Source organism: Parasteatoda tepidariorum, chromosome 6, assembly GCF_982258835.1.
Source record: "Parasteatoda tepidariorum strain Cologne lab strain chromosome 6, Ptep-v5.0, whole genome shotgun sequence".
Classification (NCBI taxonomy): domain Eukaryota; kingdom Metazoa; phylum Arthropoda; class Arachnida; order Araneae; family Theridiidae; genus Parasteatoda; species Parasteatoda tepidariorum.
Window position 1 is genome coordinate 96,296,668 of NC_141760.1, and position 72,089 is coordinate 96,368,756.

General features: G+C 30.2%; 1 protein-coding gene across 1 annotated transcript; it reads left to right on the top strand.

The window, feature by feature from the left end:
• Nucleotides 1-10,504: 10,504 nt before the first annotated feature.
• On the top strand, nt 10,505-48,791 carry LOC107453393 (glucose-6-phosphate exchanger SLC37A4). The gene is made up of 9 exons (XM_016070214.5): nt 10,505-10,720; nt 19,055-19,287; nt 20,835-20,970; nt 22,699-22,806; nt 23,481-23,636; nt 25,478-25,578; nt 35,106-35,219; nt 46,255-46,393; nt 47,336-48,791. The coding sequence occupies exons 1-9, from the start codon at nt 10,603-10,605 to the stop codon at nt 47,497-47,499; spliced, it is 1,269 nt and encodes a 422-aa protein (XP_015925700.3). The 5' UTR covers nt 10,505-10,602; the 3' UTR covers nt 47,500-48,791.
• Nucleotides 48,792-72,089: the final 23,298 nt, after the last annotated feature.

Genomic DNA, 72,089 nt, shown 5'->3' on the forward strand with positions numbered 1-72,089 from the left:
AAACTAATCAATAAACAAATATTTATAATTATTATTTAACTTTATATTTAATGATAGGTTTATGCAACAATAGAGGTCACTTAAAATGTTATCAAAAGAAACAGTGTTAACTTAGATGTTACGACTACTACCAATTTCATTTTTATAAACATTATTTTAGTTTGATTTTAAAAATAACGAAGTTGACAATTTTGGACTTAGCGTACAAGGAGAGATAGTGTTATTCTCTTAAAATAGTACATTAACTAGCAATAGAAAGGCTTCAGGATATATAATGATAAGCCATCTTTTCAATTCACTCAGAAATACGTCTTTTAGAGCGTTTTTGATGAAAAATGCCTTTATATTCATGTAGGTCAGAGGTCGCCAAAGTGGTCTATATAGACCCCCAGGGGTCTATTTAACTTAAGCGGGGGTCGATCTGTGCCAGGGGGTCGAATGGGGGTCGATCCGAACCAGAAGTGTCGATTGGTCGAAGGATTATCAGTATTTTTCAGATATGTGACAATTAGAAATAAAAGAATAAGACTAGAAAATATATACAGGTAATCTTCAAAAATTGAGCGACGATTTTAAACTGCGTTTTGTTGATTTGGAAAACATTGACATCCCTGATTGGATTATTGTGCCATTTTCTGCTCAAATTGAAAACGTGGACATCAACCTGCAAGATAAGCTTGCTGAATTATTATGGGGATTTGAAGCAAAGACGCTTCTTAAAAAATTAACAATAAGCAAATTTTGGACAAAAATAAATATAATGCAAAAATATGTAAAACTTTACGAAATAGCTCAGCCATTTATGATAGCATTTCCAAGTTCCTATATGGTTGAAGCCGGTTTCAGTCACGTAAATTCAATCTTTACTAAGAACAGAAATAAATTAAATGGGGAGTTTCGAGGGGATTTAAGATTAAAATTGACCAATTTTGAACTTAATATAACGAACCTTGCAACAAAAAAAAAAAAAAAAAAAAAAAAAAAAAAACACCAGGCACACCCATGTCATTGATTAAGAAGCAATAATGCCGTAGTTACTTTACTTATTATTTCTACTTACTTATAATTACTTATTATTTCATAAATATTAAGGTATTTATATTTCAACATTAATATATTTTTCATAAAACTATTGTTGCACACTATGTACTATTACTTTAATAAATGTTCAAAATCATAAAATAAATGTACAAACACAGTATCTAATAGAGTTTTATTTTAATTAACAGAAAATTACTTTTTTGGGGGTCGATGGAGATTTCGAAAAATTATGTAGGGGTCGATGATCAGAAAAGTTTGGCAACCCCTGATGTAGGTGATATGATATTTCTATGTCTTAGGCTGATAATTAATGGAAATTTCGAAAGTGCCTAACTGAAAACAATACCAAGGCACAGTTTGATGTCAAAATGTTCTCCTTGGAAGAAATGTGACTTATGAAACTGGAAGATTTATTGCAAGTTATTTCGATCTTGTCCACAATGATGTTTTTAAAAAAATGTTACAGAATATTTGCGATGGCCATATTGATCAAAACTATGACACTATTTAAAAGTATTAAGTACAACTGGGATAGAACATCTGACGGTAATGTAAAAGCTTCCTATATGGTACGCAGTGCAACGAAAAGCATTTTCCCAAATTCATAAAATATTAATTAGGACAGTTTTCTAATCAGAGGCGTGAAAATAATTTTATATTCGGGTGCGATGATTATAGCATATTTTTTTAATCTTAAGTAATAAAAAAATAATTCAATTGTTGCTTTTCTTTTTCCAAAATAAAATTCTTAAGTGCCACGCCATCAATTAAGATAGTAAGAAATTTCTATCTCATCTGATTGGCTTGAATGCAGAGTTTAATGACAGCTATAATGCGCCAAACGTAAAAGACAAATATAACTGACTACTGATGTATACTACTTTAATAATTTTCTAAGTAAAATGATTAAACTGTGTTATAAACTAAGTCTGATTAAAAAAAAATGCTTTATGGAGCACTTAAGGACCCTTAAGGTATTTTCTATCAGAGATAAGTTGTTTTTTCAAGAGGAAAAAAAGAAAAGAAAAAGGTTATTTGAAGCAAGGTTTTTGCCTAATATTATCCAAGTATTCTTTGATAATCACTTATTGCTATTTTATTATTTTGATGCGTTGTTCAATAAAAAATTATTTTGAAAGTTTTTTATTCTGTAGGGGAATTAAGCGTCTCATAAAGCTAAGAACGTTGTAGAGATGACTAATTGTCTCATAACGATTAATTATTATTATTTTTCATTTAATTTTTAATTAATTTGTTCTTTAAGTGAATACATAATCCATGACCCTAAGGATTGTTCTGTTTATATTTTCTTTCTTTTAGTTTCTGAACCAGACGCAGTTTATAGCACCATTTACTTTTGTATTTTGCTTTAAGTTTTGCAAGTTGGCTCAGTTGAGATAAGGTTATCTCTTATGCTATTATATCGAAACAAACTTTTCCTAAATTTCACCTTTTTCTTTTACCAAAACGCTTTTTTCTTATACTTTTTTCAATGCTTCAAATGCTTTTTTCAATCAATCATAAAGAATTTGACAATTTTGCATTTCAATTTTTACTTTTTTGCAAATTTCATCAAATTTCAATGCTAATTAATCACTTTTTCTGGATTGTCCTTACATTAAAATCTTTTTATCCATAATTAAATTTAATTTCCTATTCCACATTTATACGACTTCTTAATTTTATTCAGTTTAAGCTATTATTTATCAATTAAAATGAAAAAAAAAAGCATTATATTATACAAATATAATAAAGAATTGCGTGGCGTTTCCTCTTCTTGGATTGCTCGACAGTCCAGGATGGGCCTTGGTTTTCTCAATTTCATAACAAAAGTGATATTTCCAGTTTTTTTTTTAGTTTTTATGATTTTACGATTAAGTGATTGTCTACGTAAAAATTTACTTGAACTTACTTCCAATAGTCGCAGTTTTTAATTAATAAGAAAAATTACTAGAAATATAAAAAATTCAATTAATTTTATTTGAGTCTAGTGGATTTTGTTTCAGGAGCAATATATAAAGAAATGCTCAGTAAAAATAATTTACACTAAGAAAAAAAGGTAACAATAAAATTTTTTCATTTTTAATGTGATACATAAAATAAATAAAATAAGTTCCTTAAATTTAATTAATTAATTTTTTTATTTAATTGATTAAAAAAAAATATTTTATCGTATTAAAGCGTTTACTTTTTTCTAATCTATTTATTTCTTAGTAAAAGTCACGTTATCTGCCATTATTTAAAGCTCGTGTCTAATGTCTTTTCCTTAGCCATTAATCAATCTTGGATTCCTTTCTCTATCTACTAGCTGGTTTGGCATTCTTCGGTGGTACAGTCTTCATTCATTGTTCATCATAACAGTCATTCGTTCATCATAACGTGACCTGTCCATTTTATTCTTTGTCTTTTTTTAGCGCTAGAGAGAACAATTAAATTTTACAAGAAGAATAGAATATAATTTAGAAAAAAAAATGATTTTTCTGATTATTTAGTTTATTAAGTTTAATATTTATAGCAATAATAAGAAAAAACACGGGATTCTATGAATATTTTTTCGGTTAAATTGAATAGTCATATTTTGATTTTCTGATGGTGCAACAACAATTATGAACTTGAATAGTCATATTTTGATTTTCTGATGGTGCAACAACAATTATGAACTTGAATAGTCATATTTTGATTTTCTGATGGTGCAGCAACAATTATGAACTTGAATAGTCATATTTTGATTTTCTGATGGTGCAGCAACAATTATGAACTTGAATAGTCATATTTTGATTTTCTGATGGTGCAGCAACAATTATGAACTTGAATAGTCATATTTTGATTTTCTGATGGTGCAACAACAATTATGAACTTGAATAGTCATATTTTGATTTTCTGATGGTGCAACAACAATTATGAACTTGAATAGTCATATTTTGATTTTCTGATGGTGCAGCAACAATTATGAACTTGAATAGTCATATTTTGATTTTCTGATGGTGCAACAACAATTATGAACTTGAATAGTCATATTTTGATTTTCTGATGGTGTAACAACAATTATGAACTTGAATAGTCATATTTTGATTTTCTGATGGTGCAGCAACAATTATGAACTTGAATAGTCATATTTTGATTTTCTGATGGTGCAGCAACAATTATGAACTTGAATAGTCATATTTTGATTTTCTGATGGTGCAGCAACAATTATGAACTTGAATAGTCATATTTTGATTTTCTGATGGTGCAACAACAATTATGAACTTGAATAGTCATATTTTGATTTTCTGATGGTGCAGCAACAATTATGAACTTGAATAGTCATATTTTGATTTTCTGATGGTGCAACAACAATTATGAACTTGAATAGTCATATTTTGATTTTCTGATGGTGCAACAACAATTATGAACTTGAATAGTCATATTTTGATTTTCTATTGGTGCAACAACAATTATGAACTTGAATAGTCATATTTTCATTTTCTGATGGTGCAATAACAATTATGAACTTGAATAGTCATATTTTCATTTTCTGATGGTGCAACAACAATTATGAACTTGAATAGTCATATTTTGATTTTCTGATGGTGCAACAACAATTATGAACTTGAATAGTCATATTTTGATTTTCTGATGGTGTAACAACAATTATGAACTTGAATAGTCATATTTTTATTTTTTGATGGTGCAATAACAATTATGAACTTGAATAGTCATATTTTCATTTTCTGATGGTGCAACAACAATTATGAACTTGAATAGTCATATTTTGATTTTCTGATGGTGTAACAACAATTATGAACTTGAATAGTCATATTTTCATTTTCTGATGGTGCAATAACAATTATGAACTTGAATAGTCATATTTTCATTTTCTGATGGTGCAACAACAATTATGAACTTGAATAGTCATATTTTTATTTTCTGATGGTGCAATAACAATTATGAACTTGAATAGTCATAGATTGATTTTCTGATGGTGCAACAACAATTATGAACTTGAATAGTCATATTTTGATTTTCTGATGGTGTAACAACAATTATGAACTTGAATAGTCATATTTTTATTTTCTGATGGTGCAATAACAATTATGAACTTGAATAGTCATATTTTCATTTTCTGATGGTGCAATAACAATTATGAACTTGAATAGTCATATTTTGATTTTCTGATGGTTTAACAACAATTATGAACTTGAATAGTCATATTTTTATTTTCTGATGGTGCAATAACAATTATGAACTTGAATAGTCATATTTTGATTTTCTGATGGTGCAACAACAATTATGAACTTGAATAGTCATATTTTGATTTTCTGATGGTGTAACAACAATTATGAACTTGAATAGTCATATTTTCATTTTCTGATGGTGCAATAACAATTATGAACTTGAATAGTCATATTTTCATTTTCTGATGGTGCAACAACAATTATGAACTTGAATAGTCATATTTTGATTTTCTGATGTTGCAACAACAATTATGAACTTGAATAGTCATATTTTGATTTTCTGATGGTGTAACAACAATTATGAACTTGAATAGTCATATTTTTATTTTCTGATGGTGAAACAACAATTATGAACTTGAATAGTCATATTTTGATTTTCTGATGGTGCAACAACAATTATGAACTTGAATAGTCATATTTTGATTTTCTGATGGTGTAACAACAATTATGAACTTGAATAGTCATATTTTTATTTTCTGATGGTGCAACAAGAATTATACACAATAACACATAAATTTACAATTACGTTAGCTACAAAAAATGGTATTGAGTTAGTATTTTAGTAAATATATATATAAATAAATAGATAAATAAATAAATAAATAAGTGAATAAATAAATAAAATAAAAAAAAATAAATAAAATGAAATAAATAAATAAATAAGTAAGTAAATGAAAAAAATAAAATAAATAAGTAAGTAAATGAAAAAATAAATAAATAAATAACTAAATGAAAAATAAATAAATAATTAATTAATAAATAAAATGATAAAGAAGAAAATATGAACGTTCAAATACGAAAAACATATTATTTTTATGAATTATTTCAGTTACATTTTTCTTTCGAAGAAAAAAAAACGTTTCTCGAAATATTTGGAAGAAAAAAAAACCCCTGGGTGAATGAAAATAACTTGAAGGCTTTCTGAAAATATAGTGATAAGCCTCACTTTTTCTAAAAGTGATGTTTTAACATCGAACTTATCCGTAATATTGTTTTCAGAAAGGTGCTTTACTAATTTCCGGAATTTACACTTTGATAAAGCCCACTAATCTGATTATGAAAATGTAGATTATTCTTGCAATACCCCAAGACCTTTAATTATCTATTTAGCAATTGTCTCTCGTATTCTTTTTTTTCTTCTCTAATATTGTGTACACAAATTGAGTGTTCCGGATATTATAACTTCACCAAAATATTTTTCAATTCATAAACAGACTCTACTTTTCACTCTTAAATTATAATGCTGCTAATCTTTGGGAAAAAGCTTTCGAAGTTTTCTTATACATATTTGCATTCTTGACCTGAAACCCCCCTCCTCCCCCCAAAGCAACACAGATTAGTTATAATTTCGAGGAAAACTACATTATATACAAGAATATTTGGAAAATTATTAAAAAAATTCTGTCTGAAAATCTTTTTCTTTCTTTGGAAAGAAAATTTAAACTTTTCAAAACTTAAAGCTGAATGCTCACACAGGCGAAATACACTGATTGTTCCCCGGTTGTAGTAGTAGTTCATTTACGTCGCACCTAGAGCTGTACAATGGGCTATTGGCGACGGCCTGGGAAACATCTCTGAGGATGATCGAAAGACATGCCATCACAATTTTGATCCTTTGCAGAGGGGGTGGCACCCCGCTTCGGAAGTCCAACGACCTTCGTGCGAAGTCGAGCACTTTACGGTAGCACAGTTTAACCGAGGACCAACGCCGCACATCCTCGGTCCCGACGCAGACTGATCCAAGTGGTCACCCACCCGCACACTGACCGCAGCCAGTGATGCTTGACTTCGGTGATCTGCTGGGAACCATGTCTTAACGATCAGTCCACTGCGGGACGATTGTTCCCCGGTGCTTTTATTTCTTTTTATTCAACTACGAGGCTCCTCCCTCTTCTCTTTCCCCTCATCTTCCCCCGTAATAGCTCCTAATTCATTATTGTTTTTTTTCTTCTTCTTAAGAGTAGATATCTTCCATAAAAATATAGAACATTTTGCTTATGAGATACACATATTATTGTAGCGTTATGTAAGTTCATATGTTAATCATAACAAAATGTTAATCTTAAAAAAAGTATTTTAGAATATGTTTTGTCAATACGTTAATGATAATAAAATGGAAGATTACCCTGGATTTGAAAAATAATCATATGTTATTTTCAAAAATTTAACCCAAGGAGTATACATTATGTAACGTAATAGGAAGAAATAAATAAGACATAAATTTTCTTGATGACAAGATTTATGACAATTTAAATAAGAAAAGTTTTTTATCACACTTGTATTAAGGTCTTTTTCTGTAATTTTTTTTAAAGTTTCAGTATAAATGTTAAGATTTATACCAGGCAACATGAAGTCTCTCTCTTTTTATTGTTACTTTTCATTGACTACAACTCGAGTAAAATAAATATCTCGAGAAAAAAAATTCTACAACAATGGATGAATATCTTACATAATTTGCAATAACTTTCATACAAATTGGAATTTCGCAATAAAACTCATGGAAAGCTTACAAGAAAAAATGGCTCGTTAGAAGTTGATAATTTTCGAATAAATTGTCAAACGTCAATTTTTTTTTCTCCTCCGTAATTCCTGTTTATTTACGCCTGTAATTCCTGTTTAATTTTAAAAAAAACTAAGTGAGAAAAACTCGCGAATAGGCACTTTAAAATTGCAACAACTTTCGATTAAATTGGAATATGAAAAGTTTGAGTGAACATTAGAAACAAAACTATTCTTTTTAGCATGTCAAATTTCATTTCAAATTTGTAGTTATATTCTTTTAGTGTGCAGAGCGGCCCGTATGGAATTTTTTTACTTCAAGCTAATAATTTTCGTATTCCCTACGCATTTTACTACAATTCTTCGTAATTTCAAGTTTTTAAGTCTTAATGCTTTTGAACAGTGAAACAAAATGCAAAGATTAAACACCTGAAACAGCGTTGGCGAAGCTTACGATTTTTTAATATAAAGAGATTATAAAAATGAGATTTTATTTTAATTTATTACCATCGTTGAACAGCCGTCCCAATGTTGGGTTTACGACTACTGTAGTTCATTTCCGTAGAGTTGTAGTTTTGAACCAAATTCAGAAGACAAGGGAACTCCTAGATCAAGTATTGGGAAAAACTTTCTTTCGTGGAAGGCTTTTTAAGGTAACTAACCTGCATTTGCGTTACATGGCGAGGAAAACCTCCCATGGTTAGCCCTACGGAAGGAGAATCTAACCCATGATCCGTCAAAAATAGAAGATATTTTTACGTCAGCACCGTGGTTAGTACGAGCCGGGTGCGGAATTCTTATCGACGAGTCATCGCCGGTATTCGAACCCGGTTCACTTCACTTGAAAGGGAACGCTCTTACCCTTGAGCCACCATGGCTCATAATAAATACTTATCATGATATAGAATGTTTGGACAATAATTTAATTTTTACTTTCTTTCAGACTCATCTGTCAAAAAATATTTCTTTGGTTCACTTTCAAGATTTGATTTCTTAATACTCTTAAAAATTTTAAAGTTATTGTATCAAGAATAGTAATATTTATATTTAATTCCTTTTTCAAATGATAATATAAGTATTTTATGCATTTGTTTTCAGTTTTATTCAGTTTCTTTATGAATTATAGTAAACGCCAACAATAATAAATGGATTCATAGTTCATAATTCATAAAAAAGAAAATTTTTATTTCAACGTTATGAATTCATTAAGAGTTTTATATTGAGTTTGAATTGAGAAGTTTCACATTCTATTGTTGTTTATATGGAGATTTTTTTTATTCTATTAAATTTTATGTTGAGATTGAAACTTTTTACATTTTGTTATTGCTTATTGTTTCTATTGAGATATTTAATATAGTTGCTAATATTGTTGTTTATTAGTTAGCTATTATTTAGGGTTAGCTAAGTTCATGATTTTTCTTTTTCTTTAGAAATCGGATTTATTTGACTTAAATCGGATTATTTTTATTTAAATCATTTTTTTAAATTACTTACCAGCCAAATCATTTGATAAAATATTAACAATCCTTAATATTATGTAATAACTATAACATAGCTAAAATAGTTGATATTTGATATTCAAAAATTATTTTTTAATTCTTACAAACTAACCACGGAATAAATAAAATCACGGTTATTATTGTATTACAAGTTAAACATCCTAAATTTTACAGACAGGGAGGTGATTTATTAAACATCCAATGAAGAGTAAATTAGTTTAGATCAGAATATATTTAAGAAAAAAAAATACTGTGAATTTCTTAATTCAGAACAAGTCTTTCTTCAATATTGGTTACCACTAACTATGTATTTACTATGATTTAAAAGCACTTAAAGTATTTAAATAAACATGAAACTAAATGGGTATAGTTGAAATATGCATATTACCTGCAAGTTATTTACATACAGATAATGGAAAATCATAATTCATTAGTTTAATGTTACTCTTACCCTTTTTTAGCTTCTAATTTTATTTATTAATCAGTCCATTTTGAAACTTGAAAATTTACCCCTTCAATATTTCTTTGGATAAAATAAAACCTCCGCTATTAATACAATCAGACTTTAATAAGAATCACACAGGAACATATTTATAAAAATATTTTCGATTCAATGATTTATTTAAAAGAAATCAATTGATTTGAATCAGTGATTTTATTAAAAAAATCACAATTGATTTAAATAAAGGATTTTTTAAAAAAAAATATCAAGTGATTTAAATTGCGTTTTAATTGATGATTTAAATTATACCAACCCTGTCGTTTACATTACGAAATTCAATTGTTTAAAATTTCTTAAAAATTTCTTTTGTTTTCAGTTATGTGAATATTTTCAATTTAATCTTATTTTAAAACTTAGATTGTAATCTCTAACCCTATAATATCAAATTCAATTTCTTTTTTAATTTTTTTAAAAAAAATTGTCTTATTTCGTTCCTTTTAAAATTGCATATCAAACGAATACTGTAGAGACATTTAGAGTAGACAGTAAATACATTCATTGATATAGAAAAAGTTTTAGTTTTCAGAAAAAAACCCCTCCAGCCCGAGGTCTAAATTGACGAAACTCACTGAATTTATGATTCTACCATATTTTTCAAGAATAATAATTTTAAGAAGGTGAAGGCAAGTTAGTGACCCAACCTTAGAGCGCTTTTAAAACAGCCAAGAGGAATTATTTCATCATATCTGATCAGCTGCATTGTATTTCTGAAGCACTGTGCTTACTTCTCTGAGTGATAAAACGTCATATCCCATGAAGATAAGTTACTATTTTTACTACTTAGAATCGGAGAGTAGCTGAATATTTATAGTACGTTTGTCTCCGACGACATTCGGTAACAAACATGGAGAGCTTCTATTTAACGTTGTTTGTTTGTTACATGGCCTATGCCTACAATCGAAAATGTGTCGCTTTATCGATGCCCAAATTGATCGAAGAAGGTTTGGAAACGAGCCATGCTGGTGAGTCACATTTTAAATTTCGATTTTTCGAAGTAAGTCTTACTTGTCCTTAAGAATATTTTTCTAATGTCCTTATGAATATATAAGAATGCTTCTTTAGCTTATAATATATTACCCTTTGACGCAGAATTTTTATTAAACAAATTTTTCATACTTTTTACATTATTTCGTATTATTACATTTAGTATTTTAATAATTTATGGTCATGAAATACGGCATGAAACACCGGTGTCTTTATTTAGATCTAGAAGAGAAACAGTTATTCAGCATTGGAATTTGCAAATCAATTATTGATACGTTTTTGAATATGAATGAAAAAAAATTTCGATTTTATCTATTTGGATTTCATATTTTAGTGCAAATATAACTCCAATTATTTATTTCGTATTATTATATTTAGTATTTTAATAATTTATGGTTATAAAATACGGCATGAAACACCGGTGTCTTTATTTAGATCTAGAAGAGAAACAGTTATTCATCATTGGAATTTGCAAATCAATTATTGATACATTTTTGAATATGAATGAAAAAACAAATTTAAATCTTATCTATTTGGATTTCATATTTTAGTGCAAATATAATTCTAATAATTTAACAGATTTTATTTAGTAACTATTAGACTGTTTTTTTATGATTTGAAAGTGCCAAAATTTTTTTCTTCTAATTAGAGCTTCACAAAGAAAAATATATAAAAGGGAGACCGGTGTATCTGCGGCAAATGGTAAACTGTTGCGAATTTGTAGCAGTTGTTAATAACTGTTAAGTTTTGAGCATTTTTAGACAGCACTAAGCCATACTTTGTAATTAGCTGACAAGCAGGTGTATTGAAAGGTAAATAGACTGAGATCAAAAAGCTAATTCTGAAAACTGGGCAAAATATCAATGTAAAGATAAGCAAATTTTTTTTTTTGAAAATGTAAAGTATTTCTGATCTTATTTAAAATTTGAAATTTTTTGCTTACACTGCTTTGTTTGGGCGTATGAAAAATGCAAAAAGTGAACTTTATTCATTGACTTAAATTAAAAAGGAAAAATCTTGCTAAAATGCCAATTAATTCGCAATTTTTTTTAAAAAATAATTTTTATTATTACTCGCCCGATAAAAAACTTCATTCGTTTGCTTCTAAAATATACAAGTTGGAAATAACAGATATGTTTCAAGCGCTGAAAAGAAAAAAAAAACCTCATTTGATGACTTGCCAGATGTGAATGAGGAGAAACAAACTTGATTTGAAATATGAAACTTAAAGTTGTCAATGAAAATTTGAAAATTAAGGGTGAGAAACAAAACTATAAAAAAACCATAGACCATAGTTTTCATACCTAAGACATTTTTCTACTATGATGAAAACTATCAAAATCATTGCCTTATTCTTAGTTTCTGCAAATTTGTATGAGCACTGGTAATACAGCATTGGAGTAAGTTTTTAAATATTAAAAAAATTAGACAGCAAACTCTTTCTATTTTCACGAAACTGGGGCTTTTTCTCCATATTGAGGTTTTGCGCCCTTTCAAAATAAGCATAGACAGCGCTGGCTTTAGATAGACTAAATTTGACACAACAGTCATGAGTAACAGTTGCAAACTAACAGCAATAATAAAAATAGTATATTATTCACGGAAAAGTATCATTTCATATAACAACGGAGCTTTCGACAACCTTACACAGTTCAATTCTAGTTTTGCTCTCTTTCGGTGTCATTGTAGGCGTACATTTGCCCGGTATGCACTACACAGATTTTTTTTAAGGTTAAGTGCTACTTCGTATATACATTTGCCCGGTGTACCAACAGTTTGGTGATAAGCGTCAATCTATCGCATCGACGTTTTGGAGACATTTTTCAAAATCGCGCTAAGAGCCGCGATGGCTCAGGGAATGGAGCGTTTGCCTACCAACGCGGCGAACCGGGTTCGAACCCCAGTCGAAACGAATTCTGCGTCCGGCTTGCACCGACCACAGTGCTGACGTGAAATATCCTCAGTGGTAGACGGATCATGGGTTAGAGTCCCCTTGCGGTCAGGCTAACCGTGGGAGGATCTCGTGGTCTTCCTCTCCATGTTACGCAAATGCGGGTTAGATCCAACAAAAAGTCCTCCGCGAAGTCAAATTTCTCCCAATACTCGATCCAGGAGTTCCCTTGTCTTTTGGATTGGGTTCAAAATTGCAAGGCTACGGAGTTGAACATTAGTAGTCGTAAACTCGTAAAATTGGGTGGGCTGTTCAACGTCGGTTATAAAAAATAATCGCGCTAAGCGTGCTACGTATACTGTATTTTACCTTGATCACAATAAACTATTCATTTGGTAAGTTAATACTTTAATTGGAATGCATAAGTCTAATTTTGAATAACGCTTAAGTCTTGTTGAAATCTAGTCATTGACAGCTGAGCAATAAATTTACTTTCACAGGTAAAATTTGTGGCAACGACACAATGAAATTACTTTTCTTCTTCTTTTAGTGTTATAAAAATAGATAGACATAGATAAAGTTGGAAGAAAGGAAGGTTAGTGAATGAACCAATGTTTGGAATCAATCCATTTTCTTCATAACTTTACGGGGGATGCAAAGAATATATTTCACCAAAGAAATTTAATTTAAGTAAATGTTCCTTTTTTCATGCTGATAAAAAATCTGTATGATAATTTAAGATAATTTTAGTTTTTTTTTTGTGACTTAAGAATTATATTCCGTATCAAACTGGTTTGGATACGTATTGATTCTATTCAATTTATTTCGGTTAAGAAAAAGAAAAAGGAAGAGCGGCATGCTTTGTTTTATTTAAAAAGATGACTTTAGAAAAAAATATGAAGTGTTCAAGTAAGAACTAGCATATTTTTTAAAACTTTTTTTCTAAACAAGATTTTTTTGAAAAAAGAAAAATTCTTGTCAAAAGAAATATTTTTTTCATGATATTGGAGGGATTTTCTTCTTAAGTTAGAAAAAACTTTTTTTATAAGAAAAATCTTAATTAGGCAAGGGTTAATTATTTGTTAGGAATTGTACAAAGAAGTAAAGAAATAGATATAGAACTTAGGAAATTTAAAAGAAAAATGTCGATGAAGAAAAAATTAAACCTGTTTCGAAACTGAAGATAAATCAAAATGAAAAAAACAAGAAACGTATTATATCAAATCAGTTTGTTTCTTTATTAGATTTTAAATTGAAGACTTATCGATTATTTGATTAAAATTGTTTTAATTATAGCAATTTTGTTGAATGCGTGGTAAAATGCTTCTGTTTACCTATAGTATTGAAAAAAAACTTAACTGTAATATTCACTTACTCAATATAGCTCTTACTCGCTTATTCAATTTATAATATATTTCCATTAAATTACTTTCCTATACTAAAAAATCTAATATCATTAATGTTTGGGAAATAAAATGAAATATTTTAAAAACGAATTTAAAATTTTACCTAGAGCAATATGTATTTATGGTAAAGCTATAGAAAATTTTGACAATTTAATTTTTCCTTATTTTTTTAAATTGTGTAGAAAAAAAGGGAAAGTTTTTATACTTTAATGATCTTTACTAAAATCTTTTGGAGTTGAGCTGTAACCTGTCTGAAATTCTAATCTGTTTTAATTCCAGACGAAAATGTGAGTGAATCTGAATTTTTTGTCGGACATATTTGTCAACATTATTTGTACATTATATTTTCTATATGAGTCATTTTTCAAAATGGTGCCAAGAGTTGGCGTGAAAACAGCTGTCAATTAAAATCTCCAGATCCAGGTGAGAATGTGACTAAATTTAAATGTTATGACGGGAAAACGTAGCGTAATCTACATTATTTCCACTTTAATAAATTCTACAAGAGTCACGCTTTGAAATGAGGGTTTAGGATTCAGTTTGGATTTAGCTTTTAGCTCTGTCTGAAAACTTCATCGAATTTTGAAGTTTATGAGTGCAATTTTAAAAAGTATATTCATAAATTTGCATCTTAAAAAAAAATCCTTTAAAGAATTTTTTTCACGAATAAATTTTTAAAAGTGTACAATACATATTGGAGTCGACTTGCAACTCGCTAGGAAATGGACTACAAGTTTTGGGTGCGAATGTGATTAGCTTTTTACGTTACGCGAGGTCTTAAGGTGTAAATTATACGAATTTTCATTGTAAAATCTAACGATTTTTAGACAGCAGTATTTTTATAACTTATTTTATTCTTAAAATAGGTGCTAAATCATTTAAGTCCTTTTGTAATTTTTCCAAGGGCCGTTACCGAAATTTTAGGTTTTATATGAAAATATAAATAAATTATAAAGATACGGAAAACAATTTAGAAATTTATCTTAAAAAATTTGACTGAAGAAAATTTTTGCTTTTGCCTGCTAATATTCTAAAAATGTCCTTTTTTTACCCCTTCATTTCACGCTCCCGTCAAAATGACGGGATGAAATTTTGCCTTCTATTTCTCATGCCCGTGATATTTCTGGGCTGGAGTGTTCAAATTAAAACTAGAGCATCAAAATGTTTAAAAATAATTCATTTATCATGCCCGGAAGCATGCTTGTTTCTAAATATATAGCAGTTTGCGGTACCAGATTATATGTAATGTGTTTAGCGATAGTTTGATTTTAAGCTATCGTAGATGTCTCATCGAATAATTATTTTTAATGGCAAGATTAAAAGGCAATAAATACAAACAACCATGTAGAGAAAAAAACATATAGAAAAAAAAAACATTGAGAAGAAAGAAGCAGTTATAGCTGTAGTCCATGAATGCAAAAGACTCCTGGCCTCCCAATAGTGGTCCACTAGTGAATGTTTCTTAAAACTCGACAAGGGATGAGATGATGACCTTCGAGGTCACCTTCCTGTGCGAGTATTTCGGGGGCAGTCAGGGCCAGTGGCACCCTCATTAAATAAAAATAATTAAAACCGTCTGTATGTACAATATATGCAGTCATTTTTAATTTCTGAGTTAAATCGAATTAATTAATTAATCGCTCACCAAATGCATTAACTCAATCAACCCAAAATTTCAAAATGATTACACGTATGGTACATACAATTAGTTTTATACAAATTTTCTTGAATAAAAAAATATACATTTTCGAAAACGTTTTCTTCAAAATTATGCAAACATTAAGGGGTTAAAATAGTGCATCTAATTAAATACTCAAATATTATTTACAATGCCGTGTTATATCAACTACATAAAAGCATCGTCAAAAACCATTTACATACTTGATAAACAAGTTGTATTTATGAATTATTATTATCATGCATAATTGAAATGACGCTATAATGCTGAAAAATGATTACGCTATAATTCTTGAATATTATTAGTAAAATTAACATGAAGCAATTCAGACGAAATTTATATCTTAGCAGAATTTCAGATGTCTTAATAATTGTTTTATGCATGAGTATTTTATCATTTTGATATTGTATTATATTTTCTTTGGATGCCTTCAAATTCTTTTAAGCTCTGAAAATATTTTTGTTTATTAATCATATAACAAAGCTTCATGATGAGATATTAAAATTTGTTTTGAAGCTTAACAATGAGTAGATATGTTTGTTAAGAATCTTTAGTAAATCTTATCAACTTATTCTTTTAAAAGAGATAAAATTTATCTTGGCATAATTTCTTAATACTATGAAAGAAAGATAAAACTGTGCTTTACTTTTTTTGATAGCTTTATTTTTTTATATGAGTTATTTAGATATTTAAAGTTTACAGAAAATTATAAGTTTTGAAATATTTTACATAATTGTAAGTTCACCTTAATTTTTTAAAAAAAATTAAGGTGTTGCATATTTACAATATATTATTATTAAAATTGAGTATTTTGTATATTATTTTGGTTAAATAAAATACAAACTAAAATATATTGCTCGTGATTTTGCTCATAGGTCTATTCAAAAATTAAAACCTAAACATTTTTCTTGTCATCTTGCCCATAGATCTTCTCAATTCAAACCTATATTGCTCGTGATATATTATATGGGTCATTCTCACGAAAACTGTCATTTTTCAGTTCATAAAATCCCAAAAAGTAAAGTGAATAAAAGGCTCTGAAAGTTTTTATATTAATAGAAATATGTAATGGCATTATAAAGAAAGTATATATCCTATAAATTATACTTAATATTTAAATTAATTAATTTTTAAATAATTAATTTATAATTAATTAATTTATAATTAATTAATTTATAATTAATTAATTTATAATAATTAATAATTAATTAATTAATTTAATAAATAAATTAATTAATTTAATAAATTAATTTATTAATTTTTTAATTTATTTTTCAAATTAATTAATAAGTAAATTAATTATTTTCACTATTTAAAAAGTGAGGGAATGACACTAATAGTGAGGGAATGATATTTTATTTTAATACATGTTTTTATCTAAGTTACATCTACCTAAAGTTTGAAAATGATAACATACTAAGTATATCTAATATTTATTATGATTTAGTCTTATATATTTAACAGTTTTTACAGGTTTGGAAAATAAAATTGGGTGGCACGATTGAACAAAAAAAAATTTAATAATATACTCATCTTGAATCATTCCCTCACTTCAGCGTCATTCCCTCACTTTATACACAAGTGAGGGAATGACGAATTCAATAAAATTTAAAAATAACAGTTAGGCCTAATTAATTTCTGAAGTCAATCACGTACAATTATATTCATACAAGAAAGCAACATACAATTATCCACTTTCTCGATGAAGTTGTATTTTATTTTACTCTAAAAAATGACATGAGGGAATGACAAATGTAAAAAATTTTACCTGGTTTGATTCATTCAAATTTATTCCACAGCAAAGCTTCTTTAAGTTGAAGATGGAAACATACTGCAATTTTGTTCTATGATGCCAGTTGTTAACTTCTGAAGTTTTTATTAAAATATTTTTATTCTAAGAAGATTGCAGGTGATAAGAACATTGTTGTGAGGGAATGACGCGAAACACTGGGGACGAAGTTTAAAATAGTGCTGTGTTAACATTTTTATCAGAAATTAAATATAAAATTGATTTTCTGAATTCTATATTTCAGTATTCTGAAATAAAAAACACGAATTTGTAAAATTTTATTTTTTATTTCAGAAACAATTTTTTCTTTTTTTAAATCAGCAGTGGGGACAAGTGAGGGAATGACATATTGGTATATTTTAATTACCTAAAATAAATAAAAAATAAAAATTGATAATTTTACTTTTATTCTTTTGTTAGCTTGCATTCCGAAGGACACTTTCCCTGAAATTTTTTTTTTCGTAAGCTGTAAAACAAACATAAAATATACTGGGGACATGAAAATGACTGTTTTTGTGAGAATGACCCATATATACAATATATATTGCTCATGATCTTGCACACAGGTCCATGCAATAATTCAAATATAAATATTCTTCTCGTTATCTTGCACATTGGTTTATACAATAATTCAAACCAAAATATTTTTGTTGCGATCTTGCATATAAATCTATACAATTCAAACCTAAATGTATTTCTGGTGATCTTGTACATAGGTCTATACAATTATGATTACTGAAGTAGATCGCCACTTTTTTGAATCAGGCGAAAAATATTACTTTGTTACGGAATTACGAATTTCGTAACTGATTAACACGTTCACGCCGGGTGTTGCGCCTGAAAGCGGGACGGAAAAGAGAAAATACTGCTAGATGAACTATTTCAATATTAGATAATATTCGAGAGGAGTTAATCTATTCTCAACAATAACAATTCACTGTAAGGAAATTTATCACGGCGAAGAAGCAGTTCAATTTAAAAATTGCATCCGTTAAAAACAATTGGCAGTTATGGATTTTTATTATTCCCGGAAAAAAACTGAAAAATGAAATTTATTTGTTACCAGTTTTTACTCCGGTGCGCCGCCCGATGAGACAATCTAGCGTGACCCACCGATGGGTCACCCCGGCGTGAACGTGTTAATTACTAAAAATATTATTATTAGTACTAGTAAGTGTTGTCCCCTTTTTTTGGGGGGGGGAGGAGGAAAAATTGAAAGGGCTTGGATAGTTCGAAAACATATAAGTGCTTGGTGTCGTTGTATGTATAAATCTTGCAAACTACCAAATCCCAAGTGTCATTAGATCCAAATTCAGTGATCAAGAGAGCTAATCTTCAGTTTTTTCAGAAGTAATTTTGTGGTTTTGCTGATTTGAACAAATGCATTACAGCATTTTGATGTTAAAACTTCTAGAAAAATAAGCGTTTTATACTTTTGAGAATACGCTGGTTACAATCACTACACGTAAAAGAGTGATATTTCTCCGAAATATTCAAGTCAATATTGAAATATTCATTGTGATGACTGAAATGTAATTTGTTTTATAGGTCTGATCTTAAGCTGTCAAAATGTAGCGATGTCTTTCAGCAAATTTACCTTCGGGATGCTGTCAGACAGATTGAATCCTCTGAAGATGTTTGCTGTTGGTCTGTTTTTGACTGGATCACTCACTCTGCTGTTTTCTACCTCATCTTCTGTCTTTGCCTTTTGTGCATTTTGGTTTCTGAATGGATTGGCTCAGGGATGTGGATGGCCTGCCTTATCCAAAATACTTCGACAAGTAAGAAATGGAATTTGCAAATTTTTTTTAAAAAAAAAGGTAAAAAAAAACTGAACTCTTAAGTAAAATGATTTAGTCATTTCATGCTCAATGAATTAGCTTATAGATTATTTCCCTTTTTACATCTTCCATTTTCAATGAAATTCTGTTCACTAGATGGTTGGTTTAGAAAAGAAAGTTTGTTGAAATAATTTCCAGAATAGGTGTTAATAAAAAAAATTAGTCGCTGTCCGGAAGGACAGCTAATTATAAAGTATTAGTAGTTCGTACACTTTTTCATTGGTCCGACATAACTACGTTAGATTTTTTGAAAAAAAAATTAATATAGTGAATTTAAATGAAAAATTGCACTATAGGGCAGTATACCTGCCAACTTTTAATCCTTTCCATTATCATTTTTCCCAGTGGTATTAAAATGGAATTAAAACTTCAATTTTAAGCAAACAAATACGTTGTATTTGAGAAACCTTAAGTTGACAACCATGATAGTAACGCATATTAATATATGTGCTTAATTTTTGTAATAATAGTGGTGATCAAAATCATTTAAAAATTAAGTTTATAAAAGAAAGAAAGTATATATTTACTACCACTTTAAATACAAAAATAGAATCTTCCGAAAAATCCGGAATCACTACCCGGTAGTGATTCCCAAAGTGTGGTACGCGTACCCCTTGGGGTACGGGAACAGTTTAGCGGGGGAACGCGTTCTTATGCGAAATATCTCGCAACAAACGAAAATTTCAAAAAAATTTGTTTAAAAACAAAGCTAGCCATGAAAATTTACGATTACGTATTTTTCTATTGGCTATTTTTTGCTGAGTTAACAGTTAATAATTAGTGGTGTCAACAGCCAGTTGTGATTTTTAACTTTCGTGCAATTTTTTTTATAGTAAAAAATTCACTCATTTTTTTATTAGTGGTACTCAGCGTTTCGAAAAATTTAGAAATGGTACACAAAAGTCATAAGTTTGGGAAACACTGCTATAGGGGAAGTGCTATATCATGATTATGAGGGAATATGTCAAGAAATTATGAGAGACAAATCTGTGTCAAAAAACAAAGGAAAAAACTTGAAACCGAAATCATGATGCTAAAGCAGCATACCATTCATTTATATCCGTTTGCTGGTCTGGATTATGACTATGATGACTTTATGATGATCCGAGTAAAAATTCAATTGTCCTGAGCCAACGGACTACCGTTAATTCCGAGCCCTACTTTTTAGTATTTTGATAATGGGTCGATGGGTCTACATCAAATGAATGCAACATCACTTGCACGTACAATGCAGCTCATACAGAACAGAACTTTCAGATATGAATGAGTTACAGCTTAATATATGGGCAAAAATACCATCCGGTGCCTAGGCAGATTTTTTTTTCTTTTCTACAAACTAAACATAGTATATATTAATAATAGTAATAAGCATAACATAGTACATAAACATAAACATTGTAATAAACATAGTAAATAGTAAATATTTTAAAGATGTAGAGGGAGTGATTCATTGTGTTTTGTAAAGCAGGTGCATTTTCTGTGAATAGAGAGCTGATCCAACAAATTTTGGGACATTATGGAGCTTATTATCTGCAAGCAACAACATTTCTGGATGCATATCGCCATACTTGACGGCATACTTAGTTATGAACTTTGGATCTACAGCTGGCATCTTTTCGGCAGGTATTTAGTTATTTTCCATTTTTATTAAAATTATAATGACTATGGCACTATGGGTTTTGAATATAATTATTGCTACATTTAATTTGTTATTGCCATGATAATTTTTTATCCTCCAAACCTGATTCATAATATTAAAATCTTTTATTATAAATATTTTAATGACCATTTATTCCATAAAATTAGTCACAACACAATTTGTCGAGTCCTTGATTACATTAAATCCATGAACCATCACTTGCAGACATAATGCAGCAAATACCGAGCAGAACATTCAGACATGAATGAGTCACAACGTACTTTGTAGAGTCCTTGACAGCAGTGAATGGAGGCAGCAGTACTTTTTTTTAATACATATAATGTACATTGCAGTGCACACAATGCAGCACTTTCAGACATCCTCCTACATTTCAGTGCAATTTTAGGAAAGCGCATTCTGTTCATAACTTACATACGTGAGTGTGCGGCTATGGTCAATACCTCCTAGAAAAGAAAAGGCCTTAGCACGGGTTATCATGAACAAGAAATGTGATCCTTTAGTAGTCCAAAAGTATTGACATCTTTCGTATTTTCCACCACTGCGCAACTTAGTAGCCCAAACGTTGTGACATCTTTCTTCTTTTTCATCGACTGCGCAGTTTATGTTCGTCACGTCGGACTACTAAATTGATCCCTGCTGAGGCCTTCGTTCTTCTAGGAGGTTTTGGTATGGTCCGTGAAAATTTCTAGTCCCTCTATCATTTTGTTCTTTTAGGGTGCTTGCTTTTTACAGTTTTTTTTCCTGTATTATTCTGTGCCCTTAGGTTCTTTATGTTCTTCAAGCAACCTCTAGTCTTAAGACCTCAATGCAGTTCAGTGGTTTTGTCTTTCAAATGATTTAGTATACATATTACGTAGCTTTTAAAATAGATGTGCGAGAGACAATTAAGGGGTGTGTGTAACAGTCATGCGCTGTTAGTTCAGAACATACGGACGCAAATATGCTGGTATCGAGAGTATAAGCTTTAAACCTCTCTATTATTCGAAGTTTCTATTTCTCTATTTTTCTGCTCTCGAATCACGGGACAGAATCCCCTTGCCCTCGGACTTACCATTAGAGGTTTTCGTGGTCTCCTCCATGTAAAGTAAATGTGTGTTAGTTCCATTAAAAAAGTCTTCCACGAAGATTCGTTTGTCATAATGCTTGATCCAGGAGTTACTTTGTCTTTTGGGCTTGGTCTGAAGTTACAAGTCTACGGATATGGTTACAAAATATATTGCAGGGATTTTTTCATGCGAAGTTATGCAAGCGTTTATTAATAAAAATTAAGTAATAATTACAATAGAATGTAACCTTAAAGCATTCTATTTGTGTTGAATTTTAAACGCAGGTTAGCAATATTAATTATCCGTTTATAGATCTTCGAACTGCCAACGAATTGACAGTTTACGAACATATTAACAATTTATTTAAAATTAATCATAAATAGGCTAGTGGCATTTTATTTTGATAACAAATTGTTAATTATGAAGAGAGTGCATATGGGTACAGTGAGTAAAGAACACCGAAACTGCTGTGAAGCTAGCTTTCTCAACTAAAATTATTACCGAGACGCGAAAGGAAATCATAATTTTCATGTGTTGTGCCCTTCTTATAAAATTAGATTTATACAGAACAATCCTATTTTTTTCTAAGTTTTGTTTTATTTTAGTTTCATTCTTCATTTATGCTTCATGTATTCTTTTTTTCAGGTGCGTATTCCGTAGCTTTGAGTATAGTTCTCATGTTTTTGATAAAGACGTCTTTTGATAGTGAGGCAAACGAAACGAATACTGCAGAAAAACCTCCCAAACAACAAAGTAAGAAAGCATTATTTTTTTTCAAAACACTGCAACTAATATTACATAAGGCATTAATTGTACGGATTTTTTAAGCAATTATCTGTGTCATGTTTATTTATAAAACGACCAGAAATTGAAAAACAGTAATAAATAAACTATCTTAAAAATAATGACACAATTAAATACCTAACTTACCATCTACATTTTTGCAGATAAAATTAAAATTTTCGTACGAAAGGAACTATAAGATTTTTGAATAAACGGAGGAAATACGTTCTAAGTAATAGTATATCTAAAATTTTTTTACAAATCTAAAAGTCCTATATATAGTATAAAATGCTCGAAAAATGCAGAATTAGCTGTTAGTTATGAAAATTATTTAATTGCAACAGTATATGAAATTTAGTTGGTCTAATAAATGAAATATTCTTACGTGACTTATACGTAAGATTGATCGATTAATAGAATGGTACACTATTTACACGTTATTTTTTCCAGTTTTTTATTGCAATTGTTTTTCCTTTATTTTAAAAGGTTTTTTTAATGATAGAAATTCTGTTTGTACTTTTATTTTATTTTCTATGTCAAGACTTGCATATCGATTATATTTATTATCTTGCACTGTATAATAATGTGATTTTTGTATAAAGGGATATAAAGGTTTAACTTTAATTATTACTGTTTCATTTTAGGCTCAAATGCTTCAGTATCAATGAAAACTTTATTGAAAGATCCTTTCTTATGGCTAGTTACCATAACTTTTATGATTGTATTTTGCACCAAGAGTACTTTAGTAGATTGGGGACAGTTGTATATGAAGCAAGAACGTGGCCTATCTCTTGCTCAAGGTAAAATCTTTACATTTAAGATCATTATTATTATTCTTAAAATTTCTTTTTTTAAATTAGCTGCATTTAAGTAAAATTATAGTATATAGATTCATTTTCTAATGAATATAGATTCATTTTCACATAGTTATGATTCAAAGTGGTATATTAAAGAAAAAAAAAAAGAAAAAAAAAACTGCCAAATGAGCATTTAAAGCAAAGAGCTCATTCCTCGAAAGCAGCAACACGTAATACGTGAATGTGAAATTATAAAAGTGGTTTGAAAAAAGGTAGTAGCCAACGAAAAAAAATGAGGAAAATAGAACAAGAAAAACCGCAGTAGCCGATGAGACGATGGTGTCCGAAAAGGGTAAATCATGGTAGAATATGTGAAATATAGGGAGTATGGAGCCCATACTATTAAGAAATGATAACAAGGGATTCGGTACACTTATGAATGAAACAAGACTGTCAACGCATCAAGATAAGCTGATGTGACTTCAGTGCCTCTCCAACCTTTCATTCTGCTTTGAAATGTATTTTGTACTGAATTATTTTTGACCAGTGTCATCTTCTTGGCTATTCCTGTTTTATTTTCTTCCAATCATTCTCTTTTTCCGTTTTCGCTGTCATGTGTTTTTTCTTTCAAAACCTTTTGTTTTGTTTTTTTCTTCGTTCATGCGTTGTTGGTCTTTGTTTGGAATGAGCATCTCGATTTGAGTCTGTGAAATGTGATGACTTTTTTTCCAATTTAATTTTGAAGTAAATGAAATTTCTATTAACAGATGCATCTTTCGTTTTCAATTTCTTTTGTTTATTCATTCCGGATTGAATAACTATTTGAGCAATTTGTCTCTTTAGAACACGTTTTATTTTCGTTTAAGAAAGAAAGTAAAGCTTAATAAATAATTTTGCGCAATGCAACATTAGTTGAAAACCGTAATTGGATACTTTCACACTTCAAGAAGAAGACCATGTATATACACATGTGACTTATGACGTCAGCAGCGGCTGATCGTTTATGAGTAAAATGGAGTATTAAAGTTGAGCTAAGTTTCTCCACATAAGTTAGAATGTTAATTAACTTAAAGTTAATTAAGTACAGTGCCGTATCACACATCGAATTTATTGATATATAATTCTTTCTAAGTATTGTAACGGTATTCTATTTTATTGTAACGGTGATGTATTTTTGTTTTGTGTACCTGGCAACCTCGATGCATAATTAGTCTGTTTATTTTCAAAATGGCTTATTGCCTGTCTTTGTGTTAAGAAGGAAATATATAGTGAAAGAATTGAAATCTTTGTGAAAGAATCCTTGTGTCAGAATGTAGAATGTATCATTTAAGAGAATTGCTGCTTGACGGGCTCGGCTTTCTCGAAATAGAATGGAACAAACAGTTGTTAAGATAAATAAATGACACGCTTCAACAACCAATCAAGATCCAGATATCCTCACTACGTCATATGCAGGTATCCCATTGGATACTTGCAAGTGACGTCATCGTAGAAAAAGCATAGTATTTGTCGATTCAGAAGATAATCAGGTTTGACACATGGGTGACGTCGCCTACAGGCATCTAATTAAATAACATTTCAATCACATAGTTAGGCATAACCACTGCGCCTTTTGCAAGTACCCAAATGTGTTAATCAATAAACAGAATGTAACCAGAAGGAAAACGTATAAACCGAATATTAATTTCTCTCCATATATTTTGTTTACTGATTAACGTAAGACTGTGAAGGAAGTAGTAAAATAACCCAAAGTTATTTTAAACAAAATAATTATTTTAACTAAAATAATTTTTTCAACGTGCTTCTTTAGTTTATGCAATTTATATGTTTTTATGCAAATTTAGGTAGTGCCTTTACTAGTACAGTAGAAGTTGGCGGATTTATCGGACGTTTGTTGGCTGGCTATCTCTCAGATATATTCGTCAGGCGATGCAATGCAAATAAAGTAAGTTTAATTTTAATCATACTATACAATACGAGGTGGATTTGGCGCTGTTTTGTAGGGCGATAAATTCTGCAATTTATAGTTGTAAATTTGGCGAGATTCGGTGAGTTTTCTTACTTTTAGGCCATTTTATAATCGTGCTGAGATTTTGTGGTTGCTTGCTCTTTTTAATGGTATGTTTATTAACTTGCATTTTCAAGTTTCGATGTTCTGTATTTTTGCCTACGTCAGTTCTTGGTGACATTCCAAAAAACGTCATTTTGGTATTTTGAAAAAACTAAATATTTGGAATTTTAAAATTATTGCATCGAATAATTTAATAAAAACAGGAAGAAAACTGTATATTTGATGAATGTTCATACAATTTAAATATTTTTTTAATTAGTTGTCACTTGTTAAGTATTATTTGTTTCTTTAAAACAGCGTTTATCTATCCCAATATAAGTTTATTTAATTTATTTCTTACTCTAGCGAGAAAATATTACAAAATTAAATAAATTAATTCGATCTACCAAAATACCTAGAAATAGTTAACGGAAATTTGTTAAAATGTTTCGAATGATTCAATTTTTTAGAGTAATAGAAGATTGCTTTTCTAAATTGATAATTACAGCTTTAAAAATAAAAAAATAAATAAAATAAATTAAAGAGTAAAATAAATAAATAAAATAAATAAATAAAGTAATAGATTTAAACTTTGGATTTTTTTGAGGCTGTACAGTAAATGTGGCAAGATAAAGATGGCTTAGTAAAATATTCGAAGATATACAGATTTTTAAAACTAAAATTCTTAATTGAAATATTTTGAAAGAATTTGAATTTCGTATTAATGTTACAAAGAAATTAATAGTTTGTCTTTGAGATAAAGAAGCTTTCCTAAGTTTTTATTACTTTTATTTTTAAAATTAAGAAGTAAATAGATGGCTGAAGTTAAACAACAACTTTACACAAATTTGTCTGATTTGTTCCAACTTTGTGGCTGAATTATTTTATATTTTATATCAGAAATACTTGAGATTTACATATGGAATCTTCTAACCTTGGCAACTAAATTTTAAATATTACGTGCTGCCATCTATGCTTATTTAGTAAAACTATTTAAATATAACAAAATTTTAAATTAATAAATTTTTTGAAAGCGTATTTATAAATTTTGATCTAAAGTAGGCTGATAAATAAAAATAATTAAACAGCACTGAAAGAAAAAGGCTGTATTGCATCGATGCATTGAATTTATTGATATTGTATTGATTATCAATAAAATTAACATCTCATGCAATTTAGAAAATTCAATGATTGATTAATATATGGTTATTAAAATGAATTATTAAAATTAGAAAGAAAAAAGAAAGGATATTATTAAGTGTTATAGCGAATTTCTAAATTCTAAATTGATTTTTATAGTAAATGTATAAGGAAAATATAAATAAGTGTATGACTATGTGGTGGTCTATTATTCAAATCTAACTTATTTTCAATTTTCGTTAAAAAGTTTAATGCTGCCATCTATGTTTGTTATTTAAAGCTATACAATTATCATTCTACTTAAGAACGAATTAATGTAAAGTATTTCCTTCCAAATAAACTCAGACATTATAATGCACTCAATGTAACAGTATAAAAAAGATGTTAAAAACTAAGTGGGAGACAAAAATAAAAGATAATAAAAAATAGGAAAAAGGAAAGGGATAAAAAACAAACAAACATAATTTACTTAATTTGGAATCCCATATTGACTTAAAGAAGGTGAATTCCATAAAAAGTATTTTTCTGTATTTAAATTTTTTATTAAAACAGTTTTCCTTCTTGGTTTAGAATGCAATATCATACTTATATTACCATTGTCATGACACAAAAAGAAAAAATTCTATCATTCTGAGTAGGGTAACAAGAATATGATTCAAGCAACCTTTTCTTCATGTTGAACAAGATGTGGAGTACAACCAGAAAGTGGAGGGGGAGGGGGGAAGTATATTGAGGGGTTGTAGTAGCAAATTATTTGCGCCGCACAACATCTGCACAATGGGGTGTTGACGACGGCCTGGAAAACATCCGTGAGGATGATCCGTAGACATGCCATCGCGATTTTGATCATCTGCAGAGAGGATGGCATCACCGCTTTAGTAACCCGATGACCTGCGCGAAGTAGAGTATTTTACAGTTTAAAGAGGATCGATACCGTGCACCCTCAGTACTATCACAGGCTGATCAAAGTGGTTACCCACCCGCGCACTGACTGCAGACAGTGATGCTTGACTTCGGTGATCTGCTGGGAGCAGTGTCTTAACGATCAGTTCACAGCAGAACAGTATAATAAGGGAAATATTCATTAAAATTTTTCACTATCTGTTCGTTTTTTGTTTTTTAGTTTATTCGTATTTTTTTCTAAAAAATCTTTTTGCATGTGAGCATCATACAATTCTCAAGCAATATAAATTTTTTTTCTTTTTTAGATAAAACAATTAAATTTATATAATTTTAGAAAAAATATACACTGTCAACGAAATTTAGATTTGGGAATGAAAATCATGCTTTTTTGAAATTCTTTAACACGAATATATAGAATAATAAAAAAAAAAAAAATGAATAAATAAAGAGAACATCAAGTTATTACATAAACAGATAGAACTAGAGTAGAATAATGGAAGATTTAAGAAAAAAAAAGTAGTAACAATTTTGCAAAATAATTTTTATCATCCTTAGTTTCACTCATGTTACTCTAAATTAAAATAAAAAAATAAATAAAACAAAAATTACTGCTGGATCCGTTTACATTTGAAAAAAGAATTTTTTTTTTTTTTTTTTTTTTTTTTTGGCTTCCTCTAGATTGAATATCTTTCAATCTAGTCTTCTATTTTCTTCTATTTTTTTAATACATCGGAGGTTAATTCAAAGTTTGTAAACATAGTTGGATTTAATTTCAAAGAATTCCCGCTCAGATTTTTTATTTATCTCAAGTAAACAAGATAACAAAATAAAATTACAAAACAAAATTACTTTAAATCCTTTTGATTTAAGATGGTATTATAAAGTATTTCAAGTTTTGTTTATATTTCTTGGAAAAGAATGAATGAATAGAAAGGTATATGTTTTTTTTAAAGGAATTTTAGGAGAATATTGAACAGTAACAAAAGAAAATTTTTTTCCCTGAGCACATGTGAACATTACTAAAATACTTCTATTAAAATAAGATAAATTAAATAAGCAAAAAAATAAACTTATTATCGAATAGAAGAGCAAGATAGTTAGCTCTTCAAAGCATTTTAAAAATCTTGTCCAATTTCAAAAGGCTTTCAATTTCGAAGTATTTTCCTTAAAACAAGTATTATTTTGTTAGGTTGTTGAAAAATTTTTGTTTATTAATAAAGCTTTTTAGAAATTATGAACATCTGGCTCTTGTTCATCAAACATCACATTTCATTTTAGGCGATCCTTATATGGAGTTGGCGTACGTGTTCATGATGTTTCCAAAAAGGAAATAACTTCAATAGTATTAAAACTTTTAGGAACATTTAATTAAGAAATTAAGTAGAGGAGTTAATTTCTGCCTAGCTAATTTGGAAACATATTTGTTCAGTTTTGTATGCGAGCAACGCCCTCTGTGTAAAAAAAACGAGAACTAGTGTGTGTATTACCAACCTCGAAAGAGGCAAGTGTGTGAATTCAATGTGCAAATAAAATTACAGTCCGCTGCGTTAATATGTGTTTTGTGTCTCATGTTAAGAGAAATAACATGGTCCTTACCCGAGCCTGAGTGGGTAAGCGATCTATGGACGAGAGAATTTTGTGAAAATTAAGCTGAAATTAGTGCAAAAGATTCAGTGAAAAGTGTACGTGTACGATCGAGAATCTAAACCGAAACTTAAGTGCGTCTAACAGCGATCTGAGAAGGTAGGTGAAAGTTAAATTTATATTTAAGTGAATTTAACTATAAACATGTCTTTGACTAAATTAAAAAAAGACGAATTAAGACTCGTCGCAGAAGAATTAAACTTAAATGTACCGGAGGGTGCAAAAATTGCCGATTTAAAAATTTTAATTGAAAACAGCGAAGTGTATAAAACAGATCAAGAGCTATTTAAATGCGCACTGGATTATGCTATAGAGGAAGTAAAAAATAAAAAGTCCGATAGTGAATCTAAATTAGAATTTGAGCGAATTAAATTAGCCGATAGTGAATCTAAATTAGAACTTGAGCGAATTAAATTAGCGCAATTAGAAAAACAATTAGCGCTAGCTAATGTTCAAAAAGAGTTACCGCATAATTCCGTAATCGCAAAAGAAAGTGTTTCTGAGCATCTGAATAATATTAATATCGAAACTTTATTAAAATCGGTAAAAACCTTAACTATACCTGTACCCTCACGAGTTGAATCTTATAATTTATTTTTTCAGTCGTTGGAAAAAGCATTCAAAACAAAAGAAGTTCCCGAGCAATTTAAATGTGAAATTCTTTTAAATATTTTAGGTGAGAGAGCTAACAATTTAATGGTTCACATTTCCGAAGAAGAGTTAACTAATTACGATAAACTCAAAGATTTAGTGCTAAAAGAATTTTCCCCTACACCACAAGAATGCTTTAATAAATTCCAAAGAGCACAAAAAATAAGTTCAGAGAATTATGTACAATTTGCGTCAAGGCTAAGTGCGACGTTTGAATATTATTGTCAATTACGTAATGTAAATGATTTTAAATCCGTCTGTGAGTTAATAGTATCGGATAAAATAATGAGTACTCTCGATAGAGAATTGATGACTCATATTAGTGTAAAACAGGGAGAAATGTATTTTAAACCGCATGAATTGGGGCGTGAGTGTGATATTTATTTATCTTCGAAAGGCAAAAGCAAAAATGAAACATTTTCGAAATCTTTCAGTGGAAATACTAAGCGTTACGAATTTAATAAACAAAATAGAGTTAATAGTTCGAGTGTACAGAGAGGAGCAACAAATGTATTTTTATCTGAAATAAAAAATGATAACTGTGTATTATGTAAAAACAATGAGTCTCATGCTTTGCAATTTTGCCCCCAATTCAAAAGAATGTCTGTGCACGATAGAGTAGAGTTTGTAAAAAATAATAGATTATGTTTTAAGTGTTTTTCCCCCAGATGTGAAGTTAATATATGCAGAATGAGAAACTGCTTTCTATGTAAAAAGGCTCATCACAAACTTTTACATTATCCGAGGGAAATTAAAAACAATTCCTCCACTCCCAATATGGCGCCAATTAATGATCAAAATAAATCACAAACAACCGCGTTTAATGTAAGTGCTGAATCATTCGTTCCGAGAGAAGACACTACTCAAATAGTGGCGACCGCATGTTTTAAAAACAAATGCTTATTAAGTACGGCATTAATCCTCGTAAAGGATAAATATTCGGAATGGCAGATGTGTAGAGCGTTACTGGATTCTGGTAGTGAAACCTGTCTAATTTCAAATGAATGTGCTAATAAATTGCAACTTAAGAGTGAAAAAATAAATACATTGATTTCTTGTTTAAACGATACTTCTATGATGGTAAATGGGTGTGTTAAAGTGGCGATTTCAAATAAAAACAAATCTTTTGAAAGAGAATTAGATATGCTCATAGTTAAAAAAATCACAGAATTTATTCCGAATAAAACTTTAAATATAAATGTCGATTTTTCAAATTTCGTGGAATTAGCAGATGACACTTTTAATATTCCGGGAAAAATAGATTTATTATTGGGTGCAAATATATTTTACGAGTTGATAAAGTCGGAAAGAATTAAAATTAAAAATTCGCAATTGCTTTTGGTCAATAGCGTATTTGGGTATATAGTGACCGGAAATTTAGATTCAATAAATGAACCAAAGGTTCACTGCGGTTTGATTCGTGATGAGGACTTAAATAAAACACTAGAAAAATTCTGGCAAATAGAAAATGTCGAGGAAACAATAACAAAGAGTAAAGAAAATTTAATTTGCGAGAAACACTTTGAGGATACTCATTTTAGAACTAGGGAAGGGAAATACGTGGTTTCAATGCCCCTAAAAGAAGATCCCTCATGTTTAGGAAACTCAAAAGATATAGCCCTCAAACGTCTCAGATCGCTGTGGAATCGCTTAGCTAAAGATGAAATTTATTTAAATTTATATCGTGATTTCTTAAAAGAATATGAGAAACTGGGACACATGAGAGAGGTTACTAGAGAAATTGAACCAGAGGTAACATATTATGCTACACATCATGGAATCTATCGTCCAGAAAAGTCCACGACAAAACTTCGTGTTGTATTTAATTGTTCTTCAGTAACTGATAAGGGAATATCCCTTAATGATATTCAGTATAACGGAGGAGTGATTCAGGAGGACTTATATACTCAAATGCTAAGGTTCCGCACATATGCATATGCCTTTACAGCGGACATCAAAATGATGTATAGAACTATTTTAATCAATCCAAATCAGTGTAATCTTCAGAGAATCGTGTGGTGTGAAAATGAAGATGAACCGCCAAAAATATACGAACTATCTACCGTTACTTACGGCACGGTAAGCGCACCTTACTTAGCGCAAAGAACGCTTAAACAGATTTCAGTTGACGAACAAACCAATTTCCCCATGGCTGCTCCCGTCCTGCAAAATAATTTTTACATGGATGACTGTTTGTGCGGTGCAGACACATTAGAGGAGGCAATTGAGCTCAAGCAACAATTAAAAGGGATTTTGCAAAGTGCTGACATGACACTACACAAGCTCTGCGCCAATCACGTGAAACTAGCACCAGATTCTGAATGTGATTATAATTTTGCAACGTTAATAGAGACAAAAACTTTAGGTGTATCCTGGAAACCAATTTTAGATTGTTTTCTATTTAGAGTAAAGGTATGCTTGGAGAATTCTTACACAAAACGTGACGTTTTGTCCACTATTGCCAAGCTCTTCGACCCGATTGGTCTAATGGCACCGGTAATAGCAAAGGCAAAGATTTTCCTTCAGCGTTTGTGGAGAATCAAAATGGACTGGAATGACTCTTTACCAGATGAAGAATATCGAGAGTGGCATCAATTTCTAGTGTCTTTAGAGAGCATCAACAATATAGAGATTCCAAGACGCATCTTCATCACCATTCCAAAAAGTGTAGAAATCCATGGCTTCGCTGATGCATCTCAGCAATGTTATGGTGCAGCAGTCTACTGTAAATCTAAAAATTCAGTGAATGAGACTTTGGTTAGTTTGATAACGAGCAAATCAAGAGTTGCGCCTATAAAAAGTCTGACTATCCCAAGACTTGAGTTATGTGCTGCTGTTCTTCTGTCAAAACTTGTGAAACGAGTTGTTGCTGCGTTAAAGTTAGAAACTGTTGAAATATACCTTTGGACAGACTCTATGATAGTTCTAGCGTGGCTTCAAAAAGAACCCATAGATTTAAAAACCTTTGTTCAAAACAGAGTGGCCACAATACAAGAACTATTTCCTAATCAGCGATGGAGACATGTACCAACTGATGAAAATCCTGCAGACTTAGTTTCACGAGGTGTTGATCCTGATAAACTTCCGCATAACAACTTATGGTTTCATGGTCCGATGTTTCTTGCCGAAAATGACTATCCAAATCGAACTATAAATTGTAGTGAGAAACACAATGAGTACTATTCAGAACTGAGAAACTATACCACTGGAGACTTTGAGGACTTTCCATCTGTGCTTAATATCCATACTAATAATTTTATAAATGATTTACTTGATTTAAGCAATAACTATATAACTATTTTACGTGTTGTGAGTTTTCTTTTCAGATTCATTTACAATTGTAAAAATCCAGATGCAAGAAAAATTGGTCCCTTGTTAGTAAGTGAAGTAAATGCAGCTGAAATTTGGTTGATAAAATGTTTACAACGAAGTGAGTTCCCAGAGGAAATCAAAAGCTTGGAAAAGGGTAAGCCTATTCCGAGGAACAGTAAGTTGTCTTCCTTGTGTGTTTTTCTAGATGAAAATAAGCTGATGAGAGTTGGTGGTAGATTATCTCTGTCTGACTTGCCTGTTAATTCTAAGTTCCCCATCATTTTACCGGGTAAGAATTCTTTAACCACCATGATTTTGAGATATTGTCATTTAAAATATTTGCACTTGGGACCACAAGCATTATTATATCAAGTTCGACAAAAGTTCTGGCCTCTTAACGGTAGAAATAATTGTAGGAAAATTGTACATAGTTGTATCACATGTTTTAAAAACAAACCTGTTATGAGTAATCAAATAATGGCTGATCTACCAAAGGAGCGTACAAGACCTAATTATCCATTTAACATCACGGGAATTGATTTTTGTGGCCCATTTTCTATTAAGTTCAAAAACCAGAGAAAAGGGGTCACAAATAAGGTTTATGTTGCTGTTTATATTTGCTTGTGTACCAAGGCAATACACTTAGATTTTGTAACTGATTTAACGTCTCAATCGTTCATTGCCAGTCTAAAACGTTTTTTTGGGAGACGGGGCAAGTGTTCAAAAATCATGACCGATAATGCAAAAACATTTATCGGTGCTAACATTGAGATTAAAAAGTTAAGGAAAATGATAAATTGCCCAGATGAGACGTTAGCCAGTTATTTTACTAATGAAGGGATTGATTGGAAATTTATCCCACCAAGGTCACCAAACTTTGGGGGAATTTGGGAGGCTGGTGTGAAGTCGTTTAAGTTCCACCTAAAAAGAGTAATCGGCAATCAAAATTTAACTTTGGAAGAATTCTTAACAATTTTGACTGAAATCGAAGGTGTTTTGAACTCCAGACCTCTCACTCCACTTTCACCGGAGTTTGATGAATTTGAAACTCTATCACCTGGTCATTTCTTGATAGGTAGGCCCATCACCTCACTCGCTGAACCCCAACTAATAGATATAACTGAGAATAGGCTTTCTAACTGGCAAAAGATTAATAAGTATAGTCAGAGAATATGGAAGTTGTGGAAAAGAGACTACCTTAATAATTTACAGGAACGTAATAAATGGAAATTTGAAAAGAATAATGTAGAAATAGGAACCCTGTGTTTGATAAAGGAGGAGAATTTACCATCTACACAATGGTTAGTAGGACGGATTGTTGAGGTGATGCCTGGCCATGATAGAAAAATAAGAGTAGTGAAGTTAAGTTTACCTAATGGCAAACTACTTCAAAGAAATGTTCGTGACATTTGTATTCTTCCCATAGAGTAATTGTGTAAATGAAAAATTAGCTTTAGTTTTATATTTCAATGTCTTTTATATTACAATGTTAATTGTATTTAGTGATTTATATTATTGAATATAACAATGATTGACTGGTTGAACCAGTGCAATGTGGGGCGGTATGTTCAGTTTTGTATGCGAGCAACGCCCTCTGTGTAAAAAAAACGAGAACTAGTGTGTGTATTACCAACCTCGAAAGAGGCAAGTGTGTGAATTCAATGTGCAAATAAAATTACAGTCCGCTGCGTTAATATGTGTTTTGTGTCTCATGTTAAGAGAAATAACAATATTTATAACGCATGACTGAAATTTTTTTCGTTTATTTAAAGGATAATAAAACACCTGCCTATCAAGTGCGTATGACAGTAGCTGTAGCATTTTTAGTGGGATGTATTTTCTCTGTGCATATGTTTCGAACAACTCTGGATGAAGACACTTCTTTGGTGAGTCTTTTCAGTTCATGTTCCAAAATGTTGAAATCAGGTCAACAGCACCATTTAGCAATGTTGTTTCCCATCAGCAGTATTTGTTATTCAATATTAATTTCAAGCCAATGTAATGCCTGCATTGCTTGAATTTAAATGGCCAGCATATAGTTGCATGGAGTGCCAGTTTCAGTAATTTTATAAGCAACTGTGAAAGTGGAAAATAATAATTCGAACAAAGCATGCTTCTTTTCAAATTCAGTTGAAATGAGTTTTTTTTATAATTTATGCAAACCAAAATCTTTATATTTAATTATGAAAAGAATTTACTCCTTAATAATATTTTCTTACTTAATAATATTTACCAAAAATACAAAAACAATTTCATTTCTATTAGCGGTAATATTTGAATGGTTTAATTTTTAGAATGGTTGCACTGTAGCTATAATAGAATTATTTCTTGCTTATTCATGCATGTTAAATGAATGATACTGGTTATATCGGAATTGGCCCTTAAGGATCCTTTAAGTATCAAATTGTTTTGACTTCCGCAATCACGATAGACAAATTTTGAGAATGGGGGCTAATTTTTGTGCCCTCGAAACTTGCCTACTTTTTTTACTTTTATAATTTTTTAATCAAATGAAGTAGTATTTATACTATCAAGCATATCGGAATTGTGTCTATTAACAAATTTGCGTTCATTACTATGATACTGAAAAATCTTTTTTACTTTTCGTAGTTTATCCCTAAAATAAAAATAATTTCCATTAAATAAAAAGCTTGTTTAATTTCAATATGCATGCAAAGTTCCCACAAAATTCCGTACCCACCCTTTTATATTTTGAACGACTTCAGCCGTAATTATAAAAGTGGTGTCTGTGGTGTGGCTAAATCAAAAAGGGGGGTGACTAACATTAAGTCAAATTAAGATTAAATAAAATTTAGATACTAATTATGTAAAGGCCGAAAATGTATAAGTGGTTAACAGTGGAAGTGGGTGCAATTATTCAGGTAAGCGCAACAAAGGAGCATGCTGAAAAAAAAGGAAGAGAAAACAACTTATACTGTACAATTACTCACCAGATACATATTCTAAGATGCAAAGTAACTTTTATTTCACAATTGAAGGCATTATAAAAAAAAAACTGGACATGTTAGCAAACATGCCAACAAAAAATAAATCGGCTTCAGCCGAATACAGAGAAAAACATACAGCGTTGTTGAAAACAAAGCAACGACTGACTATTTCTTCGTTATGAAGATAGGGGAGAAAACTCTCGCCAAAAAAATTAAACTTTTGCGAATAACCATTCGGTTGGCTGAAGAAGGATCAGAGGGGCAAATCACAGAGCTGCAAATATTGGCCAACTGGCGAAATTAATTGTTAAGCTCCATGCCAAACATGAAGCGGGGTTGTCTAAAGTGGTGATACACCTGGTAAAGAATTTTGTGGAATGTTCTGGAACATTCTTGGCGCCATCATAAGATCAAAAGGGGCGCTTTGCAATTGATGCAAGCCGAAACGTGGGAAAGAGGACTTGCTGACATTCCTTCTCCATCCAACAATAGGGGTTTGCTGACTGGACATACATCTTGCTGTCAGCAAGTAACAAAAGGAGGAATCTTCTTTTAAAGGAAGAACATACATGCAGAGAAAGATTACTTTCCCAAGGTTACAAAACAAATTGAGGCTTAAAACTTAAATATTACATGAAATATATTGCAAAGAATTATTGAATACTGATAACTAAATAACATTAATTACAAGTGTAAAAAGAAGAAATTAAAAAACATACAATTAAAAGTTTATCACAAATTTAACAGTTACAATTATTTAAGCGTTTAATACATTATTAACAAAATAACAATTAACAAATGATTATTAAATTAGATGAATGATGATGATTACATAAATTAAGATGATTAGATAATTAAATTAGAATTAACAATGATTAGATAATGAAATTAGATAATTAAATTAGAATTAACAATGATTAGATAATGAAATTAGATAATTAAATTAAAATTAACAATTGATTTTATTTAATATGTAGTATACCATACTACATATATTCCCCCCAGATACAGAAAAAAAGGTGAAGCCTTTTTGTACAAAAACTAAATTCAGGACAGCAGGATCTGAAAATAAACAAATGCCAAAACAATTAATATATCCAATGCAATAATGGGAAGACAAAAATCAGAAGCTGGGAAAAAGGTAAAAATTTGCATCCAACAAAAATTAACAAAAAAAACTTGAATAAATACTTAATTGACAACACACAAATACACTACACTGAAAAAAAAAAAAACTTGGCGAGATGTTAAGTTGTTTTCAATGAATAATGGCAACACAAAGTCTAAAAAAAATATATATATACACAAAAAAGGAAAAAGGTTTACAAAATTCATCTGAAAAGCAAAAGTATTAGTGCTTGAGAATGAAATTCGTGAAAAGTCACAATTTGGGAGGGAGTCCATGTCAAGAAGAACTAATCAAGTAAGACAGATAAAAATATGTACTGCTCCTGTAGCTGTGCACCTTGATCTCAAACAACACATCCAACCATTTAGCTGCTATTAATTTGACGAAATACCACAGTTCAGTGAATCCAGAAGTCAACCATATATGATGCACGGTGAACTATGAAACACCGACATTGAGTTGCCACTAATTTGACGAAAACACAGAGTTCAATGAACCCAGTAGGAGCACGATATGAGACTATGTGAACGAAGAAACATTGTCATTAAATAAGAGGCCAAGATTACCTCAGTATAAGACGGCAGGATCATGCCTCAGGAGCCGATAGTAGACAATACACACATCAGACATCTCCAGATACGGGATATAGACATCAGGGACGAAGACAGTTCGAGGTAGCAGATACACTGACCACTTTCAGATAAAGTCTGGCAAAAGTCCAGATGAGGGATAGCAACATCAGGGATGAAGACAGTACAAGGTAGCAGATACACTGACCACTTTCAGATAAAGTCTGGCAACGACAACTAGCAAAAGTCCAGATGAGGGGTACAGACATCAGGGATGAAGACAGTTCAAGGTAGCACCAGAAGACAGAGCCGAGCAGTACAGTTTGTGTTGTTGTAGTAAGTTCTGACTCATATGTTCATACAAATATTGAAAACAATTTATATTAGCTCAAACAAAGATATATGCATAAAAACAATACTTATAGACAAGTAAGTATAAACAAAAAATGAGAATAATGTACACTAAAAAATTTAGACTTTGTGTTAGACCAACAAGGTTTAGAACATGTCTCCAAAAAAGGTTGCATGAAAATGCATATAAAAATGACACATAGAAGATTGGGATAAACCCATTACTTAAAATTAAATGCAGTATTAAAATTGCATTAAAGGTTATTTGTATAGTACCACATTCCAAAATAAACAAGGAAAACCTAATTGTATTAGAAAAAATCCAAAGTAATAATTAAAGTCACTTAAGTTACAAAATGTTTACATGAATAGTTGAGTGAAAACAAACTAAGAAAATAGGTAAAAAGTATTGCCCTGACTTGATAAAAAATTAAACAAGAAAGTGATTAATTAATTAATGATTCTGAAACAAACGTTTCGATCACAACATTCCCAAAAAAAATCTTGTCAGGCCTGATAAGATGTCACATGTACGCCAGCGTAGCAGAGACATCCCAAAATTTTATGGGGGTTTGCAAGCAAAACATTAGCAAAATCACACAAACAGTTATTTGAATTAAACATGTGAACGAAGAAAATATCTAGTATTTTGTTGAGGTAATTTATTACTGGTAGCACACAGAGATGTTTTTCTATGCGGGGCTAACCTTAGACGGTTTGCATGAATTTTAAACACAGGAGCATTAGGATTAGATAAAAATTGGATACTAAAATTAACATCATTATGTTTTGTAATGATGGTGTATGGACCATTGAATTTGGGATTAAAAGAATCTTTGGATTTCAAATATACAATATCATTTACTTCGAATTTACGAAGTTTAGCTTTCCTTTCAAACTTACTGTTTTGATCAGTCTGATTCTGCCTTAAAGAAGTATAAGCATTACTATAATAATTATTTAGATCATTTAAAACCTGAGAAACATAAGAAGCTTGGTCTAAACTTATAAGTTTATTGTTAGAATTTTGGTATGTGTCAAAGAAAATACTCATTTCACGACCAAAATGAAGCATGTTAGGGCTATATCCTGTGGCAGGATGAATAGCACTATTATAGATTTGTTGGTGAATTAAGAGGGCAGATTGAATAGAAATTCCTTGTTCTCGCAAGGCAATCAATGAGGATTTTAAGGAAGTGTTTATTCTTTCTGAAACTGAGTTCAGTTGAGGGTGCCCTGAAGTGGTATGTATTACCTTAATACCTAGTTCAGAATTTATAGTATGAAACACTTCACAATTAAATTGAGTTCCAAGATCACTTAAAATCATGGTAACTCTACCAAACAATGACATATAATTTAACAAATGTTGGACCATAGTATTAGCAGTTAAGTTCCTTAAATGATATAATACAGTAAACTTACTGAAGTGATCAATAACAGTTAACACATGCCCAGTATCTTTAATAGGTCCAACAATATCAATACTAATAAAATCCCCAGGGCGAGTAGGTATGTACACATTTTTTAAGGGGGCTGGTTTGACAGAATAATGCTTGATGCGAATACATGCATCACAAGATAACACATAGTTTAACGTGTCAGCATAGTAGCCTTTCCAATAAAATCTTTTCGACAATAACTCAAAAGTTTTCTTGACACCTGTATGAGATACATGAGTAATTTCCAAAACCTTAGGTCTGAGAGACTTGGGCACAACTATTAAATCAGCATAATCATTCTTATTATATTCTTTATGAAACATGAGTAGCTTAGTATCAGGGGATATAAAATATTTATCAATAAATTTAGTGTTTAAGTTATTATCCTTTAATTTAGTAATGATATCATTAAGTTCTTGATCTTTGGTTTGATTGTCCTTAAAGGTTTCATTAGATATTTCAAACTTAGGGTCAGTTTGAGTAACACACACTAACTCATTATTTTTAGGATCAGAAAAAGGTACAATTAGGGATTCAGTATTATCAAAATCATTAAAATTACAGTCTTCTCTTAAATCAGGATTTTGGCATCGACTAAAATAGTCAGCTAGAACATTACAAGAACCGGGTACATATTTAAAATCAAAAGTGTACTCACTTAATAAAAGAAGCCAACGCGTTATAATGTCAGCAGGTGAAGTAGATTTTTTGTAGTATTTAAGGGGTTTCGAATCAGATAGAACTGTGAATGATTTGTTGTATAAATAGTACTTGAATGCTGTTATACCCTTAACAATGGCGAGCAACTCCAACTTTATAGCAGGATAATTTTTCTCACCCTTATTTAATGATTTGCTAAAATAACCTACTGGATGAAAACCATCCTCATATTCTTGTAATAACACAGCAGAAACTGCCATTTTACTTGCATCAGTGTTTAAAAAGAATTTCTTAGAAAAGTCAGGTAATTTGACAAACGGCTTGTTAAAAAAAATATCCTGTAAGGATTTAAATGCATCTTGATGCTGTTGGGTCCATTTAAATGAAATATTCTTCTTCGTAAGATCAGTTAAAACACCAGTTAATTCTGCAAAGTTGGGTATCAATGAGCGATAAAATCCGCATAAACCTAGAAATCGTTTAACTTGTTTTACTGTTTTTGGAGCAGCAAAATTAGTGATTTTAGCAATATTAAATTCAACAGGTGAAATTATGTTTTTGGCAATACGAAAACCTAAATAATCTATTTCTTGTTCAAAAAATCTACATTTAGAGGGAGTAAGAGTTACATTATATTTACTTAAAATGTTTAACACAGCTTTAACTTTACCCATCATGTCATCAAATTCATTGGCACAGATGATAAAATCATCTTGGTAGGCATAAATATGCTCAATACCATGTGCTTTTAACTCATCAATAATTTTGTCAACGAAAGCTTGAAAGGTACTGGCACTAGTTTTGAGACCAAAAGGTAGTCGTTTGTTAGAATATGTACCAAAAGGTGTAGTAAATGTTAACACCTCCTGAAGTTCATCAGGTACCATTATTTGATTATAAGCACTTTTAAAATCTACTTTTGAATAATATTGAAATTGAGAAATATTGTTAATTAGAGTCGAAATCTTGGGAAGAGGGTACGTTGAATTTTCTATTATGGAATTAAGTAACCTAAAGTCTAAAGCAAGTCTATATTTGTTTTGATTAGAGGAGTCAGTATCTTTTTTCTTTACTAAAACCATGGGCGAAGCCCAGCTAGAAACATTTCTTTCAATAATATTAGCATTCATTAACTCAGTGAGTTCATTTTTTACAATATCCTGTAAAGCTTGTGGTATATCATAAGGTAAGGTTTTAATAGGGTTATTGGATTTTAACTTAATACTAGGTTCAACTAAATCGGTACAGCCAAGTGTGGCAACAGATTTTGAAAAACAAGCATAATTATTTAATAAAATATCAGCAATAACATGTTTTTGAGATTCATTTAAATTATCAAGGTAAAAATCATTAATAGACAACTCTAATTTTCGTCTTTCAAGCATTTCAGGTGAAGCTTGAATCAAATTTACATACTCATTATTGACATTTTGGTTATCAAGATTATTTTTAACATCAAAATCACTAGAAATTGATCCAATTTTGCAAGACTTATTTAAATGAATTGGTGATGCACTTTTGTTATATATTAATACATGAAATGAATTTTGGGTTAAATTATGAACACTTGGATGCATCAATAAATCATTATGATTAATAAGGGGAGTAAACAAAATGTCATTATTTAAAAATTTGTCATTATCAGTAGAGACATTGATGAAAACACTTTCATTAGGATCAATAACAACCTTATTAGTTAAATGAACATGTGATATTATATTTTGAACATTTTTCTGTTCAGACAAAGGTAAAGCAAAAGGTAATTTAAAAGAGTCAAAAATCAATTCATTATTCTTAGAATCTATAATTATGTTATATTTGGATATTATATCATATCCAATGATACCTTGAAAATGAGAAGTATTAAATTTAGATACAAAAAAATGATGCTTAAACTGACTATTACTGATTTTAAAAGAAATTTGAGCACACGATAAAAAATTAAGTTCAGAGTTTAATGTAGAAATTTTTACGTTTCTAGATAAATATTTAACTTTAGTTACTAATTTAATTTGGTCAAAAATATCTTTAGGCATTAATGAAATAGAAGCACCAGAATCAATTAAAAATGTGAACTTTTTATCACCAAACATTATATCAATAAGTGGTAAATTACATTTGTTTTCACTAAAAAAATTAAACAAGGTTGTCTCATTAGACATTGGATTTAAGAATTCAGATATTTTTGTTTTACCATCACCCATAGTGTGATTTAAATACTCAGAAGGTTGATCAGACTGATCAGAAACAGGGGTTCGTTTAGTTTGAAAAGGGACCACAGTTTGCCTACAATGTGGTCCCGACACTAGTTTAAATTGGGACGACCTTGATTTTGTGGTCTTCGGTTATTACTTGAACCACTACTTCTGTTAGGATTTTGCCCAGAACCCTGCAAGTTCAAGTATTGGTAACATCGAGCCATAATATGACCATTTCTCCCACAAAAATGACATACAACTCGTTGTCTAGCATTGTTATTTTGGGTTCTCACATTAGATGTTGTGAATTGAGGACAATTTTTTAGACAATGGTCAGGAGATTTGCATAGAGGACATAAATTTACTGCCTCTTGAACAATAGTAGTCAATTGCTTAATTTGATCTTTAAGCATTTCGATTTCAGAGCATTGGTCCATATTTTGGGTTTTATTTAGAACATTAACTGCAGCATTAGTATGTGGTGCAGAGCAGGAAGATATTATTTCTGCCTTATTTACAATTGCCATGAAATCTGAAGGATCCTCAAAGGCTAGTTGAGTCTTTATGCTAGGAGATATAGCATTTAAGAATTGAATTGACTTAATTTTGTTTAATGCAGCTGCATCATTAATAAAAGCATATGCCTGATGGGCTGCTGACTCAAGTCTATGGGCAAAATTTCTTATCGTTTCATTATGAAACATGTTTAGATCATTAAATTCAGCAATAGCTGAGGCTTCATTTTTTGTTGCACAAAAGAAATTTTGAAGGATTTTTACTGCTTCCTCAAAAGAATTGAGGCTTAGGCAACTAGGAGAAGTTGCAAAAAAGGTAAGTGCAGAACCCTTTAATTTGGACTTAAGGAAAATAAGGGCTGCCTGATTATTCCATTTGTTAAGTGCCTTAAGTTCCCTTACTTGGGACAAAAACCAGTTTAAAGTACTGGGATCCCCATAAAATGGGTCAATATTAAAGTGATATTCTCTTGAAGTTGGAATAACCTCACTCTGAGGGTCTGCTTGCCTAGTCCTTGGCATAATTAAAATATTCAAATACCAAAAATTAAAAAAATGCTTAGATAAAAAAAATTTCAATTATCTACCCCTAAATAAATTTATGAAAAACATGAAATAAAAAACACCATCATAAAAGTGCACACTTAAAACATAAAAAAAATGGAGACATAATCTAAACTATTCAAAAATTTCCTTTTCACCAATGATGCATCTCAAATAAAAACATTTAAAATAATTATAAAATAAACATAAGTACAATGATCGAATGAAAAGAGGTGCATCATTGAGTTTTCAGCATGTCAACTGTTGCAAACGCGGCACCAAATATTATGTGGTGTGGCTAAATCAAAAAGGGGGGTGACTAACATTAAGTCAAATTAAGATTAAATAAAATTTAGATACTAATTATGTAAAGGCCGAAAATGTATAAGTGGTTAACAGTGGAAGTGGGTGCAATTATTCAGGTAAGCGCAACAAAGGAGCATGCTGAAAAAAAAGGAAGAGAAAACAACTTATACTGTACAATTACTCACCAGATACATATTCTAAGATGCAAAGTAACTTTTATTTCACAATTGAAGGCATTATAAAAAAAAAACTGGACATGTTAGCAAACATGCCAACAAAAAATAAATCGGCTTCAGCCGAATACAGAGAAAAACATACAGCGTTGTTGAAAACAAAGCAACGACTGACTATTTCTTCGTTATGAAGATAGGGGAGAAAACTCTCGCCAAAAAAATTAAACTTTTGCGAATAACCATTCGGTTGGCTGAAGAAGGATCAGAGGGGCAAATCACAGAGCTGCAAATATTGGCCAACTGGCGAAATTAATTGTTAAGCTCCATGCCAAACATGAAGCGGGGTTGTCTAAAGTGGTGATACACCTGGTAAAGAATTTTGTGGAATGTTCTGGAACATTCTTGGCGCCATCATAAGATCAAAAGGGGCGCTTTGCAATTGATGCAAGCCGAAACGTGGGAAAGAGGACTTGCTGACATTCCTTCTCCATCCAACAATAGGGGTTTGCTGACTGGACATACATCTTGCTGTCAGCAAGTAACAAAAGGAGGAATCTTCTTTTAAAGGAAGAACATACATGCAGAGAAAGATTACTTTCCCAAGGTTACAAAACAAATTGAGGCTTAAAACTTAAATATTACATGAAATATATTGCAAAGAATTATTGAATACTGATAACTAAATAACATTAATTACAAGTGTAAAAAGAAGAAATTAAAAAACATACAATTAAAAGTTTATCACAAATTTAACAGTTACAATTATTTAAGCGTTTAATACATTATTAACAAAATAACAATTAACAAATGATTATTAAATTAGATGAATGATGATGATTACATAAATTAAGATGATTAGATAATTAAATTAGAATTAACAATGATTAGATAATGAAATTAGATAATTAAATTAGAATTAACAATGATTAGATAATGAAATTAGATAATTAAATTAAAATTAACAATTGATTTTATTTAATATGTAGTATACCATACTACAGTGTCTAGATAGAGTAAAGTAGCCATTAACTAGCAATGTGCTAGTTAATGAGAACCTTTACACAGACATCTGGTGGAAAACTGAAGAGTTAAGGTTAATTAATGTCTTAGAAATGGGGCTAGTAAAAAAGATAAGTGAGTATTTATAAGGCTTAATGAATTTAATATGAATAAACAAAAGACATTTGGTGATTTTCTATGTTGCTATTTTTAATGACACTTGGGCTAGCCAAGGTCTTCAGCCATTTGCCTCTTGCGAAGTCTCAAAAGTGCGCCTTCCGTTTGACAAGAGAGCACCGAAATGGTGAAAGTATGTTTCAGCTAAGAACTCTATGGATATTCGTAAAAACATTTCCTCAATTTAGACATAGACGTAAAGAGGAAGGAAATTCTCTCTAGATCCCTGTACCCATGGTACTACTCACCGACCACTGCACTTTCGATTCTACAGATTTTACGAACACTTATATGGCATATACTCGGTGGGTCCCAGTGGAATCGAGAATCGAACCCTTGTCCCTCTAGATCGTAGTCCGATTCTTTAACCGCAAGATTACGGCTCCGTGATTTTCTGTAGAATGACCAGACGAACGATTTTAAATATTACGCATTTTATTCTCAGCATTTATGTCCACATAGTGTTTATCTCTACTGAATCTATAATGTTCTATAACGTTATAATCTCCCTCTTATACGGTTTTCGAGGTCGAAAGCTAATTTTTTATTTTTCTACCAGGTGACGCTGCGAGCGGCCTCATCTTTCAAGACTTGACGACTATTACAAACGTGTAAACACTACTTTTAATATTGCTATTTACTTTTTTAAGAATGCTTTTCTATTTACTATTCGGAAGTGAGCAGGATATATACTAACTTCATTGTTCGCCCTGCACATCTGAGAATAAACGAGGGTAAAAAAATTACAATTAATAGTTTATTAACTAATATATTAGCTGTTAAATTTTAAATTCATGTATTTAAAATATTTTTCAAAATAATACTTACTAAATAATATGTATTAAATCTGAATTTGATATTTTGAAATTTCATAGACTTCATTTCATTAATTATTTTCGACTCCTATTCAGATATGGATTATGAGTCTGGGATTTTCATCAGGAGCTTCTTTGTATGGAATGATTGCAATATGTGGTATTGCAGCTTCCGAATCTGCTCCTTCACATATGAGCGGAAGTGCTTACGCTATAGCAGCCTTAGGTGGAAATAGTAAGTGAAGTTTTAACTAGATTTTAATAAAATAGATTTCATAGATTAACTTTCCAAATTCGTCCTCTAACTCATAACTAGTTTAGTAATTATTTTCATTCATTTTAATTTAGATAACTAATCTCAATTTATCCCCTCACGTTGAATTCATTCTCAAGAATTAAAATAATTTATATTGGAAATTAATGCAATACTCTGTGTTTAATATTATTTTAGAATTATAGCACATATTATATTAAATTTCTATTTGGATTAATTATGTTTTTAGCTAGGGCAAAGTGATATTTATCGCTGCAAAGAAATATTTAAGTAAAAGTATGTTTACTATCCTACCACAGTTTAATCTCTAAATTTAAAGCAAAATTGGAAGGTTTTAAACTTCCAATCACTCAAAATAAATAAATAAAATATAAAAGAGGTGAGTAGTGAACAAAAAAAAATTAGCATCCCTAATTTATTTTAGATCTAATGATTGGATTTTTATGAATTGAGACGCGATCTTAATGACTCGAGAACTAGACTCAAATATGCTAATTAATGAGTGCAGGCGATCAGACACAATAACATACTATCTCTGAATAAACGTACCTTTTTTCTAACGGATTCGAATTCTTGATCCTCAAAATAGGAGCGTAAAAAAAAAGGAAAAATACGTGTCCCATTTGCTTAAAATGGGTTAAGACTGTTAAGATTACATGAAAATCTGATCACTAAAACAAAAGTTATTAACAGTAAAATCTTCTTTATTTCATCTCTGCTAGAATTTAAAATGACTTCGAATTTATTCTTACCGAGCTGCTGTTTTATTTATATTTATCGAAGAAGAACATTCTTAATTGAGAAAATTTTTTGTCAACTTTCAATCCAATGTTTTTGTCTTAATGAATTAACAAATGTTTTATTTACATAGTTTATTAATATCCATTTTTTAATCGTTCTTAGTTGGTTCTACAATGTCTGGCCTTCCAATTTGTTACCTAGCTGAACAGTACGGATGGTCCACTGTTTTTCTCTTGCTTGAAATAATTATTGGAGTAACTTCACTCTTAGTTGTTTGTTTCAAGAATACCCAATCTACGATTTCCTTACTAAAGAAAGAAGATTAGTTATTTAAAAAAAAGTGTAGATTTATTTTACTTAAAAACTGAGGATTGTTCAATATTTACTCTCTAAATAGTTACAATGTGGGAAGTTGATGAAGAAGTATTGCTACAAAATATTTAATTGTTTGTTAAATATATAATAATTGTTTTAGAGAGTCCTATATTGTTATTAAAATTTCTTATATGTCGAGGTTACACCAGAATTGTTTTAGCTGGTATAAAAGATTATTCGTTTTTTACGTTGGTAAAAATATAAAATTTTTATTAAAGCTAACTATATATCCTTATTTTTTTTTATCAAAAGCATTTTATATGAAAAGACATACTTGATTCAAGTATGTCTTTTCATAATCAAAGGAAATACATCTCATATTTCATGACATTTTACTTTCTGTAGCTATAAAGTTAAAATTTTTTGAAGTTGGGAAGCAAACTCCAAAATAAATGAAGTCATTATTAATAATTTTTGGCTAAAAGATGGCTAATTCAGATTCCCATTATTGTTTTCACAAATTGTTGATACCCACTATTGTTTACAGATAATTTTACTCTAACAACTGATTTTACAGCTACAGTTCTATCCAAACTGCAAGAAATTTATAAAGTTCACCAAAAGGTTTTGAAATTCTTGAACTAGATGAAATTTGTTTACTGCAGATACAAAAGGGAAATTCTAAAAATAATTTTTTTTTATATATATAAAGAAGGATTAGTAAGTTTAGTAAAGATAAGCTTGAAAGTTTTAAATTATAATGTAATTTTTGTTATGCTTTTCTTTTTGGAAAAGCTTACTTTTTACACTCTTTATTTTCTTAAATTATTTACCTTAATATAATTTTTATGTGTCTCTTACATCAAAGCATCAAATACTGATGAATTAAGTTGTGAAAATGTGCACATCCAATGCATGACAATAAAAGCTGAAAAATGTGATATTTAGTTAAATAATTGTAAATTTGTAACTAGTTAAATAATTGTAAATTTGTAACTAGTTAAATAATTGTGAATTTGTAACTGTTAAATTGTAAACTGTAAATAATTGTAAATTTGTATTGTAAAATTATGTTAATAATTCCTTTTAATATTAGTATGATTCCATTATAATATATTCATTATGATATAAATTTACATTAATAATGTAATTCATCACAGGTGATGGGAATCATTATTTAAAATAGCTTTAAAGACAAATAGGTTTCCTGAGAAAGCGTTTTTGTTTATATTGTGTTCTAATATTTTTCTTATTGTAAAATAAATTTGTATTACACATAAATAAAAACTTATTTATGGAAGAATATTGCATCCATTTTTAAATTTTTGATGAAAATAATCTTTATTGTTGCTATTGAATCACACAAACAATAACACTATGTCCATTTACCTATAAAATTCATTCCACAAATCACAGATTCTCACAATACTATCATTTTTGTTATCATTAAACAAAATTTTATATCGGAAAATAATATCCAGTAATGATTGTTCGAACAACGAGTTAGGATGATTTAAGAAAAGAAAAATTCGAAATGAAGTATACTATAATAGGGGATAGTCCTTTATGATGCCGGTGTCATTTTTAATAAATCTTATTGAGTAGAAAAAAAAATTTGTGGGAAGTCCCTCATCATTCATAGCATTGTTTAAAAATTTACAAACACTACATAGAACATTGCTAGAATTTTCAAGTCATTCAAACAGACTTTTTTCCTAATTTACCAAATACGATAAAATATAAAATTAGGAAAGTTTTTTTTGAAGTTATACTTTTTATGCGACTTCCATCAAGGTTGCGTTAAACGTTTAACGATACATTTTTATTGGTCGGGAAATCACGTGGTAGGATCCAGTTTTCCCTCATTCATTTCCATATTGTTTTGGTTCTCACTAGCATAAAAATAATAAAAGTCATAAAAGCATTGTTTTTCTATAAATGTTTTTTTTAGTTTGATTTGATACACATATAATTTAATAGAATGGTATTTTCTATTTTCAAATTTAGTGGATAACAATTGTAAAAAATGAGTGAAAACAATCCCACGGACAATGCGACGGATTTAAGGGTATGTCAAGGTACGTCTCTTGTGAATATGAATTGATTGTTAGGTTTTCTCTTTTGAAATTACATTATGACGCATTCACATACTTTATTAATACAAATACATTTTCCATGGCGAGACGATGAGGCAACCACAAGCACTTCCACTAGTTCAAGAGGACCATGAGGAGAAAATGCACAATATTACCGTTATTACAGAGCACGGAAGCGAGCGGAGCAGGAAAAAGAGTCGTTGAATAGAACTAGTGATCCTTCTACAATTAGCGTCGCAGGTTACGAAGTTTAACTTCTTCCGCGTGGAAGGACTCCACGCACTATTTTTTTTATTGTTTCCGTGCATGCGCAGTACAAGAGGATTACTTTAAATGCTCATATCTTATGCAATTTTTGAATTTTAAAAAAAGATATTTTTGTTATTAATTAGAAATTGTTATAAAAATTTTCTTTAAATGAATATTATTGAATTATTTTTCGTAATTATTTTACTCTTTTACAGCTATAGTAAGAAAATTTAAGGCGAAAAGTTCGTTTTTTTATAAAAATGTCTATATTACCGTGAGTATTTAAATCTGGGTATACGCAATTTTGTACAATCATTGCATATAATAACTAAAGTGATTGATGTAAGTTACAAACTTATTACATTCCCTTTGCAAAGGATGTTTAAAAACAGTCTTTTTCGTTCTTTGCAATCTTTCGTTTCTTGCAATCATTGCATATAATAACTAAAGTTGCAAGTTTATTGCTGTACTTTTGCATAGTGTGTTCAAAAGCAGTCTTTCCCGTTCGGCGCAATCGTTTTGCTTCGTGCAATCATTGCATACAATAACTAAAGTGACTGATGCAAGTTACAAGCTTATTACAGTCCGTTTGCAAAGGATGTTCAAAAACAGTCTTTTTCGTTCTTTGCAATCTTTCGTTTCTTGCAATCATTGCATATAATAACTAAAGTTGCAAGCTTATTGCTGTATTTTTGCATAGCGTGTTCAAAAGCAGTCTTTCCCGTTCGGTGCAATTGTTTCGCTTTGTGCAATCATTGCATATAATAACTGAAGTGATTGATGTAAGTTGCAAGCTTTTTACAGTCCTCTTGCAAAGGATGTTCAAAAACAGTCTTTTTCGTTCGGTGCAATCTTTCGTTTCGTGCAATCATTGCATATAATAACTAAAGTGATTGATGCAAGTTACAAGCTTATCGCTGTACTTTTGCATAGGATGTTTAAATACAGTCTTTTTCTTCCGGTGCAATCTTTCGTTTCGTGCAATCATTGCATATAATAACTAAAGTGATTGATACAAGTTGCAAGTTCATTGCTGTACTTTTGCATAGTGTGTTCAAAAACAGTCTTTCCATTTCAATGCACTCTTTCGTTTTGTGCAATCATTGTATATAATAACTAAAGTGAGTGATACAAGTTGCAAGTTCATTGCTGTACTTTTGCATAGTGTGTTCAAAAACAGTCTTTCCATTTCAATGCACTCTTTCGCTTTGTGCAATCATTGTATATAATAACTAAAGTGATTGATACAAGTTGCAAGTTCATTGCTGTACTTTTGCATACTGTGTTCAAAAACAGTCTTTCCATTTCAATGCACTCTTTCGTTTTGTGCAATCATTGTATATAATAACTAAAGTGATTGATACAAGTTGCAAGTTCATTGCTGTACTTTTGCATAGTGTGTTCAAAAACAGTCTTTCCATTTCAATGCACTCTTTCGTTTTGTGCAATCATTGTATATAATAACTAAAGTGATTGATATAAGTTGCAAGTTCATTGCTGTACTTTTGCATAGTGTGTTCAAAAACAGTCTTTCCATTTCAATGCACTCTTTCGTTTTGTGCAATCATTGTATATAATAACTAAAGTGATTGATACAAGTTGCAAGTTCATTGCTGTACTTTTGCATAGTGTGTTCAAAAACAGTCTTTCCATTTCAATGCACTCTTTCGTTTTGTGCAATCATTGTATATAATAACTAAAGTGATTGATACAAGTTGCAAGTTCATTGCTGTACTTTTGCATAGTGTGTTCAAAAACAGTCTTTCCATTTCAATACACTCTTTCGTTTTGTGCAATCATTGTATATAATAACTAAAGTGATTGATGCAAGTTGCAAGTTCATTGCTGTACTATTGCATAGTGTGTTCAAAAACAGTCTTTCCATTTCAATGCACTCTTTCGTTTTGTGCAATCATTGTATATAATAACTAAAGTGATTGATACAAGTTGCAAGTTCATTGCTGTACTTTTGCATAGTGTGTTCAAAAACAGTCTTTCCATTTCAATGCACTCTTTCGTTTTGTGCAATCATTGTATATAATAACTAAAGTGATTGATACAAGTTGCAAGTTCATTGCTGTACTTTTGCATAGTGTGTACAAAAACAGTCTTTCCACTTCAATGCACTCTTTCGTTTTGTGCAATCATTGTATATAATAACTAAAGTGATTGAAACTTGCTGTAATTTTGCATAGGGTGTTCAAAAACAGTCTTTTTTTTCGTTCGGTGCTATCTTTCATTTTGTGCAATCATTGCATATAATAACTAAAGTGATTGATATAAGTTGCAAGTTCATTGCTGTACTTTTGCATAGTGTGTTCAAAAACAGTCTTTCCATTTCAATGCACTCTTTCGTTTTGTGCAATCATTGTATATAATAACTAAAGTGATTGATACAAGTTGCAAGTTCATTGCTGTACTTTTGCATAGTGTGTTCAAAAACAGTCTTTCCATTTCAATGCACTCTTTCGTTTTGTGCAATCATTGTATATAATAACTAAAGTGATTGATACAAGTTGCAAGTTCATTGCTGTACTTTTGCATAGTGTGTTCAAAAACAGTCTTTCCATTTCAATACACTCTTTCGTTTTGTGCAATCATTGTATATAATAACTAAAGTGATTGATGCAAGTTGCAAGTTCATTGCTGTACTATTGCATAGTGTGTTCAAAAACAGTCTTTCCATTTCAATGCACTCTTTCGTTTTGTGCAATCATTGTATATAATAACTAAAGTGATTGATACAAGTTGCAAGTTCATTGCTGTACTTTTGCATAGTGTGTTCAAAAACAGTCTTTCCATTTCAATGCACTCTTTCGTTTTGTGCAATCATTGTATATAATAACTAAAGTGATTGATACAAGTTGCAAGTTCATTGCTGTACTTTTGCATAGTGTGTACAAAAACAGTCTTTCCACTTCAATGCACTCTTTCGTTTTGTGCAATCATTGTATATAATAACTAAAGTGATTGAAACTTGCTGTAATTTTGCATAGGGTGTTCAAAAACAGTCTTTTTTTTCGTTCGGTGCTATCTTTCATTTTGTGCAATCATTGCATATAATAACTAAAGTGATTGATACAAGCTAAAAGCTGATTGTTTTTCTTTTGCATAGGGTGTTCAAAAACAGTCTTTTTAGTTTTCAATTTATTGCTGCTTCCTCAAGCGCTTTAAATTTCATTGATATGTGTGAAAAACTGCATGACCTAAATACCTCTAAATTTATGAAATGATTCTCGACGTATTTCTTGAGAAATTTGAAAAAAAAAATGCCAAAAATTCAAAGTGTCTCTTCCATTATTGCAGGATAGTGTACATTAGCAATTCTAATGAATTATTATTCCAAAAGTAATGCTGTGTCTCGTTTTATAATAGGTGTGCTTTGCCATTTACATTATGTAGATTTAAAAAAAATGTATTCAAATGTCTAAATCGTGTCTGCTAAAATTGAATAAATAAAGAACTTGAGTTTAAATTTTTAAATATCCTGCAGGTCTGTATAAATATTAAATATGTTACATTCATTACTGCTATACAGAGCAGCGGTAATTACAGTTCTTAATTTATATTTTTAGAAAGCCAGTCAAAAATAAGGTTAAAATGTCTGCCTATTAGTATTTTGTAAGGTATATCCATTAGACTCAAGGATATACCCAATAGAATTAAGATTTGAGGGAGAAAGAAAAAAAAAATTATTTCAAAATCTGTTGAATCATTAGTAAGGAAAGCAGGATGAAAAAATCAAGACCTGTTTTATTGTTGGAAGAAAAGAAGATTGATTATTAGTAAAAACATTTAGTTTGTTTTGATGTTTGCTACATTCAGTTACGCCTTCCTTACTATTGATTCAGCAGACATTCTTCGCTGAAATAGATTTAAAAATTATTGAAGGAAATTATTACAAAACAGCTTATGTAATTTTAGGAACTTTACCAAAATCTAAATTAAATAAATAAATAAAAAAATCCTGCCTATCGGGTCTCGCAATTCAAATTATTATCACACAAAATTTTTTTTTGAAGGATAGTTCTTAAACTGAAAATAAACCTTTCAGAAATTATTTTTTGGAATGAATTAATTACCTTTAAAACTAATTAATAGCAGCAATTGAAAAATATACGATTGATAATGTAGTTTCACGTTGAATTTAAAACCATTTTTAACAGTGACGAGAGGAAATATCTTAACTTTCGTTAACTATTTATTTAACTTAATACAAATAATAATTTTGAAGACTACAAATAATTAATCTTCTTGCATGTAACAAACATTGTAGCAAATACAATTGTGACATAGTTTTGTTCTGGAATTTCAGATTCTCATAAATAAATTTATTTTTCAAGTTTGTTAACAAATTATAAAAGTTTTTAAAAACACTACAATTAGTTCCTTATAGTTTCATTTAAAATATAAATTAATGTGTGAACCGTGTATTGCAAAAACTTATATTCTGTTAAAATAAACTCAATTTACCGTTTGAATTATATTTGATTAAAAATTCAAAGTAAATATTTCATCATTTTTAAAGTACACTTCATGTCGCAAATTTTAATTAAGTTTTTAAACAACATAATCACAACTTAAATTTCATTTAGAATAAAAATTAAAATATAAATCACATCAATACAAAATCTAATTTTCTCTGTTTAAAAATATTTGTTTAAGAATTCCGAGTAAATAAATTAATATTTTGAAATAACGTAGCGTTAAGTTGCTCGCATTGCTCAACGTTTTATTCGCAAATTTATCCTAGTTTTTTAAACTTAAAGTATTTGAATAGTTTTAAAAATTAGATTGTGTTAATATATAACAAATTTAAAGTTTAAAATGACATAAAATGAAGCAGAATAACGTAGTTTTGGCAAAACTAGGATGTCGCAATTTTTGTAATATACTATAATTATTTATATATATTACTAAATATTATTACTTACTATATACTACGTGCTGCAATGTATGTTGTTGCATAAATTTATTTATAATTCATATATTGATATAAGTAGAAAATAAGAAAAAGCATTAGCATTATTCATTTTAGCTTAGTTAAAAACGAATTAATTGCGAACTTCGTCTGTAGCTTATATAACTATATCAGCAAAAATATTTGAAATTATATTGTATCACTATCACCAAGGAGAAAGGTAATGTGTTTTATAAAGGCCGCTTTTAATATGTACTTTTAGAATGCATATCAATTTATTTAAGAGAGGGAGAAAAAAAAACAGTGCGTGGAGTCCCTCCGCGCGGAAGAAGTTAAACTTCGCAACCAGCGACGTTAATTGTAGAAGAATCAGCAGTCGTAGAAGGATCACTAGTTCTTTTCAACGACTCTTCTTCCTGCTCCGCTCGCTTCCGTACTCTGTAATCACGGTAATATTGCGCATTTTTCCCTCGTGGACCCCTTGAACCAGTGGAAGTGCTTGTGGTTGCCTCATCGTCTCGCCCTGGAAAATGTATTTGTATTAATAAAGTATGTGAATGCGTCATATTGTAATTTCAGAAGAGAAAACCTAACAATCAATTGATATTCACATGAGACGTACCTTGACATAACCTTAAATCCGCCGCATTGTCCGTGGGATTATTTTCACTCATTTTTTACAATTGTTATCCACTAAATTTGAAAATAAAAAATACTACCCTATTAAATTATATGTTTATCAAAACAAACTAAAAAAATATTCATAGAAAAACAATACTTTTATGCTTTTTATTATTTTTATGCTCGGGAACCAAAACAATATGGTATTGAATGAGGGAAAACTGGATCCTACCACGTGATTTCCCGGCCAATAAAAATGTAGCGTTAAACGTTTAACGCAACCTTGTTGGAAGTCGCATAAGAAGTATAACTTCAAAAAAAAGAAAAAAAAAAAAAACTAATCGAAATTCAACATATAACCCACTGTGCAGTAAGGTGCATGCAGCAAACGTTGTTGTTTATGATAAATGCTTGATTGCAAGCCAGGATAGCTTGGTTGGTAGGGGACCCATGTCCAAGAGGCCGGGGTTCGATCCCGCAGGCCGAAGTCTCCTCGTGTAGTAAATGGTGACCGATTCTCGTTAAATCTGTTGAGTCACAAAGTCCCTTATGTTCCCATAACAAATCATACCTCTGAGGGTACTGATGCAAGATCCTTGTCTTCTGGATTGGGTCAAGGCTATGGAGTTAGTAGTCATTAGTAGTCGTAAATCCAAACGTGGTTCGGCTGTTCAACTACGGTTATAATAAATAAATAAATAAATGTTAGATTGCGGGAAGAAAGAGAAATATTGATTATTAGAATCACCGTCATGTTTCACACTTCAGTTCGAGCTGTTTTGTTGTTTTTTACACTGGCATTCACTTCTGTATTTAGTTAGTATTCAACAACGTTTTTACTTTTTGAAGTTATACTTCCTATGCGACTTCCAACAAGGTTGCGTTAAATGTTTAACGCAACATTTTTATTGGCCGGGAAATCACGTGGTAGGATCTAGTTTTCCCTCATTCATTTCCATATTGTTTTGGTTCTCACTAGCATAAAAATAATAAAAGTCATAAAAGTATTCGCGATTGCAACGCTCGAGTACGTCGTCTAGCGGGAGCCTGTAAATATCAGACATTAATTTATCACGTTTTCATTTAGTTCCATCAAAATCATTGACTGAATCAGACGCCATTTTTTAGCAGCAAATAAGAAACAAAATTTCCCTAAGGAAAAGGCCGAAGAACTTGAAAAAAATCTCCAGAATATTAGTAAATCTTTCAGGAACAGAACACGCCAAGCATTTGAAGAAAAATTCCTCAATAATTTTTAATTTCTATTATCAACAAACTTGCAACTGATGACTTCCGATTTCGGATACTGTTACAGATGTGTGTATTAAGGTAAAATGCATTTCTTCTGTCTTCAATTCATTACGAATTAAAGTGAAGTCAACATTGCTTTCGTCATTCCAGTGAATAAATATGAATTCAGAACATACAGAATTGTAATAGTTATAGCATATTCTTCTTCGTTATAGAATAGTATATATTTCTGTATCCATATAATTCGGAAAACAACAATAAAAAATTATCTCAGTTACTTGAAATAGTGCCATTTGTGCTGATTCTTAATTAATTTAAATCGTTTTCTTGGTAAGTTTTTTTTAATTTTGAAAGAATAAGTTCAACTAGAATTCAGCTATTCTGTTTTTAGCTACATATTCAAATTCATATCAATTATAGAATTTTGCTGTGTAGTATGTTATCTAAAAGTAATGAAGGTATAAACTATGTATCTATTATTTGAGAATAAAGTTTTCAAACAAGGAACTTATCATTTTGGAATTCTCCGGGAATCACAAATCAGGTAAGTGCAATGATTTTTACAATAAAAAATTTGCTTGTAAATATTTTTTTTTTTTTTCATTTGATGATGGTTCTCTACAGAATGGTTTTTTACGTCTGATTAAGAACTATAAGAATAATAAAAAAAGAAACAATATGAAAGTTTTTATTTCAATGTTAAGAATTCTTAAAATCGTTTTTTTTTATCCTAAGAATTCTTTATTTTCCGTTTTTTAGTTTATAATTTTTTGATAAAAATTGTTCTCAAAATACTTTTGAAAAATTAAATGGTATAACATTATGTGTTTATGTATACTTCTTGTATATTCCAATGTTTGAAATAATATGATTCAGAAAAGTATGGAATAAAAATTCGGTACTTACGTATTAACGCCACCGCCGCTACAGATTTGGCGGTTTTTAAGTGCCGCCAATCTACACTTAAAATTTTTGCGACAATTCATAAAATAAAACACTTTATGTAAAATCAAAATAGTTAATCGGATTTCGGTGGAATATGAGCCGATATAGAGTTTAGCATAGATTCAAAACAATCATATCGCCATATGAACTCTGATAAATAAGATTCCAAATGAAATAACATTTCCAAAACGTACGTTTACCAAGATAAAGTTTTATGTTGTGGGAATTGGTACATTTTCGTTTTTTCGGTAAAATATTTCCCTCCTGAAAAAATAAAATTGCATCTTGTTTTGTTTTCGGAAAATCCCAAAGACGAATTTTCGTAGCACTAAAAATGGCGAAAAAAAAGAATTGTTTTTTTGTTTGTTTTTGTTTCGTCAGCATTCTTTGTTTTACGTTTCTTTGTTTCTAAATAATGATTTTTATTGAAACTTGAAATTTTTTGATAAAAATTGTTGTCCAAAAACTTTGTTTACAAAATTAAATTTCATAAAATTATGAGGCTTATGTATACTTTTTGTTCATTTTAATTTTTGAAGTAATATGATTCTTAAAACTATGGAATTTAAAGTTTAAATGTGCCTTTCATGTTATATCATTAAATTTAGTAATACCATTTCTCGGGCATTAGGTTTTAACTCTTATAAGAATATACATATTTTTTTCTGTTAATGTGCAAATATTTTTCCGATGTGTTTTGGATATTCCTTCGCTAATAAAAAGAGATACCATTTCGTTTTCGTTTGCATAAGAAAGAATATCCAGCATTTTTTTTAAATTTAATTAGCCACAATAAAGAAGGAACGTTGCATGCTACGTGCTACATTAACGACGTCTCTAGAGTAACTGAATGACTGTTCATATAGAAATCGCAGGTATTAGTCTCATACAACAACGCCCCCTATAGTTCGTTGCGATCGCGAATTGTTTTTCTATAAATATTTTTTTAGTTTGTTTTGATACACATATAATTTGATAGGGTAGTATTTTTTATTTTCAAATTTAGTAGATAACAATTGTAAAAAATGAGTGAAAACAATCCGACGGACAATGCGACGGATTTAAGGTTACGTCAAGGTACGTCTCTTGTGAATATCAATTGATTGTTAGGTTTTCTCTTTTGAAATTACATTATGACGCATTCACATACATTATTAATACAAATACATTTTCCAGGGCGAGACGATGAGGCAACCACAAGCACTTCCACTGGTTCAAGAGGTCCACGAGGGAAAAATGCATAATATTACCGTTATTACAGAGCACGGAAGCGAGCGCAGCAGGAAAAAGAGTCGTTGAATAGAACTAGTGATCCTTCAACGACTGTTGATTCTTCCACAATTAACGTTGTAGGTTACGAAGTTTAACTTCTTCGGCGAGAAGGGACTCCACGCACTATTTTTTTTCCTTAGCTTTTTTCCTTTTCTTCTTTGCTATTTGCAATCTTCATTGCGCATCCTTTTTAGTTTTCATCTTTGATAAGAATTCTAAAAATAAATGTTAATGGGGGTCTTTACGAAACATCCCTTATAATAGTACAAGTGTGTGACGAGTACCAAAAGAAATTATGGAATTCTTACAAAACACTTTTGTTGATATAACTGTCTAGAGCCGTGGTGGCTAAGGGGATTGAGCGATCATCTCCCAATGAGGTGACCCAGGTTCGAATCCCATCGCTAGCTTATGCGAATTCTGCTCGAGGTTCGCTCCGACCACAGTGCTAACGTAAAATATTCCTAGTGTTCGACGGATTATGGGTTAGATTCCCCTTGCTATCGGGCTGATCATGGGACGTTTTCGTGGTTTTCCTCTTCAAGTAACGCAAGTGCCGGTCAATACCGTAAAAGAGTAGTTTTTTCAAATGCTTGATGCAGTAGTTCACTTGTCTTCTGGGTTGGGTGTAAAATTACAAGGCTACGGTGTTGAACATAGTCGTAAACTCAGAACTGGGTCAGCTGTTCCACGCCGGTTACAAAATAAAATAAGATATGGCTGTCTGCAACTGTAATTAAAAAACTTAAGTACAATTTCAGTTTTTCAATAACGCCAGTATCAACTTGAACATTAGGTTTTACGCTTGAATAATATTGGTCAAAATAACCAATTAAGGATTATGTTTTAACATTTTGAGTGTGAGATCTCCAAATCCTAATAATTGGAATAAAATTTAAGTTGAAACCTATCATAAGTGTTGAAGTGAAATCAGAGTCGCAATCGGTTTGAATATTAAAATTTGTACAGGTACTTAAATCGGTAATGTGTCTGAAAGTAATGACAGCTGTCAACGCGTTCGATATTTTCTTTAAAACAATAGAATGGAGATTTATGTTTAACGATTTAGCTTCGTTTAATTTAAGACAATACATTTTTATTTGCTGTTATGTGATTTAATCTGTGCTTTTTATGTATTATTGAGACCGTAAGCGGTGAGTTTTTATTAAAGAAACGCATTAGTATTTCGTTTGGCAGAAATAAATGACATGATACTATTTATTATTTATTAGTGTAATGTTTTATCCAGATTTTTTATTCAGTTTCGATTCATTTTATAAGTTACGATTTAGTTAAGGCAATAAATTATTGACAAAAAAAAGTAAAACAAAACTCATATGAAATCATAATTGTATAATTAATTTTACATTAATATAATAAATTCATTTTCATAATTTTCAATACTGACAAGCTAACACTATTAACTTATTACACATATATATATATATATATATATATATATAAAGTCGTCATAAAATTCATAGTGTTACTCTTTTATTATATTGTAATGAAACCGCATGCTTTGTTTTGCAAAAAATTATAAATAGAAACTTCAACGTTGTAGCAATTATAGAAAAAACACCGATGGTCGCTTATATATGAAAAAATATCCTTACAAATTTTGGTAATCGATTTCCTAAAAGTTATGATTTCAAATTATGCAATTTATTAAAATGAAAATTAATTTTTTAGTCATAGAAAAAAATGACTTTTATTATTTATATTTTTATTTATAACAATAAATATAGAGTATTTAAAATGCAAGATAAACTATAATAAACTAAAGTAAATGTTTTTTTAAAACGTTTAACTGAAACGAAAGGTAATTATTTAAGGAATAAAAGTAGAAAAAAAACTATAAAAAGTTGTACAAAGTGGCCCTGGATGTTGACACATACTTAGAAATCTTCACATTCTTTTCCCTTCTGTTCTATTTTTTCCCCTGATCTATTCTGTTTTAGTGTAGACCCAAAAAGAAAGCTAAGGCTTATGTGTTTGTCAAATTCTCGAGTGTTTCTTGTCTGCAAAATGAAATCTGTCCATCAGAAACATATAAGCTTTTTATTGATTTCCTTCTTAAGAAAAAATAAAAGTTTTATTCTGAGAAATCGAAGATTTTTTCCATTTATAGGTAAACGTTAAACTTGTTAAAAAGTAAAACCCTTGGCGTTTTTTTTAAAAATTCTTTGATAAAATTATAAATTAATTTTTATTACTTCAGATTAGTAAAAAGATTATACGGGCAATAATTAAAAATTTTGTCATAAATAGATTTTAATTTGATTAGAAAACTATGATATTCGTTATAAGTATTAAGATTGATAAAAAAGATTACGAGATTATTTGGATAATGAATGTATTTATTGGAACCTATGTTATTAATAGATCTACATGGTTTGAGAGTTGTATAGAATACGAGAGATACGTGGTGCGGTTTTTTGAAGATCGGTAAATATTATGAGATTCTTCATTCTTATTTATAATTGTTCACAATTTATAAGATTGTTAATGAAATAGGAAATCAGGATTTATAATTAGTTATATGATTTCTTATTCAAATAAAAAGGTTTAATTTTCTTAAATGTTATATTTTTGCCTCATATTTTGGCTTTGCTCTTTTTTATTTCTTCAAAAAAATTTTATTTTTTATATATTTTATATTATGATAAATTATTATTATCTTTATGTTATGAGAATTTTTTAAATACCTAAGAATTTACTGTGTGATTAGAGACTTTAAAAAGTTATGATATTCTTTACATTGATTGATAACAAATTAATAAGGCATTTATATGATATGAAATTCATGATATACTTTGAAATCTTTTATATGATAGGATTTAATTACTTGGATTTTTTGGAGATGATAAACTAATTTTCTTAAATTTGCAAATCGCTAGTTGACACTCTTGGAAAAAGAAAGTACGATCAAAACTATAGGAAAAATTATGCCCGACCAATTTGTTTACAATTTTGCTTCGTCACTTCATGTTTAAGCCTATATTTTAATAATAAATGAAGCAAAATTTGAAAATTAAAGTTTAATATAAAAGCAAAATATAGGCCTTCATGTATTTGCAGTGAACCTTAGAAATCTTCAGAAATTTTTGGAAGTTTTTTGACTCTTTCTTCTTCAAGAGGTATATTGAGAAGGATAGTTTAAAGATGACCTCGTGTTCAGGTATACTTTAATTATAAACAAGGCCAGGTTTGAAAATTATAGGTTATTTTGCTAGAAAGTCTTTCCTCGTGCAAATTTTTTGCCATGAGTCATAAGAAAATTTTTGCCCTTTTTTAATTAGAAACCTATTTACACATATGAAGGATACGTGAATTGCTAAATATTGTAAGCAAAGTCATGGTGGCTCATGGGATAGAATGATTGCTTTCCAATGATGTGACCCGGGTTCGAACCCGAGGGATGGCTGGTCGATACAAATTCCACACCCGGCTCGAACCGACCACAGTGAAGACGTAAAATAAGCTCAGTGATAGACAGGTCATGGGTTAAAGTCCTCTTGCTTTAAGGGTAACCGTGGGAGGTTGTCGTGGATTTCCTCTCCATGTAACGCAAATGCGGGTTAGTTCCGTCTAGAAGTCCTTCACCATGGCACATATCTCCCAATTCTTAATCCAGGAGTTCCCTTGTCCTCTGGATTGGGTTCAAAATTAAGAGGTTACGGAATTGAACATTGGTTGTCGTAAACGCGAAATTGGGTTGAATGTTCAACGACGATTATGAAATAAGATGAAATGCAGTAAATAGTAGCAAGAAAAAAAAAGAAGAAATAAAGACAATGCATTTAAGAAAAGAAAGAACTTAACATAAATAAAAAATAATGTTTTTCTTTTAGTATTGGAACTAAATTTAGAATCCCAACTGCTTTAAGTTAATATTATTAATACTACTAAGTTTCAGAATAAAGAAAAGTTTTAGAACTTCAACATTCGAAACAAATTTCATTAATAACAAAATTTATCACTAGTAAACTCTTGATATGACAGATATCAGTTACAACTAGAGTTTTTTGGTGACAGTACGATGATATATTTATAACAGAGTCATTAATCAGGAACCAAGAAAGACCGAAAAACATACTGATGTAAAACAAAATCTTATACTTATTGTTACAAACATCAGAACTAAATAATATTACATAGAGGCAATTTCAATGATTATTTTTTGAAGAATAAAACTAAAGAAGTTTTATAGAAAATAAAAGATTTATTTTTGTAAAAAAATAATTAATTTGTAAATAAATTAAGAAAAGATGAAAAGAGTGTCTATAAAAATTAAAATAAATTAACTTTTATTTAATTGAATCATATAGCAATTTTTAAATTTTTTTTTACTGTTTGAAAACTTTTGAAATGCTTCGTTCTTCTTTCGATTTTCATCTTTTAAAATATATTATCCGTAAAAAAAATAAATAAAGATAAAAAGATTGTGCTTACATAACTTAAAAGTTACATTTAAATGGGATATTTAATAGAATTTTTAACATTATGCGGATATTACAGAATCTTTTTACAATCAATCACGTAAAAAAGCTAAATTTTTTGAAGCCTGAAGTTATCTTAGAAATTTCGATATGAAATTCTGCGTGAAATTTATTATTTATTTGTTAAAATGAGTAAATAAATTAATAAAATTCTAAAATTTTGAAAGCAAAACAATATCAAAGTTTCAACGTATAAGACAAAAAAATGTATTCTTAGAAATATAATTATAGGGAGAAAAAAAATCTAGTAAAATTACCGTAAATATCTAATAATAATATTTCTAGTAAAAAAAAAAAAAAGAACGAAATTTTTTAACCTTATTTTGGTAGTTTCAACCATACTTTTTACTCAGTGTTATAATTTGACATTTTAAAGTTACATGTCCACCACAAAGTCCAACATTAATTTTTCGAAAAGCCGGGCAATCTAAAAAACTAACACATAAATAAAAAAAAAAGCGTGAATGTTAATGGCAAGTACCAATCATAAATATCAAATCATAATTTATTAATTTATTGATAAACAAAAAAAGATAAACATCGACATTTAATTAATCTATTATGTGGATAATTAGACTACAGGATGTAGTATTCAATCAAAGTACCACTGGAAAGCCTGGTTAAGTTTTGTTATATATTAGTTTATATAAGTTTTTTTTTATATGAAAGAACATTGCTTCAACGGGAATATAATATAATATATGTTAAAAATTTGTCAGAACAATGGTTAGATAACTCTTTATTTTATTATTATTTTACCAAATTCAAACGAAAAAGTTAAATATCCATAAATAAGATGGTATTCAAATTAATAACAGTGGAAAAACCGTTTGCTAACTTCTTTCACCTAATACGGTTAAGCAATCAGAATTGTATCGCACTAATTAGTCCCACCTAATGAAGCCATCTAATTCCTTGCCGCTAGCTACATATAGCCGAGAGGGCTAATCTGTTATTTTCGTGACCGACAGAACGGGAGTTCCAGTCCTAGCATTGACACCACAGTATTTCCCCCTTTCTCGCGGTTCATTTGATGAAACTCAACTCAACCACTACCTTACTCCAATGCAAACTGCCTAACGAAAAACCTAGTTCCAATGTCCAGTTGAATTCCTATTTTATGGTTATGAAACCACTTTAGTTGTAAATGGCTAAAAAGCCGTATAGTTTATATTCATAATTTTTCAACCACACTATTTGTAAATGGTCTCAAAACCGTAAAGGTAAAAAGGAATTTTTTTACCTTAAACTTTACGGTTAATTGGATGGACGGACTCCTGTGGTTTTACTTTACCCAAATTTTAGAATTAAAATTCTAACAGTGTACTAGACTGCTATATTTCAGTATCTGGCAAGCAATCCGAGAGTTTCCGGTGGTTGCGAGAGAGAGCAAGGCGATTGCTAGACCTATAGCCTTATTCACTAGACACATGATAATTATTCAGAAAATAAAAAAAATATTCGAATTGTTGACCTCAATTTCAGTCTAAATAGAGAAAATAATACTTTTTAATTAAGTAGATACAGAAACATATATTAAAATAATAAAAAATCTCACAATAGCCGATCTCGGATATTGTTTAAATAGTAATGAAATAATGTCCATTTGCTTATTAATTTTTGCAACGTTCAGGAATGATATATTGCTTATGAGGTTTGTTTAATATTAAAGACATATGAAAATTTTTCAGATAATAAAGTCCCTCATAAATTGCCAATGTCAACTTCGAGTTTAAAATGAGATATAAACAATATGAATCGTTCTCTTTCAGTATCAAAACAATACTTTCAGTTCAATTCTTCGAATTACAATCAGTGGTCTTCAGGCGGAATTTGACAACAATATGAGAAAATTCATTAGAACGAGAAATTCAATATATTTGTTTATAAGGAAGTGAAATGAGTGAATGCAGAAACTTCAAGAAAATATTCAAAAGTTATTTTGAGTTGTTTCATTATGCGACTGCTATTTAATATGCATGAAAGTTTAAAATTAAACCCCGCAATGTTGATATATCTGAACGCAATTTATTCAGTTTCAATTATCTGTATATAAGAATAGTTTTTATCAACGTCTTGAATGTCGAGGTCTTATTATTTTAGGAATCATTTTAATTTTCTAAGAGAAATTTTAAATTATTTGTCTAAAATATTATTGGGAACAGAATGTGAAATAAAAAAAAATGTCTTTAAATCAAAGTGAATATTATTTTTCAAGGTAATGGAGTGTAATAATAATATTTTAATTTTTGTTTTAAAATTTAAAATTTGAGTATTTAATTTTCTTCAAAAGGTGCAAATTAATTTCCGTAATTATTATATAAGAATATCGTACTGGTTTTTTTAAAAAAATTATGTGAATAATATTAAATAATATAACTAAGTCAGATTTATTAAGTAAAATATGCAAATTTCATGTTTTAATTTAATTGTCTACACAACTGAAGAATTTTTAAACTTAAGCTTATAACAAATCCAAAAAAACTTTTTAAAAATTAGAACTAGTTCTCATTTTTACAATTTTCAAAGGGAGTTTTTAAGCAGTGAACAGTAATAAAACAAGAGTAGCAACATATTTGTGTTTAGCAAGTGACAATGAAGTGCAGCAATAGATTTGTAAAAGCAAATTTTAGCAAGTATATATTTAAATTAATATATACATACACATGTGAGACACGATAAGTCTGGTCTAGTGCACAAAACAATCATTATCAGGAAGAGGGGTCTATATACATACATATATACAGGGTAATTCCAAAAAGATGGGCAAAATTTTAGGAAGTGATAGTACACACCCAAGCAAACAATTTTTATCAAAGAATGCATGGTCGAAAACAAAACGCCGCTAAAGGGCGTCAAAGTTCTTATATGAGGCAAAAACACACAAGGAACGATGAAGTTAAGTTATAAAAGCAAATTTAATGGCATGTGATTACAATAAGTGTTTAAAACAGTGGCCGGCAGCGGCTATGCACGCAGTACAACGACGAAGAAAAGATAGGCGAACATTCTGAAACACACCAGGCATATCACGAACTTTTCCTGCAGCATCCGAAAGCTTGGCGACAAGTAACGCAGAGCAGCAACTCGCAACAGGAATGGAGCTTTCACGTTTGCAGCAAACAACTTTCCAAATGAGCCAGCACCTTTGCGCTTTGTTTTCGACCATGCATTCTCTGATAAAAATTGTTTGCTTGGGTGTGTACAATCACTTCCTAAAATTTTGCCCATCTTTTTAGAATCACCCTGTATATATTGTTAACAATATTGTTGAAGTGTATATAGATTGTTAACTAGAATGACGAAACTGGGATGAGGACTAAATGATCGAAAATACGGTGTCAAACTAGGTAGACTGGATGTGAGGTGGTCAAGGAGCTGCCTTTATGAAAGGAAAATCCTTGGTTTGAATCCAACTCCGAGCGTGGTTGTAAATTATCTCTCTTTGTTAATTGTCTTTCTTGTGTTGTTAAGGTGACATTGGACTAGCTATATGGTGCTTATGATAAAGTGAATTTTAGAAATGTTAAATACCTTAGTCATTACAAGATTTTTTTTGATAAAAAAATATAATGAAGAAATATTTCTTTAGTCTTGACGAAATTCGTTTCTTCGTAGAAATGACGATAGTTATTTCAAGGCCCGGATAGCCTGGTTGGTAGGGAATTGGGCCCATGTCCAATAGTTCGTGGGTTCGATCCCAGCCAGCCAGACTCCAAGTGTAGTAAATGGTGACTGATGCACGTTAAATCTATCGAGTCACAAAGTCCTCCATGTTCCCATAACAAATCAATACTTTTGGGGTTACTGATCCAGGAATTTCCTTGTCTTCTGGATTGGTTCGAAATTACAAGGCTACGGAGTTGAACATTAGTAGTAATAAACCCCAAATTGGGTCAGCTGTTCAACGACGGATATGAAATGAGATAGTTATTTCGTTGCTTTGACGAAATGTTTTATCGGAGCATATACCAGGAAACGGTTTCGTCAAGAAGGAAGAAAATGTTGTGAAGATATATTTTTTTCCTAGTGTAAATATGCAGATTTAAAACCAAAGACATTGAATGAAGATTGATTTAACATTGAATAAAGCTATTTTCGAAGTTATCATTTAAAATCATAAATAAACTAAATTTTTTAAAATTAAAGTTAAAATATTAGTTAAAAAATTAGCTAAACTATTAGGTAACCATGATATTAAAATAACTTTCTTAAATGTTTAATTGTTTGAATCATTTAAACTTCCTAAAAATAATTGCATACAAAGTTTCTTGAACAAAATCGATAAATATATATTATCTGAAAATGTGAAATGTAAAGAGTTGAAGCTAAATTAGTTATGCTTTGGTTAAGAAAGACTATTTTTCAGAAAAAGAAATTGATATCTCTAACTAAATATTTGCCTTACAATTATCATGTTTTACATTGGTTTAGCAACTTGCAGCAGTCTTAAATGATTTAATTAAGTCTCGAACACAAATAAGATTCTTTCCAAATATTCACCGAACGCGTCAAATAAAATATTTTCCTTTTGAAGACTTAGTTCTATTACTTGGAATGCATCTTAAAGAACTTTTAAATACTTGAAGTCACATTTAGAAAAAGATAAAAGTGGAAATGGATTCTTAAATATTTAATTCGTTTGAAGTTGTTTCTCAAACTTCTGAGTATTCTTAAGCTTTTCACTCAAATCAAAGAATAAATTTTTCACTAAGAAGTCGTATGAAGTGAGGAAATAAGTCGGATGAGCAAAAAGTAACATTCCATTTCCTTTCTTCAGATTATGGATTAAAAAAACGAAAATAAATTCTAGAAAAAAATCTTTTGCCTATCTTCAACAGATTCTGCAGTTTTAAGTTTCTTCGGGCTGCAGTTAAAGTTACCGATTGTTTTTATCGCATATCACTGATATGAAAGCTCTAAAGAAGATACCTTTTATTTGGTTTGGTATGGAAATAAGATAATGCCTTTCGTTGAGAAAATTTAAAGAATATTTAACCATGATTTTTTTATTAACAGCATCGAACAGCCAACCCAATTCTGAGTGTATGACTATCAGTGTTCAACTACGTAGCCTTGTAATTTTGAACACAGCCCAGAAGTCAAGGGAACTCCTGTATAAAGGATTGGGAGAAACTAGCCTTTGTGGAAGAATTTTTTGATGGAACTAACCCGCATTTGCTTTACATGGAGAGGAAAATCATGAAAACCTCCCACGGTTTGCCTGTAGTCTGTCTACCATTGAGGATATTCCCCAGTGGCACTGCGAGCCGGGAAAAGAATTCTTACCAACCAACCATCACTGGGATTCAAGCCTGGTCATATTGTGAGGCGAATACTTTATCTCCTGAGCCACCACGGTTCTAATCTTATGTTAAATTGCCGAATCTTAATGCCAAGTACGTAAAAAATATACCACAAAATAAAACCATATTTGCAACAGCCCATTGTAGGCCATTGTTTCGCAAATACGTGGACAACGGCTTGATTGAAGAATCGCACAATCCATCGTTACTTCTCAGACAAATTGTTACACACCGATCTGATGCTGAATGGGTTTAAAGCCACTACTGAGGATTGAACTTCAGCCTATTACAATGGTATCTCAACCATTCAGCAACACGGTATCATTTCGTAATTATCATATCATTTGGTATTAAGCACACCATTAGTGCATTTTTAGTTTATCATTTAGTGATGTGAGTTCGATACTCGCAACCAATTAACTATTAGCACTCCGAGTGCTTTAAAATACTGTTAGAATTAATGTAAGCACTATATCATTTAAAATACATAATACAGCATTTTTACGAAATTTTTAAAATTCATGAAATAACGCGGTTACTAATTAACAAGAAAAATTTTTCAATTTAGAGAGGTCACTCTTGAAATCGCGTCAGAGACGACCTACGAGTGCAAAAGGTTAAACAGCCAGTGGGCATATGCAGAAAAGTGCAAAAGTCTGTAATGGCTGAAAGGTTTTTGTGGTTCAGAAGTTTGGAGAAAGGGATATAGGATCAGATGCTATCCACATCTCCAGAATATCCACATCTATAATCAAGTGGCAATCCTGTAATGGCTGTTAATACAAAGGGATGTGAAAATGTGCTTGGTGGCAATGAAGACAGACCTACCGATTGATTGAATTTCAAATTGGATTAAACAAATGGCCAAGAGAAATGGATACTGAAGAGAACTTTGACGTTGGTATACTAGTTATGAAGCTAAAAAACTTTTCGGATTCACAGAACTTGAATTTGAAAAGAAAAAAAAACTTGAATCTGATCAATAAAAGAGTCACACGTTTTTAAAAGTGACATACCATACTCAAGATAGTCAAGATAGGATAAAAAAAACCTTTTGTGTCTCAAATGAACTAGGAATATATCCATGGAACTATCAGTTCGAATATACACAGAGAAAAAGAAATTATGGTAAAATTGCCGTAATGAATGGTATTTCCAGTAAAAGAACATAATCCTGGTTAATAAAACACAAAGTATAAAATATATAAACCCTTCATTTGGAAATTTTTCCTTTCATATAGTAACGGCGAACCGAAAATTCTGTTTTTCATAATTATAGTTTTTTTTTAAATTACTAGATATTTAGGAAAAAATACAAAACTGAAAAGTAAATTAAACCAAATAAATGGTCTTGAGCCGCGATGGCTCAGGGGATAGAGCGTTCGCCTTCCATTGCGGCAAACCGGGTTCGAATCCCAGTCGATAAGAATTCCGCATCCGACTTGCACCGACCACAGTGCTGACGTGGGATATCCTCAGTGGTAGATGGGTCATGGGTTAGAGTCCCCTTGCAGTCAGGCAAACCGTAGGAGGTTCTCGTGGTCTTCCTCTTCATGTAACGCAAATGCGGGTTAACTTCATCAAAAATCTCCACGAAGGCAAATTTCTCCCAATACTCGATCCAGGAGTTCACTTGTCTTCTCGATTAGGTTCAAAATTACAAGGCTACGGAGTTGAACATTAGAAGACATTACCAATTAAATTACCAATTTTTACCAAATTTTATCACGTATTATAAAACCAGATTTTATTGTTAATTTTTCTCAAACCATTATCAAAGCGATTCGGTAAACATTACCGAGTTCTTTGGTTTTACCGTAGAAAAAGAAACAAGATAAATTTCCCATATTCTGGTAGTTCCGACCACACTTTTTTCATCAGCTTATCTAGTTTCTGCAACTCTGACAAAGGATTTTGCTTAAGAGCATTGTGCAGTATCCGCTCCTCTTTTAACAATAAAAAGCAAACAAATTTATGAGAGCTTTTAGTTTTCTGAAAACTGTATATGCTTTAAAATAATAAAACTGATAATTTCCATTTTTTCTTAAAATAACATGTTCGGCTTCTTTTCTAAATGTCAAAGGAAAAATAAATGTATGATTTTAGCTTACTGAAAATTGTTAAAGCTTAAAACTAAAAAAACTATAATTTTTCTATTGTTTCTCAAAACATTGTATTCAGTTCCTTTTCTATCTTTCAAAAGAGAATTTATGATAGTTTACTAAAAATTGCATATACTTTAAAATTAAAAAAAATATGTTTTTCTATTGTTTCTCAAAATACGTGAAACGTTATATAAAGTGTCAACAATTTTATGTATTGACGCAGAACGTGTATTTGAACTCCTAAGAGGTTTTTAAAATATCAATTTCAGCAACCAGAGACAAAAAAAGCCCTATTTCATACTTCACAACGTAATCTGATTTTATAGATCTTGAATAGAGCCAACGACTTTAAAGTGTCGTATGGAATAACCAAAAAGGAGCCCGAAGCCATGCTATATATTGATTTTAAATATTTGTAACCTTCAACTTCTTGAAAGACTTTTAAGAATAGAATGTGAAGGAAAATAAATTTTTTTTCCTTCAAAACTTCACGACGCTAACAGAACTGTGTCTTGCATAATAAAAGTCCAATGATATGAAATATCCTTTTTTTGGAAATACAAGAAGATTTTTTTGTTGTTGGGTTTTTCTTGTTTGTTTACGTCACTTCATTTTAAACGTTTATAAAAAATCATGATGTGTTAAGAATTTTTGAACGGGTGTGTGCCACAATCATAAAGCTTCCTGAAATTTCTGAATGTATTTTTGCTATAACCATTAAATTGTCTGCAGTTTTGAATTATGTCGAGTTCTGAACTCTAAACTGTTGGAAAGTTTGTAATGTATTGAGAAAAAAAAAATCGTGAAACTGTTTAAAAGTTTGGAATGCGTTGAGCAATAGCTATTGAGCTATTAGAAAGTTTGAAATGTGTTGAGCAATATTAGAACTGTTGCAGAAAATTTGGAATGTGTTGAGTAATAATTATTGAACTGTTGCAAAAAGTTTGGAATGTGTTGCACCAAAATCATCGAACTGTTAGAAATGTTGAAATGTGTTGAGAAATAACCATTAAATTGTCTGCAATTTTGAAATGTGTTGAGTTCTAACCATAAAATTGTTGGAAACTTTGTAATGTATTGGGAAAAAATCGTAAAACTGTTTAAAGATTGTAATGTGTTGAGCAACCGTTATTGAACTACTGGAAAGTTTGAAATGTGTTGAGTAATATTAGAACTGTTCTGGAAAAGAATGTGTTGAGTGATAATTATTTAACTGTTAAATAAAGTTTGGAATGTGTTGAACCGTAATCAGGGAACTGTTAGACGCTTTGGACTGTGTTGAGCAATAATCAGTCCATTAACAGAAATTTTTGGAATGTTTTGAACCATTATC

What these genes read in the sequence shown, in the direction of transcription:
- LOC107453393 (XM_016070214.5), top strand. Translation starts at nt 10,603, where the DNA reads ATGGAGAGCTTCTATTTAACGTTGTTTGTTTGTTACATGGCCTATGCC. An exon ending in AGCTGGCATCTTTTCGGCAG is followed by an intron (nt 20,971 to 22,698) that starts GTATTTAGTTAT and finishes TCTTTTTTTCAG; the next exon opens with GTGCGTATTCCGTAGCTTTG. An exon ending in GGCGATGCAATGCAAATAAA is followed by an intron (nt 25,579 to 35,105) that starts GTAAGTTTAATT and finishes GTTTATTTAAAG; the next exon opens with GATAATAAAACACCTGCCTA.